Genomic DNA, 72,089 nt, shown 5'->3' with positions numbered 1-72,089 from the left:
TCGAACAGAGGGGGAAGCTGATGAATGTACTACACGTTCCGACTATCACGAGGAACCTGGTGTCAATCAGTCAGATCGTTGACCAGGGGATGCAGGTGCCTATTCTATTTTCTGTCTCCGTTGTTTCTTGTTCATGACCAACACAGATCCATACACGTTTCCGCAAATCGCACCAACAACCAACAACTATTATCAGGGCGAATCTTTCTTGTTCAACGGCAACAGACAACAGAAGAAGCTGAAAGAAAAGACCAGGTCAGAAATCTCAAGTTCACAAACAGAATATGGCTTCAACATCCGGAAGAGGAGTTGAAATCAGAAAATTCGACAGCAAAAACTTTGCCTTGTGGAAGGAGATTATTAGAGATATGATCTAATGTAAGCGTATGATAAGGAGAAAAGAATGATAGAAAGATAGATAGAAAGGAGAGAGAGAAATAAGGGTGCCGATCCACCCGACCACCCCCGAGGAAAGGGATTGAGACGAACTCGAGCCTCGATCGGTGTCCCATACCACCACCGTGGCGTCGAGTCGTACTTGGTGTTGGCGCACTCGCTACAAGAGTTGAACCACTACGAAACAAAGTCTTGACGTAGTCAAAAGATGATGAAATGAGGGTAGCTAGGCCTCTTATTTATAGCGATACCCAAGGCCCCCAAGCAAGTTCACACTTGGCCTAATGGGTTGTCTCAATCCCGAGGATTAAAAGTAATCCTCCCCTTCTTTACACTCTCGTTTAACCCTCACACTCATCCACGTTGTCGTAGTGTATTCCACACACTACGTGAAAACCATAAAATAATATATCCGATTTTAGATACATATAAATAAATAAATAATATATCAAAAGAATATATCACGTGCATAGGGCAAGATTCGAACCATGCACCTCCATATAGATAAACCCCAACTTTACCATTGTAATAACTTATCTTTAATGTTATAAATATAGATTTAATACATATAATACCTTTATTTACACATGATCTATCCAATGCTACAGATTATGGGGGCTGCACGAGGACCCCAAAAAATCTCTTCTTCGTCTTACGAACTTTCAGGTGTAAAGAGTATCGTATATTCCTCTCAAGCGACAGAGAATATCCGCCGAAGAGGTAGATCAGTGCTTTTTAAGAGCAAACCTGTGTCAACACCAATAACCTAATCAAGATACTTCGGGATTGCTTCACCCGTGGGCCTTCTACCTCCACGCGGCATTGCTCCGTCAGGCTTTCGCCCATTGCGGAAGATTCCCCATTGCTGCCTCCCGTAGGAGTCTGGGCCGTGTCTCAGTCCCAGTGTGGCTGATCATCCTCTCAGACCAGCTACTGATCGTCGCCTTGATACCTTTATTAAAAGGTAAAAATCATGTATTCTTTAGAGTGTGAATATTTTATTTACACGTGCCATTAAAAGTGACTCATGCACATCTAGCGTGCATGAGCCCTATATTTAGGAAATGACAAAGCATCACATGCACATTTAGTGTGCATGGACACTTTAGGTGAAAAAGCATGAAGCCATGCTTAGCCTCTTCCATCTTTATATAAGGAGGAGAGAAATATGTATAAGGTTGTTGATTAATATACAAGGTTTGATCAATCTAATATATTTGTGGGATTCACGAATTTTGCCATCTAATTGCTCTTATAATCTAAATATTGTTTTAATTACACTAAACTCGTGGGATTCACGAGATTGCTATCTTACTTCTCTTTCCACTATTCATAACTAGCCTTAAGTTGTATTCCTCTTCCTCCTAGTCAAAAACCTCGGCGGTTCCCACCCGACTCACGCAACGATCCGGAGCTGAAGGGCACGACAACGTGTATAGAATACTACGGTAAATTCTCACCATGGGATATTATATGATCATGCTCGTAACATACTCCCCCTCTTTAAAACATTGCACTCTTGCAATGGAAAGTTAGGGAAGTTAGTTCTGAGAGTATTTTTGCGTTCCCATGTGGCATCTTTTATTGATTTATCCATCCATTTTATTTTAAATTCTCGGATTTCTTTAGTATGTAATTTTTTTGTCTTAACATCGAGAATTCTTTCTGGTACATGTGGTTTAGAAGATAATTCTTCAGAAGTAACCAAAGTTTCAATTGTAACTGTATTGTCACCAGAACCTAGAAGTTCTTTTAGACAACTCACATGAAAAACTGGATGAATTTCAACACCATCGGGAAGAGCAAGATGATAGGCTGATGACCCAATGTGTTTGAGGACTGTAAAAGTTCCACAAAAATGTGGGGCTAACTTCGCGCACTTATCCTTAGACAATGTCTTAGAATTGTGAGCTACACGTAAAAATACCTTCTGTCCAGGGTTGAATACATGAGGTTGCCTATGATGATCGGCATAAAAATGCACTCTATCTTGAGCTGTTTTTATATTATCTCGTGCAATATGCAACATATCTTGCATATCCCTAAGAAAGTTTTGCGTATTTCGCAACTCATCATGATGTATATTAACATCAATCGGGGCTCGTGGCTGAAAACCATACATCAACATCAAAGGACTATATCCCGTCGATGTATGCTTGGAGTTGTTATAAGCAAACTCCAAAATTGGGAGATAACGTTCCCATTTTGTTGGTTTTGTACCAACGTATGCTCGAAGCATGTCCTCAATAATTTAATTTACTCGTTCAGTCTGTCCATCGAATTAAGGATGATCCGTGGAGCTAATGCTCAATGTAGCTTCTAACTTCTTAAAGACTTGCGTCTAAAAGTCACTAGTAAACTTTGGATCTCGATCACTCACGATATCCATCGGTAACCCATAAAAACAAAATAACTCGTCAACAAATTGGTAAGCCAATTTAGGAGTTGTTACTGTGGTTTTAGTAGCAATAAATCTGACCATTTTACTTAGTTTATCAACCACAACCTAGATGGCATCATGGCCTTTTTGGGTGCGAGGAAGGCTAACAATAAAATCCATGGATATACTTTCCCACTTATTATTGGGAATGTCCAAGGGATGTAAAAGTCATGCGGCTTTAAGTCGCTCGGCTTTGTTAACCTGATATTGGTGAAATTTAGTCACATACCTATGTATGTCAAGACGCATCTTAGGCCAATAAAATTGAGTGGAGATGAGAACAAGTGCACGATGTATTCCAAGGTGCCCCACAGAATGACATTCAAAAAGAATTCTCTTTTTGACCTTAGGAAAATTTGGAACACAAATCCTCCCATTACGGTAAAGCAGACTGTTAGCAATGTGGAAGTATTCCTTCAAGGATGTGGTGGTGTCTGTTCCAGACTCAACTCTTGCCCAGTATTTTGCAAAATAACTGTCATCAGGATACTTTCCTCAAAGGTGATCATAAAGATCTGATGTTATTTTAGTAAAGCTAAGCATGTTAACTTCACAGATGCGACTTAGTGCATTAGTGATAGTGTTCATGGAACCTTTACGATATCGTATGGAAAAATCAAAGTCCTGGATGAGATCAGCCCATCGTTCCTTACAACCTTTCAGGTCTTGTTGGTCACAAAAATATTTCAAGGACTCGTGGTCCGTAGTTACCACAAAACGATTTCCATAAAGATAATGGCGCCATGTTTTGAGCGCATGTATAACTGCAAATAACTCCTTTTGTTGAACGGTATACCGACATTGAGCAAAATCATGTTTCTTACTCTCGAATGCTATTGGTTTACCATCTTGATATAAGACAACACCTATAGCATAATTGCTTGCATCGGATTCAACCTCAACAGGTTTTGAAGGATCAGGTAAAAGAAATGAAGGAGCCTTGCACACCAGGTCCTTGACCTCCTTAAAGGCGAGGTCTAGTGTACCATTCTAGACAATAGGTTTTGTAGACTTACGCGTTTGACCTTTTAGAATATCAGTAAACGGCATTGTCAATTAGGAGTAATTACGAAGGGATTTTCGCAAAAACCTGACAAAACCAAGGAATGATCAAACTTCTCGAATATTCCGAAGAGTGGGCCAAAGCTTGATTTTCTCAATGCGAGAAGGATCAAATTCAACTCCTCATTCGGTTTTAAGATGTCGAAGATAAGTAATTGATTTCTTGAAGAACTCACATTTTGAGATCTTCGCATAGAACTATTTATTACGCAATGTTTGTAAAACAAAGTGGACATGTTTAGCATGTTCTTGTAATGTACGACTATAAACTAAAATATCATCCAAGAAAATAATGACAAATTTTCCAAGTTGTTCTCGGAAAATGTCATTCATTTCTTGTTGAAATGTAGCCGGAGCATTGGTCAAACCAAAAGGTATAACCAAAAACTCATAATGGCCATAGCACGTACGAAATGCCGTTTTAGAAACATCGTCCTCACTTATACGAATGTGATGGTAGCCAGTACATAGATCAAGTTTCGTAAAATACCGAGCTCCCTGGAGACGGTCAATTAGATCGTCAACTCGGGGCAATGGATACGAATTCTTGATCGTCACTTTATTTAAGCATCGGTAATTAATACACATATGCCATGTGCCCTCTTTCTTTTTAACCAAGAGAACTGGTGCACCCCATGGAGATTTACTATAACGTATATAACCCATTCATAAATAGTCCTTGAGTTGCTTAGATACCTCATCCTCTTCAAATCTACTTAAGCGATAAGGAGGTATACTTATTGGTGCAACGCCAGGTACAATATCTATACGATGGTCTATATTATGTTTAGGAGGTAACCCATCTGGTAGTTCACTCAGAAAAACATCACAAAAATCATTTAAGATTTCATCAAGTTGTTGTTCAAATTGAACCGAGACATTATCAATATTGTAAGCGTGAATGTCTGGATTAAGTACACAATAAAATAGAGTAGAACAAGACAACTCGGATATTGATGGAGAGGAAACAATCGAGAGGGATTGTTTTTTTACACATTGAATAAAATGAGTACAGTCATTTAGTACAAAAGTTATTGAATGATGAACCCAATCAATAGATAAAGAAGAGCTTTTATTATAGAACCAGGGATAACCCAATATTACATCAGTGGTACAAAGATTCATTACATGGAAGTCTACTTCCTCTATATAAGTATCAATAGAAATTCCTAATGAATGAATCGCCACGTTGATGTATTGTACTCTTCCATCAGCCAAGTGCACCGTATAGGTGTGATCACTTACGATGGGTAGGATTCCCCATATCTTAACCAAACGATAATTCACAAAGTTCTGTGACCTTCCCAAATCAAACAAAAATTGTATAGGAGATCCATTGATATACCCGTTTCCATGTAGTAAATCATTGGGACCCAATACATAGTGAGGGAAAGAACATTGACAATTACTTAAATGATGTGTATAGACCTGAAGGACATTAGGAATCGAACCTTTATGGTTTGCAGCTTTAGCTTTGCTGTCGTGCTCTTTCCATTGGAGCTTTTGACATTGCTCTTTTGTACGACCCTTCTTTTTGCAGAATACGCAAAAAGGATGTTGTCACTTACAATCGTGATCCATTAATTCGTTGGGTGTCTTGCGTTTCCCAGCGAATTTCGACTGCTTAGTCCCGAGCACTTCGTTGGGTTTGTTGTGGTCCTTCTTCGAAGTGTGTTGATAGCGAAGAACTATTTCAACGGCCTCTTCGAAGGATTTTGGATCCTTATCGTGCACTATGCAGTGATAATCCGAATTGGGGATGCCATTAACAAAACAAGCTATTAACCAGTTGTCCCCTTCTAGACCCGATTTTTGGATTTGGGTTCTAGCATGGTGATCATAGTCTTCTAGCAAGGAAAACTTCATGCTAGAGAGGTTCATTAAAGCATGTACTGCCTCTGCTCGAGAGGGAGGTTGCAAAAATTGGCCTTTAAAAACTGTGACAAAATCTGTCCAGGTATCGGGCAATTTCCCCAAAGTTCGGAGCCCACGCCACCAGGCAGCGGCCTTACCCCCTAATTCTCGACCGACATATGCAATCTTCGTACTATTTGGAGTGGGATAGACCTCAAAATGAGACTCCCATTGGCCCAACCACGTGCAGATTGCTTCTTCGGTTGTTTCCTTTTTTTCTCCCGTAAATGGGTTAACGACAAACGATGGTTCACCCTGTCGCCCATCAGGTCTATTAGTCTCACATTGTAAGCTAATGACACGTGCCTCCAGAGCACTTTGAGATTGCCGAAGTTCAGTCATTTGTTGAGCGGTGAAACTAAGGTATTGGCTTATTTGTGAAAAATATATCTCAATGGACATTTGTCCAGGAGGATTTCCTTGAGTTCCTTCTGCTTGAGCGGATGACGTCGGGTCATTATTTTGAGCCATTGAATGATTATTTCTGGCAAAGAAATAGGATAAGGTGAGACAAATAGTCATAACATCACGTCATGATGTAAACATATCACGGGTAAACATTAATCGATATCATGATCTCACGTAAATACCCCTCTAAACGTATGAGATGAGGTTAAAGATCAGGTTACTATGGTAACACAAAGGTGTTTTAAAAACCATGGGGGTGACAAATTAATGTCTTTCCCTTATCTCTATATCGATTTTTTCATGGCGGCTCCCCGAGGCTCAACCATGTATGTTCATGTCATGAATAGTTTATACACAAAAAAAATGTTAACAATAAACTATGTTTCGGTGCCCACATATGTAGTTTCGGCTCTTCAAGTCCTATTACGAGGACCCCGAAGTGCACTTAGACCTCAAGTCTAAACACATGTTATAGTCTTATGTATCAACAATGCTTTATGATCTTGGTCATATTTGAACTCGAGACCTCGAGAACAAATGCATTAAACACTTGAGCCAACCAAGTAGGTTGCTCTTCTTAAATATTTAATATTTAATGTGTATAAGAGATATGCGAGGCATTTGCCCATATATGTTTTTTTAAAAGAAACATATATGTCAAGAGTCCTTATTTCCCCCTCGTTCACCACAAACTTTGTTGCAACGTTACCTAACCTCAAGTCTCGTAATTACGATGGCATACGCCAAAGTGCAACCTAATGCTCAAGCCAAATGAGCCCTCTTTTTGTAGTAGGTCCACATGGCCCATCACATTGTTACGTCATTATGAATGCCTTTTGTAAGAATGATCTCATGGTGGCATCATATCCATGTACTGAGGGATAGATGTTGGATATGTGTGTCATAAGAGCAACCTCAGCCCTATGTTCTCAACACCATTGTGGCTAAGATTGTTTCATTACGTAACGAAATCGAAGTCACCAACGGGGATTTCAACAACAAAAATTTGTTGAAAAAGGGATGGTGACAACGTCATTCTCACAAAAATGTGAGGATGGCCACCAAGATCCTTTCCCCGAAAAGGAAAACATTCAATATTGAAATCATGTAATAACTTATATACACATATGTATATTATCACATATATACGATCAAATACGTATAGACGTGACCGCATATGCATATATAAAAGAAATCGTAATATAAAATAGCCCAAAATAATGTAATCGAGATACGTAATCGAGACATATACCCTCTACGCACACGAAACATCTAAAAATAAGGGTTAATCGTAATACGCAATTGAGGTATTGACCTCATACCCATACGACACCAAACGCATATCATTTACATACAAATCAAGGTAATGACCTCATACGCAAACGTAACATATGTTTGTGAACGTAATACATAATTGAGGTATTAACCTCGTATGCATATGACACTAATCACATATTAAATATATGTCAAATGAGGTATTGACCTCGTGCACATATGTAAACATTTTATATAACCAATTAATTACCACTACAACATCATTGAATCAATGGGAAAAAAATTTACATATGACCATATACATGATTAGAAGGGCGAAGAAAAAATAGAAAAAAAAACAAGAAAGATTACCGAAGTTCCTTTGTTGATCGTTGTCTGGATCAAGGCCAACCACACATCGATCGATCACCATGAATCAAGAAGACAAAAGACAACAAAAGAAACATTAGAAAATGAGCTCTGAAACCAATTATTAGAGATATGATCTAATCTAAGCGTATGATAAGGAGAAAAGAATGATAGATAGATAGATAGAAAGGAGAGAGAGAAATAAGGGTGCCGATCCACCCGACCACCCTCGAGTGATGGGATTGAGACGGACTCAAGCCTCGATCGGCGTCCCATACCACCACCGTGGCGTCGAGTCGTACTTGTTGCTGGCGCGCTCGCTACAAGAGTTGAACCACTACGAAACAGAGTCTTGACGTAGTCAAAAGATGATGAAATGAGGGTAGCTAGGCCTCTTATTTATAGCGATACCCAAGGCCCCCCAAGCAATTTAACACTTGGCCTAATGGGTTGTCTCAATCACGAGGATTAAAAGTAATCCTCCCCTTCTTTACACTCTCGTTTAACCCTCACACTGTCATGGCAAGACTCGAACCCATGACTTTATGCTACATGGGTCGAGCTCTTACCATTAGATTATAAATTGTATTTTGTAGGATATTATTTTCATTTATACTTTATCATAGAAAATTGATGTATATTCCAGATCTCTCTGGAACATTCTAGAAGCTTCAGGATTATTCCTAAAAACACTATAAAAGGAGGCACAAGGCATTGTTTTGAACCAAATTGGTTCAAACTGTCAGGAATAGTACTAAAACAGAGATGGAATTAGTACTAAGAACAGCAGTACTATTAGTACTATTAGTAAAGTTTGTTGCCCTAGAACAAGAAAACCAACGGCTGATAGGGGATCTGCAACAAATCGCTCTAGAAAAACAACAAACGCAACAACAACATGGGGAGTTAGCGTTACGGGTACAACAACTCGAAGCAGCGTTGCAACAACAAGGATCCAGTCCCCAAGGATTTCATAAAGAGCCCAAGATTGGACTTCCTGTGAAATTTGATGGAACGCGTTCGCAATTCCGGGGATTCCTTAATCAGGTACGCTTAGTCATCCAGATGCATCCTTCCCGATATCCCACTGATGCATCTCGAGTCGGCCTAATAGGCACGCTACTTAGCGGCTCAGCCTTGGCATGGTTTGCTCCGCTTCTAGAAAAACAATCACCCTTACTTAATAACTTTGAAGATTTTATTGGTGAGTTTAAAGCCTGCTTTGGAGACACCGACAGCATCAGGACGGCGATCAACAAGATCCGGCGATTGCGTCAAGGCGATCGTGCAGCCTCTGCCTACGCGGCGGATTTCCGCCTACTTGCTTCAGATATACCCTGGGATGATCAAGCACTAATGGACCAGTTTCGCTATGGCTTGCGAAACGATGTCAAAGATCTACTTCTAACTTTCCCCGAAGAACCAAAGTCTCTTACGGAGGCAATCAGTCGAGCAGTTCGATGTGACAACCGCCTTTTTGAACGGCGTTCAGAACATCAATTACAGATACCACGCTCTAGGCCAGAGCCCACTTACGCCGCAATCGCGGCTAAACCGTTTGCACGAGACATACCTCAAGCAAATACTTCGACACCGATGGAGATCGATACCATGCGTCGACGCGGCCCATTATCGGAAGAAGAAAAGCAACGACGACATGCCAATCAATTATGTCTTTATTGTGGTGGACCAGGACATATCGCCATCAATTGTCCCCATAGGCCAAGAAGACAGGTAAATCAAATCGTCGCCTGTACTAAACCCGAGTCAATTCTTCCCTTCGGAGTGTCTGATAGTATTAATAGTACTAATAGAGTGTCAGATAGTATTCATAGTACTAATAGCCCAAGTATCTCAAATAAATTTGAAATCCTTAGTCAATTAGATGAAGAGTTAAACAATTGAGTCCAGCCAAAATAGGAGCCATTTGGTTGGACAGCAGCCCTAGATCTGTACAGCCCATTAGTGGTTCCATTCCTTCCAAGCAAGTTAGCAATGTGTTCCTAGCCCAAGTCATTGTTAGTACTAAAAGTACTCCCCCAGTACCCGTCCTAGCACTTTTAGATTCCGGAGCTAATTCCTGTTTCATGGATCGAAATTTTGCCCAAGCTTCTCAGATATCCTTAAGAAAACTTCCTTGTCCCGCATCTGTAGTGGTCATTGATGGTCGTCCCATTGCTTACGGGAATATTGTAGAAGAATCAGAACCCATTCAAGTTGTCCTAGGTAGTTTTGTGTGTATAATATCATTTAATATAATTAGTAGTCCAGAGCATCCCATTGTCCTAGGATTACCTTGGCTTGAATTACATAATCCAGCCATAGATTGGAGAACAAGAGAAGTCTGATATCGACCACCCCAAGAATCAACTCACCGAGTTTCGACCATTTCACTCCATCAACTACGCGAAGAAGGACCCAAGGAGGCAATGTTCCTATTTGCCATATCAGTACATCCTTCTAGCACTATTAAGAAGGACTCCTCAATACAACTTCCGGCAAAATATCATCCTTATGCCGATGTATTTGACAAGGTAAAAGCCGGTGCACCCATCTTCTTTGTCAAGAAGAAAGATGGCTCACTTTGTCTTGTCGTTGATTACCGCGGATTGAATAAAGTCACCATCCGGAATAGGTATGCACTTCCTCTTATATCAAGTCTTTTAGATCGAGTTAATGGTGCCAAGTTTTTTACTAAAATCGACCTACGAGGAGCGTATAATCTCATGCGGATCCGACCGGGAGATGAGTGGAAGACCGCTTTTCGCACGCGGTATGGGCATTTCGAGTATACTGTTATGCCGTTTGGCCTAACCAATGCACCCGTAGTCTTCCAACACATGGCAAATGATATATTCAGAGACCTCTTGGATATCTGTTTGATCATTTATCTGGATGATCTATTGATTTATTCGAAGACCCAGGAAGAGCACGATTCTCATGTACTATTAGTACTAAAGCGACTCCGCGAGAATGGTCTTTATGCCAAGCTAGAGAAATGTAGCTTTGACTGCAAGCAAGTGGAATTTCTAGGCTACGTCATCTCCTCAAAGGGCATCGCCATGGATCCAGCTAAAATCCAAACTATACTAGAGTGGCAAATTCCACGGTCGGTACGAGATGTACAATGTTTTCTAGGCTTTGCTAACTTCTACCGTAAGTTTATACAGGATTACTCGAAGATTATTTTACCTCTCACACAACTTACGAAGAAGGGCCAAGCATTTCTTTGGTCCATCGAAGCAGATATGGCTTTTCGGCATCTTAAGAAAGCCTTTACATCAGCACCGATTCTAGCTTATGTGGATACAAGCAAACCATTCATCATGGAGGCCGACGCATCAGATTTCGCCCTCGGTAGCATCCTTTCTCAACAAGGCGATAAAGAAGAGTTGCATCCGGTGGCTTTCCATTCGCGCAAATTCAATGTCGCAGAAATCAACTACGAAATACATGACAAGGAGTTATTAGCCATCGTGGATTCATTTGTACAATGGCGGCATTTCTTAGAGGGCTCTCCACATCAGGTCATTGTCTTTAGCGATCATAAAAATCTTGCTTATTTTCAGAACGCTCGCGTACTAAATCGACGGCAAGCTCGGTGGACGCAATTCCTCACGCGTTTCAACTTCGAAATCACATATCGACCGGGGAAGCAGTAAGGAAAAGCAGATGCACTATCACGGCGTTCATATCTTGCACCTCGTCCTGGTGACGCAACATTTGATAATCAAAAGCAAGTAATCTTGGCACCAACACGATTGCACACGACGCGGATTTTTCACACCCCGATGGATTCACGGATTACCGATGACATACGTGCAACCTTGAAGACGGATAGTTTTGCTCAAGACATCCTGGCGCACATTGATACTTCTCGGGCATCCTGTTCTCAGTCTCAACAACCAGGTATTGACTACCGACAATTCGAATATCATGATGGTTTGTTATTCTTTAAAAAGCGCGTATATGTCCCCGATTGCTCCTGTCGCCTTCAAATCGTCCAACATTGTCACGACACCCATACGGCGAGACATTTCGGTAGTACCAAGACGTTGGAGTTAGTGCAGCGATCTTTTTGGTGGCCCCACATGCGCCGTTTTGTCGACGACTACGTTCGGACCTGTGATGCTTGCTGCCGAGCAAAGATGCCACGACACCATCCATATGGCTTGTTGGAACCTTTACCAATTCCAAGTAAGCCATGGTAGTCTATTTGTCTTGATTTTATCACAGATCTGCCGGTCTCGAAGGGGTTCGATGCTATCCTAACCGTCGTCGATCAATATACGAAGATGGCACATTTTGTGCCATGTACTAAAGCCATCACTAGCGAGGAAACCGCCGCTCTTGTTATGCGTGAGGTATTTCGGCATCATGGCCTACCAGACAGTATTATCAGTGACCGAGGCCCGCAATTTGTCTCCAAATTTTGGCAGCATCTCTTCAGGATGCTCAAGGTCTCCTGCAACCTCTCCTCCGGCTACCATCCTCAAACTGACGGACAGGCGGAACGAACAAACCAAACGTTGGAGCAATATCTCCGGTGTTTCCTGAGTTATCAACAGGACGATTGGGCCGAGATTCTCCACTTTGCGGAGTTTGCGTGTAATAATGCTATTCACTCCTCGACTCGGGTCTCCCCATTTCTCACTTATACCGGTTTCCATCCTCGCTGGTCGGTGATCGACACTCCGGAGCTACCTACCAACCCTCGTGCCGAGGACCATTTGGAGAGGCTACGCAAGATCCAGATGGATCTCTCTACTCACCTTCGTCATGCTCAACACACACAGAAGACTTATGCGGATCGTCATCGGATTCCCTCCTCTTTTGCCATCGGAGATCGAGTATGGCTCTTACGTCATCACATCAAGACTACTCGACCGTGCGACAAGTTGGATTATCGACGACTCGGTCCTTTCCGTATTACGGGGAAGATTAATGATGTCACCTTCCGCCTGGATCTCCCTCCGCAGCTTCAGATACATCCGGTTTTCCATTGTTCTCTTCTTGAACCTTATAAAGCAAACACCATTCCCGATCGTGTGACACCACCGCCGCCCCCGCTGGAGTTGGACGCCGGCCCGGAGTATGAAGTTGCTGCCATCCGATTCCAAACTTGTTCGCAACAAACTTTATTACTTGGTCGATTGGCTCGGTTATAGTCCGAGCGAACGTACTTGGGAACCCGTCGAGAATGTTGCCAATGCACAAGATCTTCTTGCTGATTTCCACCGAAAGTATCCGGACAAACCCGGTCCGCAATTAGCGCCGACTCGTTCCACTCGTCGTCTTTAAGGGGGAGATAGTGTCATGGCAAAACTCGAACCCATGACTTTATGCTACATGGGTCGAGCTCTTACCATTAGATTATGAATTGTATTTTGTAGGATATTATTTTCATTTATACTTTATCATAGAAAATTGATGTATATTCCAGATCTCTCTGGAACATTCTAGAAGCTTCAGGATTATTCCTAAAAACACTATAAAAGGAGGCACAAGGCATTGTTTTGAACCAAATTGGTTCAACGCCAGTCTTAAGCCTCTTAGCCGCTTGTACTTATCTTCTCACATAATATATTAGCTGCTGTCATCATCTCTCTCTCTCTCTCATTCTCGCTATCTCTCTCTCTCTCCTCTTCTCACTTCCTCTCTCGGGAATCTTACGCAGTCCCGTCCTCTTAGTACTAATAGTACTGTTGTTCTTAGTACTAATTCCATCTCTGTTTTAGTACTATTCCTGACACACACTCATCCACATGTATAGAATACTACGATAAATTCTCACGACGGTGTCGTGAAGAAAACCGTCCACAAGCGGAATCGGTGCGCCGGAGCGTAGGAACCGGCTCTTCTTGAATGTTGTACATAGAAGATCCTCGATAGGTAGGGAGTTAATGGAAAACGGCTCCTTCCTTGCCTATAAAAGGAGGGAGACGAGGAGGGGCGAAGGGATCGCGGAGAGTCGAGGACGAAGTGCTGTCGGTTTGTGGGCGAAGGCTTCTCTCTCTCTCTGGCTCCCAAGCTCCGTAGCTTCTTGTTGTGCAGGTTTCGGGAGGCTCGTGCTACTCTGAGGAAAGCCCGAGTGCTTCCGGTAGCACCTCCAACCTACTCTTTCCTTTCTGTGCGTTTACGAACAGGCATCGGCATCTGTTCGCCGGCCTGTTCGGTTGTAACCGACTTCGTGTCTTGTTGTTTGTCTTTGTTAATACATACATACATTCGTGTCTCTCTGTGTCGCTGTCCCACTCGCGTCTTTGTGTCGAAGGGCCGTGTCCCTGTGAATCTACGCTCGCACCTAGTGGGTCTCTTCCCTTCTCCTTTTCTCTCTTGCTCTTTGGTACAGGACCCCCGAGGTCCCGCCTCATTCCACGCATCCGCGAGGAATACCTCGACATCTTGGTGAACCCGACGTGAAGAAGGCGGCAGAAGAGCAGAAGATGAAGGGGTCGGATCTTGCAGAGGCCATGGCTTCGGTCGTGGATCGGATATTGAGTGCACGCGAGGGCACCAGCGCCCTCGACAGAGCCATTGAGGCGGTTGTCGGTACGATCGGCCGGTTCAGCGGAAAGGATGCCACGAAGTATTTGGCATCCTACGGGGCAGAAATGCTGATGCAGGACATTCCGGAAGAGAGGCGTCTTGCCTTGTTTCCTCGAGTGGCGATGTCGAGCATCCATACGGAGGTGCTCGAGGTGCGAGCAGAGAGCCGTACCTGGGAGGAGTTCGAAGGCCGACTCCTAGAAAAATACGGGTTGGACGACGCGCTCCGGCTTTCGAAACGGGACTTCATGGAATGGGTGGAGTCCCCCGGCAAGGGAAGAAACGCGTCGGCACTCCTCCGGGAACAAAGTGGAGCTGTCATTGCGGGAGGTGCTAGGGATCGCCAAGAAGGAGTTCCATGACTCCATTGTGGACCTGGTGAAACGGAAGAGGCTGTCGACGGAGACGGAACCGGAAAGACCGGTGGAGGTGCGGACGACGTACATCGACGACATGGCGCTGGAAGATGAGTGGGCGGAGAGCCACTATTCAAGGCCGCACTGGGCCCGAGTGACCACGAAGACCCCGGTGAAGATCGGAGATGTTCAGGAACCGGTGGTGGCATTGGTGGACCACGGTTCGGAAATAAACCTAATGTCCATGGACTTCTATAAGAAGGGAAAGTGGCCGATCAACACCAAGCACGGGTGGAAGATACGGGCGGCGACGCGCGCCACCGAGGAACTGCATGGGGCCTGCCCGAACGTGCGAGTCAAGATCGGCGACGTCGAGATTGACCAGCACTTCTTCGTACAGGAGACGTCCTCGCACCCGGTCATTTTAGGGGAACCATACATCACGGCGGCGCGGATGGAGACCAAGGTGCTAGACAACGGTTCGGCCTACGCGAGGGTCAAAAGCCAGGATGGGCGCCATTCGGTCCAATTTTTGACGGTGCGACCGAACCACGAGCAAAACCGCGAATCCCTCGGTGGCGAGAACCAGGAGGATTTTTAGAGAGGGCTGCCAAGGCGTGGGGCCGAGATAGTCCGGACACTCGGGAAAGACCCCACGATTGTACGATAGAACCGAAACCGAAGGGACCCTGTACGATAGGTAGGAAATTTTTCTTCTCCAACAACGGAGGGTGTATGATAGTCAGCATCGTTGGCCGAGAAAAGACAAGGGCGGAAGTGCGACTTCGAGCGTGCGGAGTTCTCGGCCCGGACGAGGAAATCAGCGGAGCCGTGGAGGCGGTCTCCTTCGACAACACCCTGGGAATGCTGAGGGAGGTAGCCGGAGAAGACCTTAACGAAGACCGGACGATACCGGTATGTTCCGAAGAGATGTACGAAGTCATCGCGAACTTCAGTCGGGGGCTCGGGTCGGATCGGACGGCCCAAGTTAGCACGAAGTACAAGACTATGGACCGGAAGGTAAGGCCGGTCGCGGCACCCTTACCGGAGGGCAGCGAGTCCCGAATCAAAGGGGTTGCGTCGGACCCCAGTTTACGAGATCCGGCCTACATAGGACACACCTTCACCGACGGGACGCTCCGGGAGCTCAAGATCGGTGGGGGCAGGTTCCTACTGCCGGCGGAGGAAGACCGGTTTCGGAGAATGCTCAGAAGGCACGGAAAGGCCTTCGCATTCTCACCGGAAGAGATCGGGTGCGTAGACCCGACGATCGTGGAGCCGATGGTGATATTCACGATACCGCATGTGCCGTGGAATCTCAAGCCGATTCCGGTACCGAGAGCTCACATCCCGAAGTTGATGGAGCTATTGAGGCAGAAAGTGGATATGGGCATTCTCGAACCGTCGAGTGCCCCATACTCGAACAGATGGTTTACCGTACCAAAGAAAAACGGAACGATGCGCTTCATTCAAGACCTGCAGCCGGTCAACAGAGTGACCATTCGGAACGCAGGAATCGGACCGACCATAGACGAGTTCGCGGAGGCCTTCGCCAGAAGGTCTATTTACTCGGTCGGTGATCTATACTCAGGGTACGACCAGTTCCAGCTAGCCGTGGAGAGCAGAGACATTACGACGATGCGAACTCCCCTCGGCCTAGTGCGAATGTGTACCCTGCCACAAGGAGGGACCAACTCGATGGCCCACATGGTGAATGCAATGAACAAGGTACTGAGGGATTGCATCCCGGACATCACCATGCCGTTTCTAGACGACATCTCGATCAAGGGGTGCCCGGTGGAAGAGAAGGACGAGACACTCGGGCCGGACGAATGCCGGCGATTCGTGGCAGCACACATCGACGACTGCGAGAAGGTGCTACAAAGGCTAGAGGATGCGAGGCTCACCTTCTCCAGGGAGAAATCGGCCTTCGGGCAATCAGAAATCCTGGTGGTCGGACACCTATGTGGACCATATGGCCGGAAGCCGTCTCCGGCAAAGGTAGAAGCCATCTCCGCGATGAAGACCGACTGTAGCTCGGTTACGGAAATTCGGAGGTTCCTGGGGCATGCGCGTTCTACCACATATGGATCCCGCATTACGCCCACGTTGCGGAGCCGCTATACGGGTTGCTGAAGAAAGGGCGAAAATTCGAGTGGCGAGACGAGCACACGGAGTCGGTCCGGAAGCTGAAGGAAGCTCTTGCAGCAGCACCGGCGCTCCGGAAGGCTGTCTACGAGAAGGGTACCCCGGTATACATGACGGTGGATACGAGCCCGACCAGGATCGGGTGGGTCGTCAACCAAGAAGACAAGGACGGCATTCGGTTCCCGATCCGATTCGGCGTGAAGCTCCTCAGTGAGCGACAGCGAGGGTACGCCCAGGTTAAACGCGAACTCTGGGGTATCGTTTCGGCAGTAAAGGCCGACAAAGACTACCTGATCGGGACGGAAGTGATTATCGAGACGGATTGCCTGCCAATCCTCGGCATGGTTTCCGGATGCGCGACACCGGACCTGGCGATGCTCAGGTGGATAGCGTACATCAAGTCCCTGGATCCGGAAATACGGCACATTTCCGGAAAGGACAATGCCATGGCCGACATGCTTTCGAGGGCGAGGTTTGATGACGAGGGCGGCATGGTTTCGGAGGACGAAGAAGTCAACGTGGACTTCTTCGAGGCGGCGTACGTGACGACCGATGGGACGAGCACTCCGGCACTTAACGACTTCGACGAGAGCAAGTACGACGGCGAGTGGCTCCAGATCGGTGGATTTTTGAGGACAATGACGCCGGATGCGTCATGGACGAAGGACGAGGCCAACCGGATCCGGAAGAAAGCTTACCGATTCTTTCTCCGGGACGGATACTTATGGAAGCACCCGAAGAAGAGGAACGGCGTCCCGCTCCGGGTGGTGGCGATGAAGGAAGAACAGGAGAAGCTGCTGACGGCCTACCACGACAGCCCTTGGGCTGGACACCGTGGAACGTGGGCCACGTTCGAGAAGATAAAGGGGAAATACTGGTGGCCGGGATTGTACCGGGACGTGCATCGGTTCGTGACAACTTGCGAGAGCTGTCAGATGCACTCCGTAGTCCGACATCGGGACGAGCTTCACCCTACGTACCCCCCGACCATCCACTTCAAATGGATGGTAGATCTGGTGACGATGCCGATGGGAGTAGGACAAATGCGGTATCTGGTCCTGGCTCGGGAAGATCTGACGAACCAGGTGGAAGGCCGAGCCCTTCAGAACAAAATGACTGCAGCCGTATGCCGGTTCCTGATCGAGGACGTGATATGCCGGTACGGGTGCGTCGGGAAGATCGTGGCTGATCGCGGGGAGTTGGACGCCGAAGAGGCCGAGGAGTTGTTCGACCAGCTAGGAGTCAAGCTCTCGCTTACCACTGCGTACAATACGGAGGCGAATGGGAAGGTGGAGCGCGGACACAGACCGATCGTCAAGGCGTTAGTTCGAGCATGCGGGGGGCAAGTTGGGAACTGGCCGCGGTTGCTGCCTTACGCGTTGTGGGCTGACCGAACTACGCACAGTTCGGTAACCGGATTCATGCCGGCAGAGCTCATGTTTGGGCAGAAGCTAGTCATGCCGATGGAACGTACAATCTCCTCGTGGGCAACCGTGGACTGGAGAGACGAGATGAGCCGGGAGGAACTGTTGACGGCGCGCATACGACAACTTGAGCGAAGACTGGAGGACGTGGAGCAGGCTGCGGAAAAGCTTCGGGTGGCAAGGACGAGGAACAAAGCACGGTTCGACCGAACGCACCGGCTCCGACCGAAGAAGATCGAGGAAGGCGACTGGGTGCTAGTCTACGACAGCAGCCTCAACAATCAGCATCGAGCGACACGGAAGTTTACAAGAAGGTGGTTCGGGCCTTACGTGGTACAAAGCGCCAACGACAACGGGATGTACCATCTGGCGGAACTCGACGGTACGAGAATGGCGATACCGGTAGCTGGGAAGCGGATCAAAGCGTTCAGGAAGCGTCACGACGACGAGCCGGATCCAGTTGACCTGGACTACGACGACGAACGATCCGAAACCGAGGAAGAACCGACGGGCGGGGAATGAAGGCTGGACCAGTTTTCTCCGTCCCAACTCAATTTGGCGCATGCCGGTGGATGCGCGGTTAGGTGGGGGCGAATGTCGTGAAGAAAACCGTCCACAAGCGGAATCGGTGCGCCGGAGCGTAGGAACCGGCTCTTCTTGAATGTTGTACATAGAAGATCCTCAGTAGGTAGGGAGTTAATGGAAAACGGCTCCTTCCTTGCCTATAAAAGGAGGGAGACGAGGAGGGGCGAAGGGATCGCGGAGAGTCGAGGACGAAGTGTTGTCAGTTTGTGGGCAAAGGCTTCTCTCTCTCTCTAGCTCGCAAGCTCCGTAGCTTCTTGCTGTGCAGGTTTCGGGAGGCTCGTGCTGCTCTGAGGAAAGCCCGAGTGCTTCCGGCAGCACCTCCAACCTACTCTTTCCTTTCTGTGCATTTACGAACAGGCATCAGCATCTGTTCGCCGGCCTGTTCGGTTGTAACCGACTTCATGTCTTGTTGTTTGTCTTTGTTAATACATACATACATTCGTGTCTCTCTGTGTCGCTGTCCCACTCGCGTCTTCGTGTCGAAGGGCCGTGTCCCTGTGAATCTACGGTCGCACGTAGTGGGCCTCTTCTCTTTTCTCTCTTGCTCTTCGGTACAGGACCCCCGAGGTCCCGCCTCATTCCACGCATCCGTGAGGAATACCTCGACAACGGGATATTATATGGTCATTCTCATAACAGAGATGATGCAAGATGTGTTGATCATTTGAAGACAGGTCGAAGCCATTCGGCACAACAAAAAACCTGCTTCAATGACAACCGAGGAGTGGAGATCAACGGACGAAATCGCACGCTCCACCATCCGAATGCATCTAGCTGAAAACGTCTATTTTAGAATGGCAAAAGAGACGACAGTGTTCTCATTATGGGAGAAGCTACAGGCCGTTTATGAAAAGAAGTCCTCATCTTCGAAACTAATTCTGATCAAACAACTAATCCACATAAAGATGAGAGAGACCAATCTGGCAACCTCCCACATCAACACCTTCAATCGGGTGTTGTCTGAGCTCTCATCACAAGGGATCAACTTCGAACAAGATGTGAAAACCCTTGCCCTCCTATCGTGCTTGCCGGCGAGCTGGGAGGTATTCTGCACGACATAAGTGAATAGGCGTCTGATCCTAAACTTGGACGAAACAATCGGCCAAGTCCTCACAAAGGACATTAGGCAAAAATCTATGGGACTAACCATCGATGAGTTGGCAAAAGCCCATCACTTGACCGAGTCGTTCGACCGACAAAGTCGAACGAAAGAACAAGCCAATAGAACCAGTCGACACTACAACCGATCAAAAACGAGGGAAGACCGACAACGGTCGAAGTCGAAAACGGCCTGATCAAGCGAGTACTGCACACACACACTGCAAGAAAGTTGGCCACAATGTTTCCGATAGCTGGTCAATAAAGAGAAAAGAGATTTGTCGGCGATCCGAGCGGAATCAAGGACGTTCCAACTCGGACCACTCTCCAGTCGGCAACCAGAACTCTAGTCGTGAGTCGTGTAACCGTTGCATCTAAATCTATTAATATATCTATCTCTATGGGTCTAATATGTTCACGCATCTATCTGTGTTATTTAGATTTGCTAACTTAATTTCAAGCACAATTTCCACATGGAAAGAATGGTCGGTCCAAGCGGCGGAATTGCAATATTTTCGAGTTGATGCTGAAAACAGGAAAAAATAGGGTCGTGGATTTTATAAGATGGACGAAACAACAACCAAGTCCTCTAGGAAGACCTCACCGACAAATTCTAAGCCCTAGCAAGCATGCACACCACGGCAATTGGGAACTTCCTTGACGAATTCAACGACGACCAGTTGTTGCGAATGCTCGAAACCGAGTGTGCATTCAAGGAAGCAGCCCAAGGGTAGACGTATGAAGCAAAGACAAGGATGACACCAGAGCAAACGCAGGAGCAGACCACTGAGCAGGAGGCCTCGATTCCACCCACTACGATGGACACTACCGAACAACAGCTCAACGTTTCTACCATGATACCCACTGAGCAAAGGCCACATAACGAACCGACACCTCCACTAGACAACACGACCACTACAACATCCACGACCGAGGAGACGATAGTGCTCCCACCTTCCGAGGACATCCTCCACATTTTGGAGGAAATTGAGTGTACAATAGAATTTGTCACGGCTCCTTATTAATTTTATGTTTCCATTTCAGTTCTAGCGTTCGACCTGTGAATGCAATGTCCAACGTGTGTGCCATGTATTATCCGTGGGACAAAAGGGATACAATTTGAAATGAATCTAAAGATAACAGTAGATAAAGTAGGTGAAAAAGGACAACCGAGAATGGGGAAGGTAACGGAATACGCGCAGCTAAGAATGAAGGCCAAGAAGAAAGGATTAACTGAAACACACCAAACTGAAAGGGAAGCAATAAAACAAGGAGAAGAATCAAAGGGAGAGGGAGATATACACTAGTCTAGAAATGATTACTGTTATCTGTTTGACTGTATGAGAATAGAACTACGATCGTGATCCATGTAACCATTGCATCTGAATCTATCGACTGTTTTTCGAAATCAACTAGTCGTACATTCCCGGCTTTCTTGTATACCACTACATATCACGACCCCTTGACCCCACCAATATGATGGAAGCAACCCAACAACAGCCCGACATTTCGGCCGCAATCCACACCGAGCATATTCCACGTGACGAGCCAACACCTCCACTGGACAACACGGTCATTATAGTGCCCACAACCGAGGAGACGACCGTGCTGCCACCTTTCGATGACATCCTCAACATTTTGAAAGAAATTTAGTGTACAGTGTAATTCCGTCATAGTTCCTTATTAATTTTACGTTTACATTTCAATTTTAGGGTTCCACATGGGAAAGCACTATCCCACAGGCGTGCCAAGTGTTATCCATGGGACAAAAGGGATACAATGTAAAACGAATCTAAATATGTGAATAGGTAAAGTAGGTGAAAAATGACAACCGAGAATAAGGAAGGGAATGCAATACGTGCAGCTGAGAATGAAGGCCGAGATGAAAGGATTGACTAAAGCATGCCAAGCAAAAAGGGAAGCTATAAAACGAGGAGCAGAATCAGAGGGAGAGGGAAATATGCACTTTTCTAGAGAGGATTACTTTTATTTGTCTCACTGTATGAGAATAGAACTCCGGCCATGAGCCGTGTAACCTTTGCATATGAATGAATTAATATATCTATCTCTGTGGGTCTAATTGGTTCAAGCATCTATCTGAGTTATTTGGATTTGCTATATTAATTTCAAGTACAATTTACAAGGCCGGTTGTGGCCGACTGTTTTTTAAAATCAGCTAGCCGAAAAGCATTCCCGGCTTTCGTGTCCACCACTACATACCACAACCCCTTGACCCGATTACCATAGAAGTAAACGAAGGTTTTATCTCCGATACGAGACAGAGAAACACAATTAGGCACGTCCTGTGGGACTTGAACCCACAATCCCTATATTAGAAGTCAAGTGTCGTATCCATTAGGCCACATGTGCGGATTAGATTTAAAACTTAGCACAGTCACCAAATCGTATGAAATCACCAAAATGCAATCACGGATAGAGGCCAATCAAGCCAAAGAAGAACTGGAAACCCTACGGGCTAAAGATTAAATGATCGAAACATGCATCTGAGCCCTCGTCCTCAAATATCAGTCGAAGCTTAATCAAAAGGTCGAGGAGAATCTAGCCCACGAGTGGAAAGAATGGTCGGTCCAAGCAGCCGAATTGCAATATTTTTGAGATGACGCCGAAAACCAGAGAAAAGAGGGTCACGGATTTTATAAAATGGATGAAAGCAGCATCCAAGTCCTCCGGGAAGACCTCGCCGACGAATGCCAAGCCCTAGAAAGCATGCACTCCACGGCAATCGGGAACCTCCTTGCGGAATTCGACGACGACCAGTTGTTGCTAATGCTCGAAACCGAACGTGCATTCAAGAAAGCAACCCAGGGGCAGACAGACGAAGCAGAGACAAGCATGGCACCAAAGGAAGCATAGGAACATACCACAGAGCATAAGGCCTTGACCCCACCAACTACAATGGAAGCTACCAAACAACAGTTCGAGGTTTCAACACCGATATACACCGAGCAAACCCAACGTGACAAGCCGACACCTCCATTGGACAACACAACCACTACAACGCCTGCAACTGAGGAGAGGATCGTGTTCCCACCTTCCGAGGATATCCTCAACATTTTGGACGAAATTGAGTGCACAGTACAATTCTGTCAAGTCTCCTGATCAATTTTAGCTTTTGCATTTCGATTTTGGGGTTGGACGTGAGAAGGCAATGTTCCACACGCATGCCAAGTGTTATCTGTGTGACGAAAGGGATACAATTTGAAACGGATCTAAAGATAAGAGTAGGTAAAGTGGGTGAAAAAGAACCACTGAGAATTAGGAAGGTAACGGAATATGTGCAACCGAGAATGAAGGCTGAGAAGAAAGGATTGACTTAAGCGCACCAAAAAGTAAGGGAAGCAACAAAATGAGGAGCAGAGAGAGAGGGAGATATACACTACTCTAGAGGAGACTACTTTTATCTGTCTCAATGAGAATAGAACTCCAGCCGAGAGGGAGATATACACTACTCTAGAGAAGTCTACTTTTATCTATCTCAATGAGAATAGAACTCCAGCCATTAGCCATCTAAATGTTGCATCTGAATCTATTAATATATCTATCTTTGTGGTTCTAATATGTTCAACCATCTATCTACGGTATTTGGATTTGCTATCTTAATTTCAAGTACAATTTTGCACGCCCAATGGGACTCAGACTCACAATCCCTTGATTAGAAGTCAAGTGCCTTATCCATTAGGCCATGGGCATAGATTAAATTTAAGACTAGCACGATCAACAAGTCGTATGAAATCGCCAAAATCCAATCATAGATAAAGACCAAGCAAGCACAAGAAGAACTGGAAACCTTACAAGCTAAAGATGAAATGATTGAAACACACATCTGAGCCCTCGTCCTCAAACATCGGTCGAAGCTTAATCAAAAGGTCAAGGAAACTCTAGCCCATGGTTGGAAAGAATGGTTTGTCTAAGCAGCCGAATTGCAATATTTTCAAGCCGACGCCAAAAACCGGAGAAAAGAGGGTGAAGGATTTTATAAGATGGACGAAACCAGCATTCACGTTCTCCAAGAAGACCTCACCGACGAATTCCAAGCCCTACCAAGCACGCACACCACGACAATCAGGAACCTCCTTGATTAATTCAACGACAACCAGTTGTTGCTAATGCTCAAAACCGAGCATGCATTCAAGGAAGCAGCCCAAGGGTAGACGGTCGAAGCAAAGACAGGAATGGCACCAGAGTAAGCGCAGGACCAGACCACAGAGCAAGAGGCCTCGACCCCACCAACTACAATGGACACTACCGAACAACATCTCCACGTTTTTGCAGGGATACACACCAAACAAATCCCACATGAAGAGCCACAATAGCGCACACGACTGAGGAGATGATGGTGTTGCCACCTTTCAAGGACATCCTCGACATTTATTGAGTGTACAATAGAATTATGTCACGGCTCCTTATCAATTTTATGTTTCCATTTCGGTTTTGGGGTTCGACATGCGAAGGCACAATCCCACGGCTATGCCAGGTATTATTTGGGGGACAAAAGGGATACAATTTGAAATGAATATGAAGATAAGAGTAGGTAAAGTAGGTGAAAAAGGGCAACCGAGAATGAGGAAGGTAACGGAATATGTGCAACCAAGAATGAAGTCCGAGAAGAAAGTATTGACTGAAGTGCACCAAGCAAAAAGGGAACCAATAAAACAATGAGCAGACTCAAAGGGAGAGGGAGATATACACTAGTCTAGATAGGATTATTGTTATTCTTTTGACTGTATGAGAATAGAACTCCAACCATGGGACGTGTAACCATAGAACCTAAATCTATTAATATATCTATCTCTATGGACCTGATCTGTTCAAGCATCTATCTGTACTATTTGGATTTGCTATCTTAATTTCAAGTATAATTTACAAGGCCAGTTTGGGCCGACTGTGTTTTGAAATCAACTAGTTGTGCATTCCTGGCTTTCTTGTACACCACTACGTATCACGACCCCTTGACCATATTATCTCCCAATTAGCAAAGACAACACAATTTGGCACGCCCGATGGGACTCGAACCCACAAGCCCTTGATTAGAAGTCAAGTGCTTTATCCATTACGCCACAGGCGTGAATTAGATTTAAAATAGAGCACGGTCACCAAGTCGTATAAAATCGCCAAACTCCAATCACACATAGAGGCCAAGCTAGCAAAAGAAATACTAGAAACCCTACGGGCTAATGATAAAATGATCAAATCACGCATCTAAACCCTCATCTTCCAACGTCGGTCAAAGCTTAATCAAAACGTCGAGGAGACTCTAACCCACGGGTGGAAAGAATGGTTCGTCCAAGCAACTGAATTGCGATATTTTCGAGCTAAACCGAAAAAAAAAGAGTCGCGTATTTTATGAGATGGACGAAAGCATGATCCAAGTCCTACAGGAAGACCTCAGCGATGAATTCCAAGCCCTTGCAAGCACGCACACCACAGCAATCAAGGAACCTCCTTGAGAAATTCAATGACGACGCAAACACAGGGATGGCACCAAAGCAAGCGTAGGAGTAGACCATAGAGCAGGAGGACTCGACCCCACCAACTACAATGGAAGCAACCAAACAACAGCCCGACGTTTCGGCCACCATACACAGAGCATATTCCACGTGACGAGCTGACACCTCCACTCGACAACACGGCCACTATAGTGCCCACGACCGTGGAGAGGATCGTGTTACGTTTCCATTTCGATTTTGGGGTTCAATGTGCGAAGGCACTGTCCCATGGGAGTGCCAAGTGTTATCCATGGGAGAAAAGGGACACGATATGAAACGAATCTAAAAATATAAGTAGGTAAAGTAGTTTAAAAATGACAACCGAGAATGAAGGTCGAATAGAAAGGATTGACTGAAGCGTGCCAAGCAGAAAGGGGAGCTATAAAACGAGGAGCAAAATCAGAGGGAGAGGGAAATATGCACTAGTCTAGAGATGATTACTTTTATCTATCTCACTGTATGAGAATAGAACTCCGTTCGTGAGCCCTGTAACCTTTGCATCTGAATCTATTAATATATCTATCTTTGTGGGTCTAACCGGTTCAAGCATCTATGTTTGTTATTTCGATTTGCTATCTTAATTTCTAGTACAATTTGCAAGGCCGGTTGTGGCCGACTGTTTTTGAAAATCAACTAACCGAAAAGCATTCCTGGGTTTCCGGTTAGCAGTACATACCACAACCTGATTACCTTAGATGTAATCAAAGGTGTTATCTCCGAGATAGGGACAACACAATTAGGCACGTCCGATTGGACTTGAACCCGCAATCCCTTGATTAGTAGTTGAGTGCCTTTTCCATTAGGCCATGAGCGCATATTTGATTTAAAACTGAGCACAGTCCCCAAGTCGTATGAAATCGCCAAAATCCAATCACAGATAGAGGCCAAGCTAGAAAAAGAAGTACTGGAACCCGTACGGGCTAATGATGAAATGATCGAAACATGCATCTGAGTCCTCGTCCTAAAACATCGATCAGATCTTAATCAAAACGTCAAGGACACTAGACTAGCCCATGGGTGGAAAGAATGGTCGGTCCAAGCAACCGAATTGCAATATTTTCGAGCCGACGCCGAAAACTGCAAAAAAAAGGGTCACAGATTTTATAAGATTGATGAAAGCGGCATCCAGGTCCTACAGGAAGACCTCACCGTTAATTTCCAAGCCTTGGAAAGCACGCACACCACGGCAATCGGAAACCTCCTTGAGGAATTCAATGACGACCCGTTGTTGCTAATGATAGAAACCGAACGTGCATTCAAGGAAGCTGCCCAAGGATAGACGAACGAAGCAGAGACAGGGATGCCACCAAACCAAGCGCATGGGCAGAGCACAGAACATGAGGCCTCCACCCCACCAACTACGATGAAAGCAACCCAACGACAGCTCGATGTTTCGGCTTCGAAAGACACCAAGCAAATTCCACATGACGAGCCGACACCTCCACTGGACAACATGGCCAATATAACGCCCACGACCGAGGAGACGATCGTGTTGCCACCTTTTGAGGACATCCTCGACATTTTTGAAGAAATTGAGTGTACAGTGGAGTTCCATCACGATTCCTTTTCAACTTTACATTTCCATTTCGATTTTGGGGTTCGACATGCGAAAGCACTGTCCCACGGGTGTGCCAAGTGTTATCCGTGGGACAAAAGGGATACAATGTGAAACAAATCTAAAGATACGAGTAGGTAAACTAGGTGAAAAATGACAACCAAGAGTGAGGAAGGTAACAAGATACGTACAACCGAGAATGAAGGTGGAGAAGAAAGGACTGACTGAACTGCACCAAGGAGAAATGAAAGCAATAAAACGAGGAGCAGAACAGAGGGAGAGGGAGATATACACTAGTCTAGACATGATTACTGTTATATGTCTAATTGTTTGAGAATAGAACTCCGGTCGTGAGCCGTGTAACCGTTGCATCTGAATCTATTAATATATCTATCTCTATGGGTCTACTATGTTCAAGCATCTATTTGTGTTATTTGGATTTGCTATCTTAATTTCAAGCACAATTTACAAGGCCGGTTTGGGCTTGTTGAGAAGCAAGCTCAACAAAGGTATGTGATGCTTATTGAGAAATAAGCTATAGTAGCTATTAGCTAATTAGCTACTAGTGGACATAAAGGTGAAACAGCTATTTAGTCACTGACAACTATTTAGCTACAGACAGGTAATTAGCTACTAGCAGCTAATTAGCTGCATATATAAGTCACTTATGTACTTAGGTAAAAAGTAAGTGTAGTAAGTAGAAAACTGAGTAAGTTGCAAGAGTGGGAGAAGAAAAATAGAAAACAGAAAAACTAATGAGATCAAGTTGAGCTCTGCGTGTAATGGAATAGAAGCTTTTTGGTTTGTTACACAGAGGTAAGTCTCCTTCCCCCTTCCTTTCTGTCTTGAGCACTAAACGATCCAGCACATCACGATCCATTGTGCACACAAAAGAGCCGTAGTGCCGTCGTAACATGGTATCAGAGCTGAGTTGCTCATAAAGAAGATTAGAACAGTACAGATCTGAGAAAGGTTGTCTCATTGTTTGCTAATCTGATTCAGAGATTTGTTTGTTGAAGTAATTGTAGCAAAAGCCCTAATTTGAAAGAGAAAATGGCCATAGAAAGTGGAAGCCAAATAGTCACAGAAAAGTTGGATAAAAACAATTTCCCAGCATGGAAATTTGGAATGACAAATTTCCTGATGGGAAAAGGATACTGGGATTACATTGAAGGAGACCTAGAAGAGGCTCCAAAGATCCCTGAAGAAAATGCAATTGCTGCATAGATTAAAGCATTTAAGGAATGGAATCAAGGAGCAAGAAAGGTATTGCATTGGCTCTCACTTAGCATCTCAGATTCGATGCTTGGACACATATAGGATGCTATGCTTCCAAAAGAAGCTTGGGACAGTTTAGTAAAACTGTTTGCAGTGAACACAAAGGCTAGAAAGCTTGAGTTGAAGACTGAGCTAAATACCTTGGAAAAAGGTAAGATGTCAGTGAATGAGTATGCTCTGAAAATAAAGAGCATATGTGAATCACTTGCTTCTATCAATGTGAAGGTAGAAGATGATGATAAGGTGGAAATATGCTTAAGAGGCTTAGGACCTCAATATAAAAGCTTCAAAACATCTATTCTCACAAGGGATAGCATCCCAAGTTTTCCAGATCTGGTTTCAATGCTTGTAGTGGAAGAAAGAAATTAGATGGATGATGTAAACAAAGGAAACTCTGAGACTGAGGGGCAAGCCCTCTACAATAGTGTTGGAAGAGGCCGAGGAAGTGGCCATGGAAGATTTGGTTTAGCTAGAACCAACAATAATTATCAAGGAAGAGGACAACAGGCTGTAAGTGGAAGAAACAACATCAGAGCCACGGGGAGCAATCGATGTAGAGGTAAGCAAACCTATTTGAATGATGATGCATGTTGGTATTGTGGAAAACCAGACCATACACAGGTTGAATGCTACAAAAAGCAAAATGATGAAAAAGAGGGAAGAGACAGCAAAATAAATATGCTTCAACTAGTGAAGATTGTGATAAAGATTGTGCATTTGTGATGCAACATGAAACAACCGCAGTGGTTGAATGTTCACAGAGATGCAATGAAGAGGTTATGTGGTATGTATATTCTGGGGCATCTAAGCATATGACAGGACATGTAGACTAGTTTGAAAGTCTATGTTAGGATCTCGGTCCCTCCGGATGGGATGATGAAGGCCCGGTGAGAACCAGATGATGCAGACTCGGTGAGAACCGGATGATGAGTACCCGATAAGGAAGACCCAGTGAGAACCGGATGACGCAGGCCCAGTGAGAACCTCTCACTAGATGAAGGGACATATATGGAAATATGTTTCTAAGAGCCCATTGGGGTTATATCTGTAAATAGTCCTAATGTTATATTATTATAAATATGACCTAGGGCAAACAAAGTGTCAATGAGTATCATTGTGTTGTCATTATTTTGTAGAGTGTTATTGGTGTAACTGTTGTACAGTGCGTAGTAGAGAGAGAAAGACAGATAGATAGACAGAGTGAGTCTCTGTTGTAACCGCCGCCAGGTGAAGATTGTGAGCACGAGGTCGTTGCCTCTGTGTTCCCCTGTTGTATTCTCCTTACATAGTGATAGTTCGGAGTCTGTGGGCTCCCGTGGTTTTTCCCATTTAGGGTTTTCCACAGTAACATCTTGTGCATTCTCTTCTGTTTGTGTACTTACTTCCATTTCTCCTTTCTTCTGTGTTTGATTATCATTAAGTGATCTAAGTCTCGGTTGTGGCCGAAGATTATTCCGCATATTCTCTACAATATGGTATTAGAGCGAAACGACACAAAAAAAATGGAAGATTTGTTGGGAGGCATGTTCAAGCTCACCGACTCTAACTACTCAGTGTGGAAGTCGAAGATGAGGGACATGCTCGTGGTCAAAGATCTTTGGTTGCCGGTTCAGTTTGGGGACAAGAGACCGGACAAGATCGATGCCACGATATGGGAGGTGATGCACATGAAGACAACAGCGTACATACGGTGCTTCATCGACATGAGCCTGTACAACAACTTCAATGAAGAGAGCAAGGCTCATGAGCTCTGGAAGAAGATCGACATTATGTTTCAGAACAAAAATGTTGTTAATCGGGTTTTGGTATTCCGGAAGCTAGTAAGACTCTGATACCAAGATGGCTCCAGTATGGCGGAGCACATGAATGCCTTCTAGGGGCTGATACACCAGGCAACATCGTTGGAAGTACCTCTCGCCGATGAGGTACTAGCATTACTCCTGCTCGGTTCCCTCCCGGATAGCTAGGAGACGTTAGTTGTCACTTTGGGCAACGCCGGGCCGGAAGGAAAACAGTTATCCCTAGCAAGAGTCAAGTCGAGCTTGCTAGATGGGGAGGCGTGTCGGAAAGACAAGGAGGTGATCTCCGACCCCAAAGCGCTCCTTACTGAATCGGAACATGGAAGACAAAGAAACCGGAGTCCCCAAAACCGGGAAAAGTCGGAGACACGGTCAAAGTCAAGGGGGAGGCCTACTGGCTTCTATTGCGGCAACCCGGGACACTTCCAGAAGAACTGTCGGCATTTCCGGAAAGACAAGGAAACCGACAGTACCGATTCGAAGCGGTCACCGGACCGGAACGGTAAAGACCGGAGGGGACCGGACCGGAAGGGAACGATGGCAATCGCGGGAAGTGAAGAAGAGTTTATGCTCATCACCGAGGAGAGTGAGTTGAACCTTGCCGGCGACGAGACAACGTGGGTTGTCGATTCCAGAGCATCGTTCCACCTGACCCCAGACTGGAAATGCTTCTCATCCTACACAGCCGATGAGCACGGTTGTGTCCGGATGGGGAATGAAGGTACATGCCGAATTGTCGGCATAAGAGACGTGTGGTTGACAACACCAACCGGATGCAAGTTGCTGCTGAAGGATGTTCAACACGTTCCGGAGGTTTGACTGAACCTAATATCAGCCGATCGGCTAGACGATGAAGGCTACACGGGTAGCATCTAGAACGGAGTCATGAAGTTCAGCAAAGGGAGCCTAATAGTGGCTTGGGCTTGGAAAGTCAACACTCTGTACCTAACGAATGCCCGATTATGACGGGAAGAAGTGAACGTTGCATCTGACACTGCCGATGAGTTGTGGCACAAGAGACTGTGACACATGAGCGAGAAGGGGATGAAGAGTCTTGCCGACGACAACCTCATTCTGGTAAAAAGACGTGCATCTTGAGAAGTGCACTGACTACCTGGCCGGTAAGCAAAACCGGACCTCCTTCCGCTCAAGGCCACCGATGAGACATAATGCACCACTAGAGCTTGTGCATACCGATGTGTGTCAAGTGCACACGAAGTCATATGCCGGATCGCAGTACTACGTGACGTTCATAGATGAGCACAACTAGAAGTTGTGGGTCTCGCCGTTGAAGACGAAGGATCAAGTGTTATCCGTCTTCAAGGAGCTCCACGCCAGAGTGGAAAGAGAAACCGGCTGGAAGCTGAAGGCGGTTCGAGCAAGATAACGGAGGAGAATACCGAGGGCAGTTTGAGGAGTATTGCCGCTCTAAGGGAATCCGGCTCGAATTTACCATGCCGAAGACACCAAAACTAAACGGATTGGCCGAGAGGATGAACCAGACCATAATGGAGAGGGTCCAAAGTATACTAGCACATGCTAAGCTACCCAAGACATTTTGGGCTGAGGCGCTGTCGACAGCGACGTATGTGATAAACAGATCACCCTCAGTGCCCTTGGACGGAGACACGCCACAGAGAGTATGAACCGGTAAGGAAGTGTCTTACCAGCACCTGAAGGTGTTCAGGTGTCTCACTTACTTGCATGCGGCAAAGGACCGGAGAGCAAAGTTGGATCCAAAGTCTCGGCCTTGCATATTCCTCGGATACGGCGATGATGAGTTCGGCTACCGAGTGTGGAACCCCGTCAACAAGAAGGTGTTCCGGAGTCGAGATATTATCTTCATGGAGGACAAGACGCTTGCTGATTGGGAGTCGAAGAAGAAGATAATGAACTCCAAGTCGACTAGTAAGGATCGGTTCGATGAGATTCGGACCTACCCGGCTAAGAGCCAATTGACACTCGAAGAACCGGCCGATTACGGTGAGGATACTGAACCGGCAGAAGAAGAAGAGGAATCAGGAACCGGAACCGGCCAAGATCCCGAATCGGATTCGGATGAAGAACAAACAGAGGAGCCGGTTGTCGGAAACCAAAGACGCAGATATCCTCTCAAAGAGAGAAGGGCCCCCCAGAGATTTCCGGATGCAGAGCGGGTGTTGCTAACAGATGAGGGGGAGCCGGAAAGCTTCGAAGAAGCAAAGGAGGACACCCACAGCCGCAAATGGTTGAGTGCCATGCAGGATGAGATGGATTCCCTGCATGAGAACCACACGTATGAATTGGTGGAGTTGTCGAAAGGAAAGCGGGCACTCCGGAATAAGTGGGTGTACAAGTTGAAACCGGGAGATGCCGGCAACCCCCCAAGCTACAAAGCCAGGATCGTGGTGAAGGGGTTCCAGCAGAAGAAGGGAGTGGACTTCGACAAGATATTTGCCCCGGTAGTAAAGATGACTTCCATCCGGATGGTGCTGAGCATAGCGGCGAGCATGGACCTCAAGGTAGAGCAGTTAGACATGAAGACGGCATTCCTCCACGGTGACCTCGAAGAGGAGATCTACATGCAGCAACCAGAGGGATTTGTGAAGAAAGGGAAGGAGCACCTGGTTTGCGGGTTGAAGAAGAGCCTCTACGGTTTGAAGCAGGCCCCCCGACAATGGTACCGGAAGTTCGACTCCTTCATGATGGATCAAGGATACCACAAGACGCAGGCCGATCACTGCATGTTGGTGAAGAAGTTTGAAGATGGAGACTTCCTAATACTCCTCCTATACGTGGACGACATGTTGATCTTCGGACGAGACCAAGTCAAGATACGAATGCTGAAGAAGGCCCTGAACCGGACCTTCTCAATGAAAGACTTGGGTTCGGCAAGACAGTTATTGGGGATGCATATCATCCGGGACCGGTCAAAGAAGCAATTGTGGCTCACAGGAGAAGTACGTGACAAAGGTGCTTCAGCGGTTCAACATGTCAGATGCGAAACCGGTCGGATCGACACTCCCAACAAACTACAGGTTATTCGGTAAGCAAAGCCCGAAGACGAAGGCAGAGAAGGCGGATATGATGAAGATACCATATGCCTCTGTCGTCGGGAGCTTAATGTACACAATGGTCTGTACCTGACCGGATATCGAATATGCAATCAAAGTGGTGAGCCGGTTTATGAGCAATCCCCACAAGGAGCACTGGAATGCGGTAAAATGGATACTCTGATACTTGAAAGGCACCTCAAGTATGTGTCTCCAATTCGGCTCTAGTAAACCCCAACTTGACGGTTTCACCGACTCGAATATGTCGGTTGATGCGGATACCAACCGGTCAACATCGGGATATGTTATGACATATGCAGGGGGAGTTGTTTTGTGGTAGTCGAGGCTGCAGAAGACGGTTGCGTAGTCAACCACGGAGGCGGAGTACATGGCAGCCATGGAAGTCGGCAAGCAAATATTATGGATGAAGGACTTCATCGGAGAGTTAGGGATCTGGCAAGAGGAATACCAGCTCTACTGCAACAGTCAGAGTGTCATCCACCTTGCAAAGAACGCGGCCTACCATTCCCAGACGAAGCACATCCAACGCAGGTACCACTGGATCCGGGAGCGAGTAGAAGATTGAGAGTTCGTGCTGACAAAGATCAACACGAAGGAGAACGGGTCGAATATGTTGACCAAAGTGCTGACATCCGACAAGCTAGATGCATGCAGGAAGAGGATCGGATTGATGAGGCATCCCATGCCGGAGTGAAGGGGGAGTTTGTTAGGATCTCGGTCCCTCCGGATGGGATGATGAAGGCCCGGTGAGAATCGGATGATGAAGGCCCGGTGAGAATCGGATGATGCAGACCCGGTGAGGATCGGATTTACGAGGCATCCCATGCCGGAGTGAAGGGGGAGTTTGTTAGGATCTCGGTCCCTCCGAATGGGATGATGAAGGCCCGGTGAGAACCGGATGATGCAGACCCAGTGAGAATCGGATGATGAGTACCCGATAAGGAAGAGCCGGTGAGAACCGGATGACGCAAGCCCGGTGAGAACCTCTCACTGGATAAAGTGACATATATGGAACATAGATTGAAATATTCGCATTCGTGGGGCCTACCCCACGAATCCATACGAATAGGAATACGAATACATATAAATATATTCGTTTTCTTTTTTTTTTGAATTTTTTAAATAAAAAATAAAAAACATTCTTTCTTCATCTGAGCGAGTGAACGAACGGCGAGCAGCGAGTGAGGAAGCCTCACCCTACTCCCTGTCCGCCCTCACTTCCCTCTACATCTTGTTCTCGGCCAGAAAATTAGGGTTTCGGCTGAAAACCCTAATTTCTGTCATAAACCTAATTTAGACAGTAGTACTTTCTTTTGAGCCCGCATCCTCAACTCCCTCTCATGTTCTATTCTAATCCTACATCCTGTTCTCACTGAAACCCTACGTCCTCAACTCACGCTCTCACTAAAACCCTAAGTTTAGTAGAAGCCCTAATTAATTGATTATTAATTAATTAACTTAATAACTAATATTTTTGAATGAATTAAGATATGTATTAGTAAATTAATTAATGTATTAGTGAATCAATTAATGTATTATTGAATCAATTAATGCATTAGTGAATCAATTAATGTATTAGTGAACTAATTAATTATTATAGTAGTGAGTTAATTAATTATTGATGTATTTGTGTATATACATATATGAGTGATATGTGTGTATACACATATATGTATGTATGTATGTATGTATACATCTAAACGAATGGTTTTATAATATTCTTGGGGCCGTTTTATATTCTCGAATATAGCGAATATTGCGGGTGTAGAATACCACGAATATTACGCATGGATCAATCTATGATATGGAAATATGTTTCTGAGAGCCCATTGGGGCTATATCTGTAAATAGTCCTAATGTCATATTAGTATAAATATGACCTAGGGCAAACAAAGTGTCAATGAGTTTCATTGTGTTGTCATTATTTTGTAGAGTGTTATTGGTGTAATTGTTGTACAGAGCGTAGTAGAGAGAGAGAGAGAGAGAGTCTCTGTTGTAACCGCCGCCATGTAAAGATTGTGAGCACGAGGTCGTTGCCTTCGTGTTCCCCTATTGTATTCTCCTTACATAGTGATAGTTCGGAGTCTGTAGGCTCCCGTGGTTTTTCCCGTTTAGGGTTTTCCACATTACCATCCTATGCATTCTCTTTTGTTTGTGTACTTACTTCCATTTCTCATTTCTTTTGTGTTTGATTATCATTAAGTGATCTAAGTCTCGGTTGTGGCCGAAGATTATTCTGCATATTCTCTACAGTCTAAGAGAACCAGAGATTCCTGGTTATGTACAGACATGTGATAATACTACTCACCAAATAGAGCATGTTGGAGATATCCCATTGTGGGAAGAAAAAGGAAAAACAAAATATATGTTGAATGTTATGCATGTGCCAAACCTTGCAAAAAATCTGATTTCTGTTGGACAGATAATGGAGCAAGGAATGCAAGTTAAGTTTATGCAAAGTGGATGCTTTATAGAGAAACAGGGAAAGCTTATTGCAAAAGGAAAACGTCAAGGAAGACTGTTTATGTTACATGTGGATATGCCTAAAAAGATTACAACCATGTTTGCAGAAGGAATCAGTGTAATCTCAGATGTGGAAATGTGGCATAAAAGAATCGGCCACATAAGTATGCAAACCTTGAAAAATATGTTGAGGGAAAATGCACTGGTTGGATTGCCTAAGCTCAAAGACTGTGAGATGAGCAAAATATGTGAAGCATGTCAATATGGAAAGCAAAACAGGTTGCCTTTCCCTCATAAAAGACATGTAAGCAAAAATTTGTTGGATTTGGTACATACATATGTATGGGGACCAACAAAAAATGCATCAATTAGTGGACGTAAGTTTTATGTAACATTTATTGATGATTGCTCAAGGAAAACATGGGTTTACTTCATGAAAGAAAAAAGTGAAGTATTTAATTGTTTTCGTAAGTTTAAATGCATGGTAGAAAAGTAGGCCGGAACTAGAATAAAATGCTTAAGATCTTATGGAGGAGGAGAGTACTCCTCAAATGAATTTTCTGATTTTCTATGCAATCAAGGAATAAGAAGACAGTTCACATGTAGATATACTCCATAGCAAAATGGAGTTGTTGAGAGAAAAACCAAAACTCTGGTGAACATAGCAAGAGCCATGATGACTGAAAAGAATGTGCCATTGAATTATTGGGCAGAAGGTGTAAACACAACAAACTTTATTCTAAATAGATGTATAACATCTGGAGTACATGAAGGTACTCCTGAAGAATGTTTCTATGGAAGGAAACCTAGTTTAGGACACTTAAAAGTGTTTGGATGCCTTGCCTATGTTCATGTACCTGCTGAAGTAAGAAGTAAGCTTGATACAAAAGCTGAAAAATGTGTTCTTGTTGGATATTCAGAGGAGCAAAAAGGGTATAGATGTTATAACCCTTTGACAAAAAAGATTGTGGTAAGTCGGGATGTAATATTTGATGAGTTGGGCAGTTGGTACAACCCAAAACAAAATGTAGAAACTTATGAAGACAATGAAAAATAAGACAGGGATAAATCTGAAAATGTAAGAGATAACCAAAGAGATGGAAACAATGTTGGACAGCAAAGTTCCACATCAATATAATGTACTGGACCATCTGGAAGGTCAAGTAGTAAATCTGAATGTAATGCTTGGAGTGGAAAGAATGAAAGACGGAAAAAATATGCTGACAGAAAGGGAAAATAGAAGATGCCAGAATATGATGATGGATCTAGAAACATGGAAGATGTAGATTCAGATACATCATTGGATGATGAGCTTGGTATAGGATCCCTGAAAATCCTTGGTATGGAAAGGGCAATGAAAGATGCAAATCAGAAACTGAGAAGATCAGATAGAGAGAAAAAGATTGTTAAAAGATTTGGTTATGATACGTATATGGCTATGCATTATCCATACATGTCTAAAGTGGTACAAATCCCTCATCCAAACAACTTTGATGAAGCAAAAGCTGAGAAAATATGGGTGAATGCAATGCAAGAAGAAATAGATGCATTGGCTGAAAACAGAACATGGGATTTGGTGAAGTTACCGAAAGAAAAAAATGTTGTAGGTTGCAAATGGGTCTACAAAACAAAGCATGATTCCAATGGGAATGTAAGTAGACATAAAGCAAGACTTGTGGAAAAGGGATATGCCTAGATGCAAGGAATTGACTATGATAAAACATTTGCACCGGTTGCAAAGATGGCAACATTGAGAACACTACTTGTTGTGAGTGCAACCAAAAGATTGGTGTTGCACCATATGGATGTAAAAAATGCTTTTTTGCATGGTAACTTAGAAGAAGAAGTGTATATGTGTCAACCACCAGATTTTGAAGATAAGAAGCATCCAGAATATGTATGTAGGCTGAAAAAGGCTCTCTATGGATTGAAACAAGCACCAAGGGCATGGCATAAAGAACTTTCAAAATCTCTGAAAAAATTTGCTTTAAAAATGTCAAAGGTTGATCCATCATTATATGTAAAGAAGATAAATGATTGCATTGTTGTTATCTTGATATATGTTGATGACTTAATCATTGGAGGTGATTCCATGGATTAAATAAGAAAGCTGAAAAAAATCTGGAAATGCAATTTCATATGAAGGATTTGGGAGAGTTGAGATACTTTCTTGGCATTGATCATCATATGAAGGATTTGGGAGAGCGGAGATATTTTCTTGGCATTGAGATGATCAGATCAGAAAGTGGTATATATATGTTGCAAAAACAGTATGCAACAACTATGTTGAAGAAGTATGGTATGCTTGGATGGAAACCTATTGGTGTACCACTAGATAAGAACTACAAATTGAGTGTTGATTTGGGAACCAAAATAGAAGATGTAAACATGTACAGGTCTATGGTGGGCAACCTCACATATTTGACTATAACAAGACCTGATTTGAGTTATGTTGTTGGATTAGTCATCCAGTTTATGCAACAGCCAACAAAGCCACATTTGGATTGCATAAGAAAAATTTTGAGGTATGTAAAAGCTACTCAAAATTATGGACTATTTTACAGGGCTGATTTGGACATAAAGCTAGAAGGATATACAGATGTTGATTGGGCTGGAAGCCAAACTGACAGAAGATCCACAAGTGGATATATTTTTTCATTGGGAAGTACAACTATTTCATGGAGTAGCAAGAAACAAGCTATCGTTGCACTATCAAGTACTAGAGTTGGATATAGGGGAGCTGCAATAGCTACCTGTGAAGAGGTATGGATTAGAAGATTGCTTTCTGATTTGGGAGAGTATATAGATGGCGCTGTCGTGAAGATTTTCGGCAATGGTGTGAAAAACAAATAAAACTACAAAAAGATGGAGGTCTTCAAGAGCTTTCAAATGTGCTTTACCACATAAAAAACGGACATCTAAGTGACAAGTTATGTGGGAGTGAAGTATGAGAAGGAAGAAGAGAAAGATAAAACTATGAGATATCCCACATAGATAGGAAATAAAGATCTCACCATATATAAGGTAGAGCAAAAGCTATTATCTTTGTGTCTATGTGTGGAGCATAGAGAGTTCAAGGTGACTTGAACTAAGCTATTGGATGAATGGGTGTGGCTTGGCTACTTGCAAAGGTTTTACCCAACCAAAACCGGGCCAGCAACGTAACCGGCATCCCGCAACGGAACCGAGACTCGGTGACCGAATAAATATAAATAAATAAATATATGTATAAACATATATATATGCACAAGGAGTACAAGTGTGGATTTGAACCTTGCACCTCCAAGTTGAGAGTCTATAAGTTTACCACTAAGCCAAGACATTTTCTTGAAATAATATTTTTATCATTATAACTTTACATGTAAATTCTCATACATGAGAGCTAAAATGAGTGACGTGGTTATCATGCACCACATGTAATACATGAGCGCCAAATGGCAAACATGCATTTTATGCATGTCTTGAACCCTCAAATGCATGAGGGCATCTATAAAAGAGGGGTTTTTTGTAATGTAAAGTTCTTATCAAGAGCTTTGTACTTTATATCAAAATTAATATTAAGAAGAAAATTCGTTATCCTTTTGATGATATACTTTGTTCTTCAAATCTAAAGTCAAGAGTTCAATCTTAATCTCTCTCTCAATCTAAAATCAAGCATTGTATCTTATCTTAATCTCTCTCTCTCTTTCAATCTATCTTAATTCCTTTCTCGCTAAAGCTTGTGAGTACTTCGAATTCTTCCGGTCCAGAACCCCGGTGGTTCCGCCTCACGATCCGCGCATAGTGACGGATCTTCACGACAACGCAGTCACAATTTGGTGTGACAATATGAGCAACATTCAGCTGGCAAAAACCTAGTGTTCCATGCAAGAACAAAGCACATTGAAGTGCATTATCACTTTGTTAGAGAAAAAGTGATTGATGGAGAAGTGGATCTGTTGTATGTAAGTACAAATAAGCAAGTTGCTGATATTCTTACGAAGGGATTGAGCATGGAAAAACATACACATTTTAGAGACATGATGGGAGTTATAACCATCGGCATCTGGAAAAAAGAGGCTCACGGATTTTATAAGATAAACGAAAGCAGCATCCAGGTCCTACGAGAAGACCTCACCGACGAATTCCAAGCCCTGGCAAGCATGCACACCACAGAAATCGGGAACCTCCTTGAAGAATTCAATGACGACCCGTTGGCGCTAATGCTCGAAACGTGCATTTAAGGAAGTTGCCTAGGGGTAGACGGGACGAAGCAGAGATAGGGATGCCACCAAAGCAAGTGCATGGGCAGACTGCAGAACATGAGGCCTCGACCCAGCCAACTACGATGGAAGCAACCCAACAACAGTTCAACGTTTCGGCCGCAATACACACTGAGCGTATTCCACGTGACGAGCCGACACCTCCATTGGACAACACGACCACTATAGTGCCCACGACCGAGGAGACGACCATGTTGCCACCTTTCGATGACATCCTCGACATTTTGGAAGAAATTCCGTGTACAGTGGAATTCCGTCACGGCTCCTTATCAATTTTACATTTCCATTTCGATTTTGGGGTTCGACGTGCGAAGGCATAGTCCCACGAGCGTGCCAAGTGTTAACCATGGGACAAAAGGGATACAATGTGAAACAAATCTATAGATATGAGTTGGTAAATTAGGTGAAAAATGACAACCGAGAATGAGGAAGGGAACGGAATACGTGCAGCCGAGATGAAAGGATTGACTAAAGCATGCCAAGCAGAAAGGGAAGCTATAAAACGAGGAGCAAAATCAGAGGGAGAGGGAAATATGCACTAGTCTAGAGAGGATTACTTTTATCTATCTCATTGTATGTGAATAGAACTCCGGCCGTGAGCCGTGTAACCTTTGTATCTGAATCTATTAATATATCTATCTTAAGGCCGATTGTGGTCGATTGTTTTTTGAAATCAACTAGCCGAAAAGACTCGATTACCTTATCTAAGTAATCGAAGGTGTTGCCTCCGAGATAGAGACAACACAATTAGGCACGTCTGGTAGGACTCGAACCCACAATTCCTAGATTAGAAGTCAAGTGCCTTATCCATTAGGCCACGGGTGCAATTTAGATTTAAAACTAAGCACATCACCAAATCGTATGAAATCGCCCAAATCCAATCACGGATAGAGGCCAAGCAAGCAAAAGAAGAACTGGAAACCCTACGGGCTAAAGATTAAATGATCGAGACACGCATATGAGCCCTCGTCCTTAAATATCGGTCGAAGCTTAATTAAAAGGCCGAGGAGATTCTAGCCCACGGGTGGAAAGAATGGTTGGTCCAAGCAGCCGAATTGCAATATTTTTGAATCGATGCCGAAAACCAGAAAAAAGAGGGTCATAGATTTTATAAGATGGACGAAAGCAGCATCCAAGTCCTCCAAGAAGACCTCACCGCATTCCAAGCCCTGGCAAGCACGCACACCACGACAATCAGGAACCTCCTTGAGGAATTCAACAACGACCAGTTGTTGTTAATGCTCGAAATTGAACGTGCACTCAAGGAAGCAACCTAGGGGCAGACAAACGAAGCAGAGACAGGGATGGCACCACAACAAGCGTAGGAGCATACCACAAAGCAAGAGGCCTCAACCCCACCAACTACTATGGAAGCTACCAAAAAATAGCTCGAGGTTTCAGCCGCAATCCACACCGAGCAAATCCCGCATATCGAGCTAACACCCCCATTGGACAACATGGCCACTACAATGCCCACGACCGAGGAGAGGATCGTGCTCCCACCTTCCGAGGACATCCTCAACATTTTGGAAGAAATTGAGTGTATAGTAGAATTCTGTCACGACTCCTTATCAATTTTAGGTTGCCAGGTGTTATCTGTGTGACAAAAAGGATACAGTGTGAAACACATCTAAGGATACGAGGCCAGTTGTGGCCGAATGTTTTTCGAAATCAACTAGTCATGCAATCCCAAGTTTCTTGTCCATCACTACGTACCACGACCCCAGACCTGATTACCTTAGAAATAATCGAAGGTGTTATCTCCGAGCATAAACAACAAAGATACCTTTCCATTGCCCCTATGGATTATTCTATCCTTTACTAATTCCCAAAAATGACCTTGGCAATCGATTTCCTTTGATTTTATTACAAATTTGCCACTTTCTAAAGGTTTTGATGCTACTCTAATTATAGTTGATCGATTTACGAAGGTGGCATATTTTATACCATGTATTAATTAAGAGCATGAGTAGCTAAGAAACAATCGATCTTGTTATGAGAGAAGCTTTTTGTCATCGTGGCCTCCTAGACAACATTATCAATGATCATGGGTCTCACTTTACTCAACATCTCGTGTAAACTCTATTCTAGTTATCATCCACAAATTGATGGTCATATTGAATGCACTAATGAAACATTGGAACAATATCTTTGTTGTTTCATTACCTATCAACAGGATGATTGGACAACAATATTGCATTTTGCTAAGTTTGAATACAATAACTCAATGCATTCTACTTCTAAGGTCATGCCATTCTTCGCATATAGTGGTTATCATCCTCGATGGTCTTTCTTGGAGCTTCCTAGAGTTTGTACAAATCCAAGTGTGGAAGATCAGTTATGAGAATGACACGACCTTGTGATAAACTTGATTATGAACGATTGAACCATTATCAACGATTGGGACCAATGTATGAGGTGACTTTCCGTCGTGATATCCCTTCTCATATGCGACATCAGCCAATGTTTCATTGTTCCCTTCGCGAACCTTGTGCCACGAGTACTAATCCGAATCATGTGATACCACCACCATCTCCTATACAAGTTGCTAATGGTCTTGAATATGAATTTGTATTAGTTCTTGATTCCAAGTTCTTACACAATAAATCATATTATTTGGTGGATTGGTTGGGTTATGATCCAAATGATCGAATGTGGGAACCTTATGAGAATTTAGCTAATGCTTCAAATTTGTTCAAAGAATTTCATCATCAATACCCCAACATTTTCCACGCTGGGAATTTAGCAAATGCGTCAAATCTGGTCAAAGAATTTCATTGTCAATACCCCAACAAACCTGGTCCTACTGTCACCATGACGACTACTACAACTCGTCATTTTAGGAATGGGATAATGTGATGGTAAGGCTTGCCAACATGTAATACCATCAATACAAAAGTGAACACAACATAATTGCAAGATGGAGAGATTAAAAATATGCTCATAACAATGTCAATGCGTGTCCTAGATGATGGGGCAATAATATGTAATTCACTTGATATTAACATGATTGCAACATGATTACAAGATGAAGAGATTGGCGAATGTGCTCATGACAACATGCCCTAAAATCCCGGGCCAATAACATGCAATAACATAGATACTGAAATGAAAGGAGTATCATGAGCACATGAGGGTAGATCTCTTTATATTATGCAAACCCTAGGTCTATTGTCCATGAAGGAACTATTTAAAATATGCATGGACAAAAGCCATCCACGTGCAAATTCAAATGGACCTACACTATCCAAAACATTAACATTAATGACATCACATGTTGTCGCATTATCCAAGTCATGTTCCACATTGCATGAATATTGCCTACAATATATATCTCCAAATTACATTTCTAGATCCACTAAGCTTGACAAAGGGAGCACCTTGGATAATGGAATTCATGAGTTGATGGAGGGACTTGAGATGATCCCATATGTACTAAGGCTTCAAAGTAAATGGAAAAGCGCACAAGATGGGGTTGATAGAGAATTCTATGTCCATAAACCCTATGCATAGTGGAATCATTGCTATTTGGACTCTCAAATGCAAAGTCGTTTCTATCAATATAGAAAGATATGGGTACCCTTTGAATAATGAAAAAAGAGGGTTATATATACATATATATATAGAAAGAGAGATAGATGGGCACCATAAACCCTAGCTAGCGATAGGTCTATTGATAATTGTCCAATACACACCATGCATGGACAAAAAGCAAAAGGCAAAAGGCAAATGGTATTATTATAATTTATTATTACTATGGCCTTCTTTGTAATTGGGAGGGGGGGGCTATCTATCTCATCCATCCCCAAGTGGATGGATGGATGGATGCATCATACCTTCCATACATAATACATACATACATTATTACATACATACATACATACCGCATGAAGGGAAGAGGAAGAAGCAGCAGGAGAGGAAGCCACGGGGCGGGGGGGGGGGGGGGTCATCATCATCATCTTTCTACCTCTCTCTCTCTCTCTCTCTCTCTCTCTCTCTGGATGATGATGATGAATAGATAGATAGATAGCTATGTATATATATGTACATAGCCACGGGGGGGGGGGGTGGGGTTGGAGTCTGGTTGCGTTGTTCTACTATATACATACATACATACATACATACATACATACATACTGATACATACAGACTGATACATTCATGGCTTTCGAATTCTCTGCTCTGCAGCAGCAGCTTTCTCCATATCACACAACCTTCCTTCCTTCCTTAATTAATTAATTAATTGAGTGAGTGAGTGAGTGAGTGAGGCAGAATCCAAGCCAAGCCAAGCCAACCTTACCTTAATTTAAGCAAAAAAATATGACTTCTTCTTCTACAGGTTCATCACCTCTACAGCAAGGGCAAGGGCAAGGGCAAGGGCAAGAGCAAGAGCAAGAGCAAGAGCAAGAGCAAGAGCAAGAGCAAGAGCAAGTGCCCCCGTTCCCCCAATCCACTACCACTACCACTACCACCACCACCGTAACCTCCCCTTCATCTTCTTCTTCGCAACTGCTCGTCGCCCCTGCTCCCTTCTGCAACCCTAAAACCCAAAACCCTCAAAGCCCAAACCCCCCAAACCCTAATACTACAAATCCTAACCCTAAGGAGAAGGAGGCAGCTATGCAGGGTTCTTCTGATCAAAGTGTGGGACCTCCATCCAGCGCTTCGGTTCCAAAAGCAGAAGGAGGAGAACTGGAAGGAAAACCTTCTTCTTCTTCTTCTTCTTTGTCCACTAGTGTGGTGGAATCTCCTTCCAAGCCAAATGGCACCAGGATGGCTGCATGGAAGAGGCCGACTGATGTAATAAGTGATGCAAACACGCACACTAAACAAGCAAATGTGGCAGATTCATTTGGTCCTGTCATGGGGGGTGCGGTTGTATGGCCCTCCCTGGGTGACGCTTGTGCTGCTGCTAAATCCCCTGACGCTAAAGGAGCACCTTCCCCTTCCCCTTCCCCTTCTACTTCTCTAGATGAACATTCTAACTACCAGGTATTTATTAGTATCAAGGTTTCATATCTATTTCTTTTACTTTTCTTTATTTTATGGTTTTAAATCCAAAGATTTCTCGTTTTGCTTTCTAGGCAATGTTTACATAAAAGATCAATCGAAATAATCCCCATAATTTTGAAGTTTCACAAGCTACATTATCCTTTTTATGGTCTATTCTGAAATTGTTTTTTTTTTTTTTTTTTTGGCGAAATCTCATTAAAAGCTCATTCAAATAATTCATTTATTTTTTGATTTTCCTTTAGTTTTTGTTGCAACTCACTTGGGAACTCATTCAAATGTCAAAAATGTTTTTTTACCACTCATGTTACTTCTCCTAAGGTTTTCATAACAATGTTTTTTCTGCTTATTTACTGTTCTCTCTGCTGAATTTCTCATCTCAAAGCCCATTCAAATAGTGCATATCTTTCTCATGGTTTCTAAACCAAAGTTTTTATCGCCATCAAAATTTTATTTAAATATTTCATATATATTGTTAAATTTCTCCTCAAACTACTCAATACTGAACCAAATGATCGTTTTAGTATAATATCAAATTCTTTTGGTTGACATGAAAGCTCATTCCATAATCAAGGCCTTCTCTAGAATTCACTGCAAATCACTAGCTGAGATTGCATTTTTATCCATTTAGGGTTTGTAAGAAAGTATCGTTGTTTTCCTACACATAATTCTTACTTAAAATAGTTCATATATCTTCAGCTTCACTTTCTAATCGCCCTTACCAAAAAATTATTCTTTTAGGGGGGTTATGGGAAAATTCTTCTGCTTTTTCTGTTTTCTTTGCCAAAATTTACTTGAATGATCATTTATACTAACTAATCCTTAAATTCTTAAAATTCTTCAACTTATGTTATTGTTTTAGGAGTGATGAACTTTATTCTGCTTTTTTTTTTCATTTGCTGAATTCACTTGAAAGCTCATTCATGGGAATACCTTACAAATACCTGTTGTTTTCTTTATTTCCTCAAATGCCCCTCTGGTCAACAACCAAAAGAGGAACCATATTTTCTAATGAGTAATTATATGGTCAATTCATCCCATATTTCTCAATTATATGTGTATTTGAGAATTATAGGAGAAAGTTGTCCACTTTTCTCTCTTCTAAGGGATTTCCAAGGGCATTTAAGGAAATAAAGAAGAATTCAAGGCATTTGTAGAAATAAAGAAAAACTTTGGCTTTTGTGCAAATAAGAAAAAACTAAGACATTTGGGGAAACTCTATGTATATATTCCCAGTTTGGTGGCTCATATATATAGTCCAATAATGATTTATGTTTCTTTGCTGAATTTCAGTCGATAACTCATTCAAATTACCCGTGCTTACTCAAATTTTACGTCAAATATTTCTTGTGCTAGGTTTGCATTATCCTTTTTATAGGACGTACAATGTTTTTCAGCCAGTTTTTATCCCCAATTTCCACTCTATTCAAATACTCGTTATAGGTTTTAAATTTCACTTTGAATCTCTCTTAATGAGCTTACATTATGATTTTTATGTTTTATACGTTTTTTCCTGCTTTTCGTTGCTGAGTTTCACTTGAAACCTCATTCATAATCCACATGGTTTTAGTTTTATTCAATCATATTGTGGATTGATGTCAAGTGCTATTTTCTTTTGCTGAAGCCTGAATTTCAATAGACAGCTAATTCAGATAATATAGATTTCTTTAAATTGATTCCAATCAGATTTTGATGTGATGATGATGTCGTGATAGGCTTTCAAAGAGAATAATTGATGTCATTGAATGAAGAAAGAGATTGCTGGCAGAAATTTAACTTTAAGGGTCCTTCAAATTAGCCATATCTCTTGAAATTGATCAATAATTTTTGACGAATATATTTTTCTTGCTTTGCAGGGAACTCCAGTAGCCCCTGTATTGCATAGGGGTGGACTAAGCAGCGGTAGTAATGGTAGTAGCTCTCCGACTGGAAATAAACAAAAATCAGCAGCCAAGAGAGCTGTTTTTACTAATGGAATACTACCCACATCCCAAAACCCATCACCTGTTTTACCAGCTACTGTTGATAACAGCTTTCCTCTGGTTAATGTGGCACATAACACAAATCCAGATCAAAGAAAGGGATCAAGTGACATGGCAAACAAAGCTCCAGAAGTTGGAGGCAGTTATGAACATGCCCCTCCCTCTCTTAATCAAAGGGCAGATGGACCACCTTTCCCACACAACAATCTGAATCGTAGGAATATGGGACGAGAACAAGGGCGGGGTGGCCATGGCTGGCATCACGGAAATAAGAATTATGGAAATGCTAGGGATGTTGGATTACCATTCCAACAACAAAGAGTTGGTCCTCGCAACCTTCCTCGACCACCGTCACTTTTCTACAATACAAATGCAGGTTTCTTCCCCACGGCAGGGTTTCAAAGCAAGTCTCTTCTCAGTCCGCACAAGCTTAGTCTGTTGACTTTATCATTATTGTTGTATTAGGCTGATTTTGGACTCTTATGATTATTCAGATAATGTGATTTTGTGCCTGTGCAGATGCAACTCCAGGCATGTATTATTTACCACCTGGGGGTCCTGAGCATTTACATGGTGGACCTCCATTTTATGGTCCTCCTGGACCTCCTCCTCCAGGTGTCATGCTCAATGGTCCAGATTTTGCTTCTTTAAGGTCAATGCTGGCGAAGCAGATCGAATACTATTTCAGGTTAAATTTTATTTTGCCTTTAAGTAGCTTGTATCTATCTACGTTTTCTCCAACTTCAAAGGTAGCAAAACTCTTTATTATTGGCTTGGCAGTATAGAGAATTTATGCAGGGATATATATTTACGCTCAAATATGGATGAGCATGGTTTTATTCCAGTCACAGTGATTGCCAATTTTAATCGGGTATTTGTTTTTTGCTAAATGCACATTTACTTTATGGATATTTATTGGGAGGAGCAGTAGCCTTAATAAAAAAAATGTTAACCTCTATTCTAGGTCAAAAGGTTGACTCCCAATCCTGGGCTTATTTTGGACGTGCTGCAAAATTCTAGAGTTGTTGAAGTTCAGGTGAGCTATTTTAGAACCGAGTATTATAGAAGAGTTGAAACAGCTTGCTTACAGAGTATAATGTCTTGATAATGGACAGGGTGATAAAATACGCAAGAGGGAAGATTGGGTGAAATGGCTTCTTCCCCCAAGCCATTATGAGTCTACTGCCTCAGTTCCAAAAGAGAGAGATTCAAATTTGGGTCAAAATTCCTTGACTAATAATATCCATGACTGTTCTACTTCATCGGAAGAATCAAAAGAAGGATGGCCAATGAATGTGACGAGACTAGATGCAATCAATGATGGACAACCAGCATTGGGAAGGCATGAAACATCCACACCAATTGTAGCAAATACTATTATTAATAAAGTTGAGGTCAAAACTGATCCCGCTAAAGTTTCAGGAAGCCGGGATGTTAAGGTAACACATGCGAATGATGCAGAACTTGATAAGACATATGTGATGTTGATCCAATGCTCTATGATTAAAGGTGCAGGGGAGGGCTGGAACCACTGATACTGATAGCAGAACCAGATCAAAACAATGGAATAATGTATCCATGAATTCAAATGTGGCAATCAAAAGTCCCAGATCAAGAAGGGGGGGCTTATCTAATGCGTTTGCAAACAAAAGTTTGAATGATCAGGAAGAAGACACTTTTCAAATGGATGAGGAACTAGAATCAAATCGCTTGATGACCAAAGATCATTCTAACCAGTCAAAAAGGTATTTCTATTCTAACAAGCTATTTTTTCTTCATTTTTATCCTTGTTCAATTGAGTATGAACAATGTTGGTTGCCTTTACAGCCATAATGAGGATGATGATGACGACTCCGAAATGAATGATAGTTATGTGCAAAATCTTATCATCGTGACACAGGTGTAGCCCCGGTGATCAATGTAGATGCAAGGCCTGGTTTTTTTTATGTGTCTTCTTTAAATATTATGATTTTTATTTCTGAATGGACGGTGGAACTTCATTTTTGTTGTGACTGGAAAATTCAACATACCTAATTGTCCTTATGCTTATTAGAACAAACTAGAGCTCTTATGTTTTCTGCCAAGAAAGTTAAAGTTTCAGTTGCTCCTCTTCTTCTAAATCAAGGTTATACTTACGTTATGCAGTCTAACATTCAGCAAAGAATCTAAAATTATCCATCAGTTCTTAGCATTTTGCATTATTCTATACAGTCATATAAAGATACTCTGAAGCTGGAGATATTTAGCTACTATAGTTGCACAATTATGGGCTAAATAATACCCTAAAAGTCAAACATATCTAGGTTAGGTAATACAACTCAGAAACTTGAGCACATCTTTATTGAAAAGAAATATGTACATGTATTTGAGTCTGCTTGCACATCATACATTTGCAAATACTTGAAGTTACAATGCTTCAACTTACCTATATATTTTCTTAACTCTTTTTGGGGATGGCAGTCAATGAAGTATGGTGCTAGCCATGAAATTGGTCCTCACAATCAATCATATGCTTACTTATTTCTGTTTGTTGTTATTAAGAGGAACATGAAGATACTCCAGGTCTAATAAGAATTGTCATGCCATTATTTTTCATTAGTTTTGGGATCACGCTCATCCTCCTATGGGACAGCATGTGGCCACACAAGTGCACTATGCACCTGTTTGTGTGAGAACGCTTATCTTATGTTCATATTGCAGACCTATATTTTTCAAGTTGAAATGAAGAATTTTCCTTTCTAACTCTGGGATATTCAAGTTATGTTAGTCTTTTGGTTCTAGTCATGGGTTCGCAAAACAAGTTATAAAGTGTTCAGATAAGAGAACCATTCTACTCGGCAAGAGGATTCAGAATCCCTTAGGCCAAAGAAATGATTCATAGGTATAACATATGGAAAAGTTTCTCTTTTTGGTCTCGGACATATAATGTGAAATCTTTAGAGAATCTATTCTTTAGCCCTGATGGCATGGATGTCCTAGGTTTTGGCCATGTCATGCATGGTGAATGAAGTTCATTTTTTCTGCCTTTTTAGCGGATTACCATAATGGAAAAATCAGTGAACACATTATAGTTTGTTTGCATGGGCATGGGACATGCATATTTTCTTTCTTTTCTTTGTGAATTTACTATATATTTGTTCTTTCTTTTCGTAATTGAATTTATTTTGCTTTTGGGGTTCTCATTTCTTCTCTTCTCTTTTGAAGAATCATTCTATTGTAATAAGATATTATTAGCCAATCCATCTTTTCAAAGTTCTTCAGTGAATTTGACTTCATGAAATACTTTGTTTTATTCTATACTTCTGCTAGTTTTCTACATTATAAATGTTCTGTAAAGGATCTCCTTTCACTTAACTTTGGGGGTTTTCATGATTTTCATGCATTTAGTTACTACCTGTAAATGGGATACTATCAGCCAATCTATCTGTTCAAAGCTCCCTGCTGAATCTAGCTTCGTGAACATTTTGTTTCATTCCATACTTTTTGTAGCTGCTAAATTATTAATGTTCTATGAAGACCTCGTTTTGCATGACTTCGTGGGTAAGGCTCATTTCTTTAAATGAGGGATATGATTGTCTAGTCCATTAACATGTCATATAAGACCTCCTTTCCTAGAGCTTATCTTCTTGTGAATCCTGAGATGTAACTTTGTAATTATTTATCAGGTTTCTAGTCTGAATGAAAGGCCTGTTCTCTTGACAAATCAGTTGATTGTCTTGAGAAGCTGAAGCTCGTTTACAAACTCTATTTTTGTTTTTATGGATGTGTGATTTCAGACTCAACAAGGAAGGCGGGGATTTAAGAAAGGCCAAGATGGCAGTGATAATCAGCAGAAGGCAATTTCAGATGAACTTGCTACAGCTCTGAATGACGGACTTGTCTTCTATGAACAGGTATCTCTCCAAACATTTGATCATATAACTAATATGAAACCAAGAGATTTACTGCTATATTAGAAAACCGTTTATGCCAAATATGTAGGAACTGCACAAAAGTACCAAAACATCAAGTGTAGGAATCACCTCTATCCTAGAGGGCAAAGCTTCTGTAAACGTTCTTAAGACTGGGAGCAGCTTTTCCGAATCTGGGAGCTTTAAATCTACTATTGGCAGTGTGCCCAATGTCTCAAGTGGCCTTTCTGATGTGAATGGTCCAAGGCCTCGAAGGAGGCCTAACAAACTGAGTGGAAGCTTACGACTTTTTCCAGGTGGTCCCCATGAATCAACTCTTAAAGGTCGGCATAATAACCACAATGTTATCACCGAAAGCCCCCCCAACAGTGTGTCTGTTGGCTTCTTGTTTGGTGCAACTCCCCCAGACAATTCAAGGTTGGTAGACACCTTTTTCGCCACATCTAATCTTTATGCTTGGTATATTTGTGTTCATAACTTTCTATAATCTATCCAGCAACCTTTCTTCATCATATGGTTCAAGTTCTTTGCGTCTTGGATCATCACCACATGGGCTTCTGGTTGCTAGTGGCAGTGGTCAAGGCTGCAGTCCTCCAGTTGGTTCTTTGCCAAAATCTTTCCCTCAATTCCAGCATCCAAGTCATGCTCTACTTGAGGACAATGGTTTCAAGCAGCAACAGTAAATGATTTATTGAAACATTTTTTTCTATAATATTTTAATACTGTTTGCATGTTCTTTTGTAAAATTGTGAGGTTTTGGATAGCATATTAACTGGATCTCTGGGAGGATAGTCAGTGTCAAGTCTTCTCTCTATGATTTGCAACTGGTTGATGAGCTTCACATATTTGAATTGTTTGCATACGTTTTTGTCATATTCCATGACACATTTGGATGGTGATATCTGACCTACATTTTTTAAGCTGATTTTCAAGCATTTGATTTAGTCTTAATGGTTACATTCGATTTTTTGGAAAAAAGAAGGTTACATTTGATATTTATAATGATACACTTTTCTTAAAAGACCAAATTCTCCTGCCTGATTACAGTGTTATTAATATTTCAAATTATTTATATCTGTAAAGGATTCGTGTGCTTAAGTGTGGTATTATATTTCAGTGTTTTTTGTTCTGTAAAGGATTATTAATGTGTGTCGGAATTCACCTATGACCTTAACAGTTGTTTTGGCTAGTTGGTGTTTTTCTTAGAAGTTCTTTTGATTTGAAGCAACTTTATATGCTAGGTATGTGAAGTTTCATAAGCGCTGTTTGGCAGATCGGAAACGAGTTGGTGTTGGTCGCAGTGAGGTGAGGTTTTGGAAAATTAGTTTTTCCATTTCTATTTAGCTAGGAAGTCTTCATTTGTTTACTAGTTGCTTTTGGCCTATGGAAGGAGCTTTTGAAGTATGTCATTGTTTTCTAGCCACTTTCTTTTTCTGGGATCAGCATCTTTCCAATTAAATTGCCTTTGAGTGTGTAACTCAGTGGAAACATTGATCAGAAGAATACGGAAAGCCTGTTTTTGGGTTAGGATTATAAACTGGGCGTAAATTTGACCTTCTCACTTGGTCACATTGTTAGGTATTCATTTATTGTTTGGCCATGCAATAGTTGCTTCATATTGGGACCCAGGTGGGTGATTGAATTATGGACAGGTTAAATCTCTTGTTGCTTGTACTATGTATGGAGCTCTGGACCCAGTAAACAAAAATTTGAGATCAGAAGGTGAAGCAAATACATGTATTCGTTCTGTACAAATTACCTACATCCATAGACCAGAACATTCATAGGATCTTATGTTATCAGCTGACGTCACTTATGCTTCTGTGAAAATATATTAGCAGATAGAGTGAGCATGAAACATATAATTAAATTTACTAGATATAATTTCAGCATTTTGATACAATTTATTTTCAATGTTATTCATATTCAGACTAACCATCCATCCGTAATCAATCTGATTGTCCAAAATCCAGGAAGAAGAATTGATGATAGTAGTTAGAATGCTGAGTTGTCACTTCAGATTTATTTCACAAATCCAATCTAGTGAGAATTCAATATAAGAGTATAGTCCGTCCGTGGTTACCCAAGAATGAGAAGGCTTCTTAGCAGTCAACTACTATATATCATAAAAATTCTTTATAGATGACCTATTATGCATGGGTATGATCTCTCAGCTTACACTTCCAACCAAGAGGAAAAGAATCTGTCAATGATTTATCAACCAGGAAGAAATGCGCATAAAAAAAGTATAATTTCATTTATGACAGAAAAGCAAGTTGTGCTTAACAAGCCCCGTCCATTTTTCATCAAAATATAAGCTGTTATATATTATGAACTGGCTTGCGTTTCCTTATTCAATTATTCCATGGAATAGAAAATTTAATCATTCAAATCATGTAATTTATATTCAAACTGGATGGGCGGAATGCTTTTTCATCAATGCTTCAACTGAAGTTTGATTATGCTTGAATGTGAATGAGTCGCTAATGTCAGCTTTAGGGTAAAATCTTGTATTACTTGCTGATTCGTTTCTGTTAACATTTCTTTTTCCATGTACATTTTGCACTGCAGAACTGGAAGTGGGATGGAAATCAATGTTTGATTTGTCCAATTGATTATGTGCTGTTATTTTTATATAGGAGATGAACTCTCTATTTCGCTTTTGGTCTTACTTCCTGCGAACACATTATAATGCTTCAATGTACAAGGAGTTTAGGCGTTTGGCTGAGGAAGATGCAGCATCAAAATATAATTATGGGATGGAATGTTTATTTAGGTTCTACAGGTGATTTCCTAAGTAGAACTCTACTTTCAATTATGTGTAAGCTGTTTTTTCTGATCTTATTTGTTATCTTTGCCACTTATAAGGCAATACAATTGTTTTCAACCCACAGGCTATGGATTGTAAAGCCATTGTGCTAATTAACTATTAGCGTCGAGTGCTATTGACAATGAACATAGAATTTGACCATTGCATTAAACTTCCTTTGACCTTAGCTTTATAAAGCATAAGATTTAGCATTACACTATGTGTATAGGTCTATTTTTTAATAGAATTTATGGTGGATGTATAAAAACAATGTTTTCGTAACATGTTTTATCATGTGATGTCGTGTATTTTGAGCAGTTATGGCCTGGAAAAGAAATTCAAACAGAAGCTATACGATGATTTTGAGCGATTAACACTGGAAACATTTAAGAAAGGGAATCTCTATGGTCTTGAAAAGTACTGGTGAGTTGTGCTTCCCCGATGGCCATTTGTGAAATACACTAGCTATCTTTCAGTTGTTTCACTGAGCTTCAACATTGTGCCATTATAGGGCTTTCCATTTTTACCGGAAAGAGAAAGATGTTAGGCCCCTAAAGAAACACTCTGAATTAGAGAAGCTCCTCGATGAACAATTCTGCAGTCTAGAAGATTTCCAGAGAGCAAGAGAGAAAGAGGCATGTGGCAAGAAAGACTCAAGCACCGCAGTGTGTGGAGATCATCATATGGAACAAAGGAAAAATGAAGAAAGTTTGTCATCTTTCACTGATGTGGGGAGTTGCTCTGTACCTGTACAGTGAGCAAACAAGTTGGGAATGGGGTTAAAAAGAAAGGAAAGGAGAAAAGCAAAGGTATTTTGATTCCATATATGGTGCTTTTTAAAATTAATCCTTTTTAAGTAGGAGATATTGCGGCTTCTTTAATTCCGAGCTACTTTTTATTGGCTGAGATACTTTAGCCCAAACATGTAGGATAAGATGTCAGAATGTTGGTCAAATCAAATTGTTTTTAGTTGTCATGTCGACAATTTCTTATGTTGGCTGCATATGCCGAATATATACATATATGGGCATATCATTGTTTATAATGCTGTAAGGAAAGCCAACAACCAATCTTTTGAGAGATGTTATAAGATCAGAGAAAGAAAACCTCCACTGTTTTGGATTTTTTTTTGATAAGAAGTCTTGTAAATTATTTGACATTGTTACTTTCTTGAACACAATAATCCGTTGGTCTTTAATCCGTTTTGTGGCATGCAAAAAACTAGCTGTGGTTTTTTAATTTTACCTTTATTAGCTGTCAAATTTCAGATTTTAAACATTAGGAAAAAATAATTTCCTGAAATGTTTTTCCTATCTAGATCAAAGTTTTATGGTTTCGTAAGTATATTATGCATGCTAGTTTGTCTCCAAACTTTTCTTACCCTTAATGCTTTGTAATGATACTTTATCAGTCAATTGAATTGATGGCGATGAATTGCTAGCTGGTCTATTGTTCGTTTGATGATTCGCCTAGTAAGAATCTAGTAGCAACCTGAATGTTGAAGATTGTTCTTATGCGGTATGCAGCCTTGGGACCACAGTTTGGTGGATCATGAGCAAGATGGCTGAATCTGGGAAGTTCTGTACCATTTATCGTAAGTGTGATTAAATGTCAACTAGGAAGTCTTACCACCGAGCTTGCTTTGCGGTGAGTTTCGGCTGTGAAGCAAAGTACGTTGATGTGATGTTATCCGTGTGGACGGTGAAGTGCCTCCCCATCAAGTAATGTCTCCATGTATGAAGACAATGGATGATGGCCGCCATCTCCTTTTCATGGGTGGGGTATCGCATCTCTCGATCCATGAGCTTCAAATGTTTTTAACTACTACTTTCTAGCACATGCTAGTATATCCTACATTGCGTTGAAGAAACTTTTTTGAGAATTTTTTCAAGCGTGAGGGGCTGAGTTTTTTCATGTGTCGAGTCAATTTTCTTCGGTTTTGATTGAACTTTTCATAGCAAAGAAAAGTGGCTCAAATTTTCTTGATTAGTATTTCTTTATGAGAGTTCTAGTAATCGACTGTGAGTGAACACATCATGATTATTGATGTCTCTGATTATTGGTGCCCATGATGTCCATAAATGGAGACCCTTAAAAGATTTCTCACAATTATTTGTTCGTTGAATGGGTGCTTGAACCATGGGCCACTTCATTAGGTTTAGGTTAAGCCTTCCTGACCTTGTTGGCTTCACATATTAGATTTAGGCTAAGCCACTCATCCTTGTCTGTAGCAAAACATGCTGCTAGATGCGTCTGATGTGATGTGAGAATAAGCCAAAGTAATCTCTAAAGATTCTGATGAAACTGGAATGGGAAGTATGCAAAGAAACTACATCCTAGTCTTTGAGTCTCAGCATCATGGATAATGCTATGGAGACACTCATTTCTGGTATAATCGTCCAAAGTCTAACACGTTCATTTCTGGTATGATTGTCCAAAGTTGCATATTAGACATGGAATGATAGGGTACCATTCATGCATGAATGATAGGGTGGATAGATATTGGATTCTTCTTGCATTAAGTATTGGATAAAGCTCCATACCTCTTTAGTGACTAGTTCAAGGTCAGTCTAGGTTGTGACTTCTTTTGAGTTTAAAGCAACATCATTCGATAAGTGTTTAAAACATGCATGTGAAATTATAGTTGTACACAATTTATAAATGTGCTTAAAACATGCATGTGAAATTAGAGTTGCAATGTACAATGTATAAATGTGCTAAGTCTAGAGAATGAGTCCAATGGTTACCGTTTTTGTTTATAGAGCATTTTTGCTTAATGCCACCCACTTCTCATTGCAAAACTTTCTAGGCTTGTTTAGTTAGCGGCCATTTATGTTTTTATTTTGCAACTTTTTGATAATATTGGAAGGCGAATATAGAATTTTAGAAACTGGAAGGCGAAAATAGAATTGGTGTGAAGGGCTTTTTGAAGTTGTGGATTACACATGGGAAGAACCAATAGACAAATTGTTAGAAGAATGGAAAACATGGAAGGCTTGAGATAAAAGGTCATGCTTGGAAATCTTACTATACATAGAGCACAAGCAAGGAGATATTATCGGAAGAGTCCCCATAGTTGTTGCAAATTGGGCCAAGCTCAAAGAGTTGTACAAGCCACATGATGGTACAACTAAGTTACATTATACATATATTAGGTGCATTATTCATTATGTGTGTGACGCAGGAAGAGGAAGATGTTTCTACCTTCCTAGCTACTTGGGAGGAAGCCATGGATGATGCTATTACAACCGACCACCTCATCCCAAAAGATATAAAGCTAGGCTCGATACTAAACAAACTTCCTGAATTGTGGGGAACATTAACTACCATGAATAACAACATTAAATCACTTTTAGAGTTACTTACAAAGAATCTTCATGAGGACATTCGGTGACAAAAGAAAGTGACAAATCAGCCAATGGCAATGGGTCCTTCAATCAACAAAATTAGCCAACAAATTGACAACGACATAAATCTCGGAAAGCCAAAGCCCCTGAGTCAAACAAATCAAGTAACAAGAATGATGGGTAGAGAACTCATACACATGCCACTCAACAAAGTGGAAGCTTCAAGGTGACATGTATTAAAGATGATATGTGGAAGAATATGTGCGAACCTGCAAGGTGATGTCAAGCAAACAACGTGTACAAGACAACGAAGTAGAATGTGCACAATATAAAGGAAAGTAAGAAGCAAGAGAACTCAGATGAATCTAATGGAAACTTGTTATCCTCTTCTGTAACTTTCTATCACAATGTTACATTTGGGCTTATGTATATTCAAGCCCTAACTTGAGAACGTGTTCACACTTGAGGATACAATTAGGAACGAGTTGGCCTTTTATTGCAACAAAATCCCCCGTAAAAGGGCCACTCTTCCTATGTATACAAGTAATAGGGGTTCTCTCCCCCATGAACCTAGATTACAATTTTAATATGTAGTTACAATTGTATACATACAAGGCAATCAACATTCAACCGAATCTGCAGAGGTAAAGACGGGATGTAGCCTAACTCGACTAGTCATTTGGATTGTATGTCGTCCAGGTTGGCTTGTCTGAGTCGATTGGATCGATTGGTTTGTGGGTTGTTTTGTGCCTAAATCAGCTCGTTCGTTTGTTCGAATCGGCTCATGTCCGATTTTCACTCTAGGCCTTTAGTCGATTGTCTACTCCCTGTACATGCTCGTTCCTGTGCTCCTCGTTGGATTCTCGATTTGTCTTCAGCTTCTTAGCATTCTGATTCTTTGGATTTTGCCTTTTCGACTTGTCCAATTGAGCCGGTCTTCAACTTTCCTTTTGCTATTGTTCGTTTGGTTCCTTATGCTTGGTTTCTTGTCGTAGTCCCATCATGTTCCTTAGTGCTCCGAAGCATTGTTCTAGGAGTGGATTCATCAAGCAATCAGTGATGTTCACCTCGGTGTCGATCTTTTGGACTTTGAGCTTCTTTCTTTGTTACGAGCTCCTAGATATGATGAAACTGCACCTTAATATGTTTTGTTTTCGCATGATAGACTGGATTACGAATGAGGTGTATTGTTCTTTGTGAGTCACAATAGATGGCCGGTGCTGGATGGTCGATTTGGCTTATCTCTAAAAAATCGGTCGACAGTCGGTGTGACAAAATTGCTTCCTTGGTTGCTTCGACACGGCTATGTACTTGGCCTCTATGGTCGACAGGACCGTGCACTCTTGCAATTTCAACCTTCATGATATGGCACCGCCACTATAGCTAAATATATAGCTTGATGTCGACTTCCGATTGTCCGGATTGCCGGTGTAGTCGGAGTCTGAATAGCCTTCGACTTTGGTCAGATTGGCCGATCCGAAAGTCAAATGTACCTTTTCGGTTTCTTGCAGATACTGGAAGATGTGTTTGATTGCCTCTCAATGCTTTTGTCCTAGGTTCGACATGTACCGGCGGATGACCCCTATGACATATGTAAGGTCAGGTCAGGTTGCCAACATTGCGTACATGATACTTCCTACGAACGATGAGTAGGGTATCTTTCCATTGAGCGCTTTCTCCTTGTCTGTCGAAGGAGAGTCCTTGTCCATTAGTCGTGTCAACGTTGGGAGCGGAGTCGGTGCCGACGTAGCGTTCTCCATGTTAAACCTTCTAAGCACCTTTTGGATGTAATTGGACTGGGAGAGCCGGAGATTCTTCGTCATCCGATTTCACTTGATCCTCATGCCCAAGATATGTCGGGCTTATCCAAGTTCCTTCATTGAAAATTTATCGTGAAGGATCTGCTTTAGTCTTTCGATTTTTCCTTGATTGCTCTTGGGAAACAACATATCGTTGACATATAGGATCAGGTAGATCCATGACTCATCGGCCAGTTGCTAGATGTACATGCATGGGTCAGAGTCCGATCGACTGTAGTCTAGCAGCCGATGTAGGTATCAAACTTCTGATACCACATTCACGGCGCTTGTATTACCCCATATACACTCTTCTTCAACTTGTAGACGTGGTGACCTTGCTCCCTTGTCACCGTGAAGCTTGCCGATTGGGACATGTAAATGTCTTCGTCGAGATCTCCGTGTAGAAGGGCTGTTTTGACGTCTAGCTATTGTAGCTCTAGGTCTTCCATTGCCACGACCCCGAGAAGGAGTCAAAGGGTGGTCATCTTGACTATTGGTGAGAAGATCTCATCGTAATCGACCCCATGTTCCTATTTGAAACCTTTAGCAACGAGTTGAGCTTTGTACTTGGGTCGTTCCAAACCTGATACAAATTTGTATCGGTAGACCCATTTACATGGTAGCGGCTTCCTTCCAACTGGTAGTTTGACCAGCTCCCATGTCCTATTCTCATGTATCGAGTCCATCTCGGATCTCATGACTTCGGGCCATGTGTCGGCGTCCAGTTTGGTTATAGCTTCCTCGTACGAGCTGGGTTCACCGACATCCATGTAGTTGACGTAGTCGAGGTCCGATTGGTAAAACTCTGTCGGCCTTTGAACTCGTTCGGATCTCCTGGGTGCCGATTTTGTCGGTTCAAATTCTTCGATTGGTTCTCATGTCCAATCAATATTAGTTGAACCACCTTCAGGAGTCCTTTAGGATGACTCGCCCCTAAGATAGGATTTTGGTGATGTCCAATCATCCTCTGCTTCTTCGGGATCGATTGACAAAGGAGTTAGTGCTTTGGCCAGTTTGGCTCGGCCTTTCGTCACCTTGGCCTGTTTGGGCAATTTGGTCGATTTGGCTCTATTTGTTTTGACTCTATCTCTTTGGGCTCTGCCTTCTTTGCCTTTGTTGAACGATTCGGTTGTTGCTAATCATTGCCCTTTGGCTTTATCGGTTTTGACCGATTTTCCCTGTTCGACCCTTTCAACTATCTTTGCCGATTCGGATTCGATAGTGGGGTCACTAGCTTGGTTGATTTCAATTGGTTGTCGAATCTTAGATTCGGCTTGGTTGGTTTGTCCTTCTATGACCGATCAGTTAAGGTCAAATGATACCTTTTGATGAGAATCGTACTCGGCCACAACCGAGTTTCAAATAATAATGGAAGACTAACAGAAAGAAGAACCAAATGCACTTACGCAAGACAACGAGATAACGCCGAATTTTTACGTGGAAAACCTCGAGAGGCAAAACCACGAGAGTTCACATACTCTGAACAGAACCACTATAGGGAAAAGTTACTACAATGCGATACTCAGATGCAATGACCTCGAGCTCTGTGTCTTCGCCAACCGATGGTTACAACACATACAACTTCTTGGATCTCTCTCTCTCTCTCTCTCTCTATATATATATATATATATATAACACAAGAATGATTACAACAACAACTCATGAGTCATAATTGTTATTTCCCTAGTCATATTTATATTTATATAACTTTAGGGCTATTTACAAATATGACCTCAAACACGTTCGTGTTCACAAGTGGAAGGATTGCGCATTCCACTTGTAGAATCTTTTTGAAACTATCCAAATATACCCTCTCTACAAAAATTGGATGCACTAGTATCACATGTTCTACAACTTGATTAGAATTTGCAAATATAAAAATACATGATAGGTCTACGAGTGGAGATGGTTAGAAATCATGCAAGTTTGGACGTGTTGATAAGTTAATGTAGGCATAATAAAGTTCAACAATGGCTCAATATATCACTAATGTGCGACATGGGAAACACTAAGTTAAAGACTTATATTAATTTGGTAAGTTTTACAAAAATATGAGGTGTACTTGTATCCATACTAATAAAATGAGTTATAATTTATACTTTGACCCATACTTGCATGTATATAATTGTGGACAATGTAGGATAGTGCACTTTAGGATAATGTGATTGGAATAACTAACTTATTAAAGTATTTAATACTTGTATTTAAAGTTGATCTAATCTATTCCTCAGTTTGTTCGTATGTGATCAAACCATATGTATATAATTGTGGACAATGTAAGACAGTGAACTTTAGGATAATGTGGTGGAAATAACAAACCTATTAAGGCTTTCATACTTGTATTTAAAATTGATCTAATCTATTGCTTAGGTGATTCACACGGGATCAAACTCCGAACGATAACGCTAGTGGAACTACAAGCGTATAAAAACATGCGGATAACGCTAGTGGAACCATTATCAACACACTACACAATCTAAGCAGCAATGGAAGAGAAACATAATAGTTTTAACAATAGAAGACAAAGATCCATAATAACTACATGGACAATCATGGCAACAATTCTACGACCATGTTATGTTAAGTTAAACTTTGACCAAAATCAGCCTCAATTTAAACTAATTCATGTTTCTCCATAAATTTGGTAGTCAGCAATGCACGCGGTGAAACCGATGTCATAAATCTACTAATCAAGTATATAAAAATAAAATTGAAACATATAGAAGATTATAAAGAATAGAATCCACCAAGTAAAACCCAAAATTTGTATTAATAATGTGAAATCCAAACAATACATTTCGCGGTTTTAAAAGAGTCTATTACATAGCAATCAAATCGTCAATGTCATTTTCTTCATCATCCTGTATAGAAGTCTCTTCGGCTATACGTGCATTGGCTTCCCCTGTTAGCCGAGCCAACGAAATATCTTCTATAAGCTCATCATCAAGCTCTATTAGCTCCCCCGGTTCCCCGACTAACGGAGGAATAGGCTCTCGCGAAGCAGGTTGAAACCTTTTAGTATCAGTTAGGTTCTTTGCACCAACCTCCTCTTCCTAGTCTGGGCACTCCCACAAAGCCTTAATCCTCATATTTATAAATATAACCTGCTCCTCGACAGAAAACATCTCGATCAAGTGCATCATAAGTCGTTGAGGTTTTTGGTATGGGTTGACAAGTCCCCGTTTTGTCGTGGTGACATGTTGCAATTTCCGTGTCACTCCTGGATATACCAGCAGATTTGAACCTCCCACTTCATTAGAATGCTCCTTGATTTCTTTGTTTCTTAATTTCATCGAAGTAGCCAACGGTGATGTATTCAATGGCATTAACGAACCGAAAAGTTGGCCCTCTATTTACATTTGTTTTTATCCTATAAAAAATAATACATCGAGATAAGAATAGATTGAATAACCTTAAGAAATGCAATATAGTGAATGACACCTATAAATAATCCTTACCATGCAAGGTTCTCGATGCCATGGCAACGAGATCTCAAAGCTTGACCTACCGAGTACGCTTGGTCCATACTATGAAAGACAACTATTCGCCACAAGGATACAGTCGTTAGCTCAACGAAATCCTTGACCATCTTCTACAATTGTTTAAACCTAAACGGTCCATCGTCGTACGATGACCCAGCCATTCGAAATTCGTAAGGAATATCCGCAATCATTAGCGTATATTTCTTCTTTGGCACTTTTTGGATCAAGTCGACAACATCGCCACAAACCACATTGTAGTAAAGATCTCTCGTAATATCTTTTTTGTGGCTAAAATTTTTAAAGGAGCCATCTTCCTCCATTTCGTACGCCTTGACTAAGCGACGATCCTTTTCTTTTCTGGCTCGCTCGAGATGTGCAAGGAAGGATGTAGGGAAATCGTGTATATCCTTAACCTCTCCTTGTTTCTTGCCACGACACGGTTTCTAATAGAAGCAATAGGACATCAAGTATTATTATACAAGCTCTACATATGATGAAAGCGTAATGAAAAACCACCAATACTAACCCAATCCTTGAATGCAATAAAATACTCCGATAACGCCTTATATGAAGACGTTAGAGGATAATCCTCGGTGACTTGTTCCCAAGTTATACATCCAAGTTGTTTCATCATAACTTCTTGGATCTTCATGTACACCTTATGACTGTAAAATTAGAAATCAAGATTAGAACTTTGAATTACACCATATAGACTTCAATTTCAGTATTTGAAAGACTTACTTATTGAACTTAGTGACCATTTTATCAAGGCTTAAATCTTTCGCCACAACCCTTGACAAAACAGACACAAGAAGCTGCTCATCCTTAATACCTTGCATCGCTCTCCACAGAGACAACTTCACGTCGTCAGCCGCTTCTTCAATTGTCAAGTCAATTTTCTTGGCTGCTTGTGACTAACTGTAGTTGAGGGTCAACCTTACATTTCTTTTGTCGTTGACCCTTTACCTCCTTATTCTCCCACATTGAGAAGATTTGATCCTGTAGGTCCCATACTTCTCCATCTCTAAAGGCCAGTTGAAACCAAGACTCATATTTTCAAAGACCATCGGACTTAACATTATCATCTACCACAATACCGACTTCATGCAGACATTGACGTCGTAGACCTGTATGTAGCTTCACACCAAACTTTTGTTTCACGTCCAAATACTCGTGGTGGAAGAACCTTATACGCTCAATCGACGACATTTTCTGCCTATAGTCATTATCATTATTATGGTCCCATGCCAATAGCTTTGCCTCTTCAGTTGTGATCCCCACGTAAATTTTGCACTCGGCATACTTGAGGAAGAAAGTCGTTAGATGTTCTCTCACAAGTTGCCGACGTGCCTCCGTAGAATGCGATCCACCAATGACAAAGTAATTATATTGATCGTGCTTTCTAATATCAAAATCTTCAATGGTTTCACATTCTTCAGGATCTACCGTAACAATAAAAGGCACCACAGTGGCATGAGGATTAATTTTAATTTTTTTCTTGAGATTTTGAACATGCATGCGGTGTGGCTCTCTAATCTCAAGTGGTCTTCGACTTGTTATTTCATCAATAGGGGGCCGACGGATGTGTGTTATAGGCAAATTAAACACTTGCCCTTTCCTGACCAGTTAATGTTGCATTAACTCTCTCATTATCTTATTCTGCTCGGATGACAACACACCCGATGCCATCTCAGCTCCTGGCGTCCCCTTAGTGTCCTCCTCTTCGTTTTCACTTGTTGAATCGGAGTCCGACATTTTGGTTGTCTTCTTCTTTGGTGGTCTTGATTGTACTTTAGATACCCTTTTTGTGGCCTTCACTGGGGAGGGCACTTCCTCCCTTAGAGTTACATGGCCTTGTATATAAGGCATCAAGGCAACAATAAGGTTTTGTGAGCTTTCAAGATCTTTTTTGAACACTTCTGGCCCACAAGATTCCTTTACTAGAAGATCTTCTGAAAGGAACACTTTACGTACCCCCTTGGAGCACTCTATCAGTACAAGTATGTTGGCCGAATCTGAATCTTCGTAGTCAAATTGTAGAATACGGCCATACATAAATGCGGTTTCATTTTCAAGCTGCCCCTCGCCCTTCTTCTTTGCTGTATACAAGAAGACTTTTTTCTTGGAGTCAATGTATTGCATACACCATTCCTTGTCCGTTAGATCATGGTCAGGAAGGTCTTCACCACCAATAGCTGCTAATAGTTTCTTTTGACTGACCTCATTGGGTGGTTGAGATTTGGTCTCCTCGTTGAAGACTAGCTTTTTTACTCTCTTCATGTTCTCAGGAGCTATTAGGGTCTGGCTTTCAATTGGAGAGCCCTGTATCCAAAGCTTTATTTTCTTCACGGGTCGGTTTGACAAGTTCTCAGACGACCTATTTAAGAAAGTACATGCGAAAACATAAGTTAAGGTTGTATATTACAATACAAATAAGTAGATGAAGAAATAAACTAGCAGCCGATTTGTGGTAAACTATAAATATCAATCATGCATTGAGTGAACATGGTAGTCCTTTATTTAGAAATCCATTCTAGTAAGGGCTATTCAACTTAGAAAATATATATCTTAATAAGTATGCAAGGATATATATTATCTTGAAGGGTAGGTATGGCTTATATTGATTCCATATCCATATTCTAGAGAATTTGCATATGATAGACTTGAATTTGGTATTGTGAAGGTAATTTGTGGGTTATTTTCTACTATTTTAAGCTATAGTCGGTCATAAAACCCCTATAATAAAGGCCCCTTTTTTTTAAAAAGTAAGGCAAGTCGACATAAAAAAGACTGATTTTGACACACAGTTTGATATATTTTCTCACAATTCTAGATTGTTGCCCCAAAAACACAATATTCCTCTTTCAGGGTCTTCTTTTATACAGGAACTCGATACGCCGTATCGAGTTCCTGTTTAAAAAGCAAACAGAATAGAGGAACTCGATACGCCGTATCAAGTTCCTATTTAAAAAGCAAAGAACACAGAGGAACTTGATACGCCGTATCGAGTTCCTCAACTTTAAACAGGAACTCGATACGCCATATCGAGTTCCTGTTTAAAAAGCAAAGAAAATAGAGGAACTCGATACGGCGTATCAAGTTCCTGTTTAAAAAGCAAAGAAAAAACAGGAACTCGATACGCCGTATCGAGTTCTTGAGTGACAAAACATATTTACAAAAATGTCCACAGTGTCAGAGGCCTACCTGGAGTCCTGGCGCTCGATTCTCTTTGAAGACATTGTTGATCTTGTGGAAGTGGAGGCGGAGATCACACTTTCGTGCTTCGTGCTTCGTGTACTTTGTGTGGTTTGTTCGCTCTGTGTGCTCTTGTATGCTCTTGTGTACTCTTGTGAGTGAAATATGGCGAGGTCTTCCTATTTATAGGGATTGACCACAGTGGTTAAAGTAACCACAGTCACCTTAACTAGGGTTGGTAAGTTTGAGGTTAGTTAGTTGGTAACCACAGTCACATTAACTAGAGTAACTTATGATTGCATCAATGATTATAAAGTCAAACTAACATATTGATGAATCTTTTATAGTCATAATAACTTACAATGACTGTAAAGGTCATGAAGGACACAATGATAGAGGTTCATGAATGAACCAATGATTGATGACTAAAAGCAACATTTTTATGACTCTCAATTGCTGTGTATTAAAGATGTGGGCATGAATGAACCAATGATTGATAAGTCTAATATTTAAAATGGTGAGCATTAATGAACCAATGGCTAAGAAGTTCTATATCAAATATGGGTGCCATTAATTAGCCAATGATTTTAACTTTAATCCAACATATTTATGGCTTGATAATGATTGGATTTATATTATACTTGATTTAACTTCAAATAGACCTAGTTTAAATCATTATTGATATTTTAAATCCAATTACTATATTAAAAATAATATGTTTATGTATTGTATTAATATAATATTAAATAATATAGAAATTATATTGAGGGAGCTTTTGTTTAGAGAGGAATTTATGTTTAGAGAGGAGCTTATTAGTTTTTTACCTTAGCATAAGCACATAACTTAAAGAGCCTTATCTAGACCTTAAGCAATGAGTGAAGATTCACCATTCTCGATTGAAGAATATTGTTTGTCATCAGACTAATGTTTTCTACTGAAGAGTATTGTTTGTCGACAGACTCACCATATTCTATCGAAGAATATTGTCTGAGCTCATCTTCACCTACAAGGAATGTAAATAATGATACATGTGAAGAGTTCTCTATTGAAGAATACGATATTAATAAACATACGGAGAATGAAGGTAGTGCCAATGAATTATCAAATAACATTGGCGATGGTCACAACAAAGAATTAGATTGTAACAAGGTTACACCAACCTCTATGCAGGAAGAGAAATCAAGAAGCCCTATGCATATTAGAAGAATCCCACGAAGAATTCGTCTAGATAGATTTAACTTGGTGACATCAGATAAACAGATTGGATTTGATGTCAAAAAAATATGTTGTGCCCGTGGTTGTATGTCTATGATTGGAAAATCAAAGTTGTGAGAATTAAGGCAATACTATTTTTCGATTACTGGTAATGATCAAGACACTTACCTCGGGTCACATATGCAACTAGTATCTGACAAACATACGGGGATCAAAGTATCATTCGAGTATTATATCTTTCATGTGCAACAGATATGTAGAGTTGCATTCAAAATTGCGTTATGTGTTAGTAACATGCGGCTACATAGAGTACAACAACGTCTACTTAGCGGGGATTAGATGCTCAATTGTAAAAGAGGTTCCAAGTATGAAAGATGCAATTGGAAGACATGCTATTGGTTGGATGAAAAGTTACTTTCAGTTAAATTGTGAAGTAATGCCCACTACAGGTAGGATGCACCTTTTTGATAATTATACACGTCGGGAAGTTTATGATGTCCATCGATCTGATATGGTGGGCTCATGTAATAAGTCTATCACATATAGCCAATTCACAAGATTATGGAGAGCTCGGTTTTCAAATGTTATCATTCCACGTAAAGTACGCATGGGGTATTGCTCCATTTGTGCAAATCTTAAAAGTTTGGCTAAAGGTGCAAAGACATCAATGGAAAAGGATATGAGTAAGAAGTTACTACAAGAGCATCGTGAGGCACAATCTTTAGAACGAAAGAAGGCGATGCATCATAGAGAGAAGTGTTTGAAGAGCCCCGAACAATACATGTGCTTAATGATAGATGGCATGGACCAGAAGAAGACGTGCTTGCCGCATATGCAGAGGCTCCCCAAAGATGTCAATGATGAGTGCCTTGGTCAAATGCACCTGGTGGAATGCTTGGCTTATAATAGGTCTGTTGGACCTCACGTCTTCATTACATACCCCAATGTTCACAATGACCCTAACCTAACAGTTACAGTGATTCACCGAGTTTTGATGTCTTGGGGCCAACCTTTCCCCCCTGTTCTATACATTCAATTGGACAATACTGCTAGAGAGAACAAAAATTCAATTGTGTTTGGCTATCTAAGTATGTTGGTCAACCAAGGATTGTTTAGGAAAGTGAAAGTCAATTTTATTTTGGTTGGCCACACACATGACCATATAGATCAGATGTTTAGCACATTCTCCAGACAGTTGTCTTGGCATGATGCTTTCACCTTACCTAAACTATTTGATGTCATTTGTGATGCATATACACGACGCCCAAAAGTGTTACACTTGAAGGAGGTATATGACTTTAAGAGATATATATCAGATGGGGGTGGTGGGAATGTTAAAGTGCTTGTCCAGTTAAATAATATAAGTTTCAATCACATTTTTATGATAAAGAAAAATGGAATAAGTGGTTCTACACTTTTGTATGCTAAACAATATTCATCTTCTACAACATGGGAACATGAAGGTGGTTGCTAGTTATTAGTTTGTATGTCGAGTACAATTGTCCATGGAGCTAAGCAAATGCCAATTGAGAAGAAAGGACAGTTGCAGAGTGACTTGGTATCGGAACAAAAACGGTCATGGCTCCAAGCCTTAGAAGAAAAAAGAAAGCATATTGAGGCCGCCAAGAAATATGTCGCACAACAAGACACGTCATGGTGGGATGTATTTTATAGTGATCAGAAAGGAATTATAGACAATTGTGTATTTGGTGATAATTGGAATTTGGAAACACCATTCACATGGTCCCTGCAACATGATCGTGTAAATAGAACTCCGGAGCAACCAGCAAACGCGATTAATGACAACTTGGTCCATCCACAACAAAGAGACATTTATGTGGGACCAAGGATGACCAAAGCAGCCGAAGCTAGATGGCAAGGCAATTTGCAAGAGCTCACCGCGGGGATGTTGATTGCAACGCCGACTGATGAGAACTCACATGGCCACCAATTTTGGGTTGGTAAAATTCTAGAAGTGCTAATGCATGATATAGAAAACACGATCAAGTCTATAAATGTTCATTGGTACAACACTAGAAGTGCAAATGCTTTTACAGGTAAGTATACATTGGAGATGATTGAATGCCCAACAAGAAGGGGAGGTAGGAAGAGGAAGCGAAACATTCGTAACACCTCGACCCTTAATATCTCTGATGTGGATATCATCGTGTACGACTTCACTCTTACAAAAGCCGGACGATTAAGGAAGTCAACAATAGATATAATAAAAGAAAAATTACCAGGTTTACAAGGTGGCTCGAGTCAAAGGCAAACGAGATCTGCTACATATAATCTAGAGCCAAACCATTTGGTTTATGACGAAGATAATGCACTGATTGGTACATCCGAGGATGACGAGGAGGAATCGTCATTGTATATTAGTTATAGTAGTGATTCTTCGTAAAGGAGTGATCACGAATGTATATTTGGCAATTAAGTGTAACTACATTCCGCTTGTAACAAATCGAGTAATATAAAAGCATGTGTTTTGAATTCTTATGATTTCTAAAAAATCATTTCTTATAAAATAACATTGGTTGTAAAGTTTGTGATATAAATTGAGAATGTAACTTTTTGAAATTCCTCTCTTTTTAGTTACTTCTAAATCACGAAAATAATGGATTTTTAACCTTTTTCATAGTATGTTTGAACATGTATGATACTGGTATCAATGTGTTTTGTGAAATCATTGAAAAAGCCCTAAAATCAACCAAAATTTCCCTTATCCTTCCATTTATGCGCGATCCTTCCACTTGTGAACACGAACGTGTTTAGAGTGCTCTAAGGGGGTACGTAAAGTGTTCATTTCTAAAGATCTTCTAGTAAAGGAATCTTTGGGGCCCGAAGCTCTTAAAAAAGATCTACAAAGCTCACAAAACCTTATTGTTACCTTGAGTCCGTATATACAAGGCCATGTAACTCTAAGGGAGCCATTGCCCTACCCAGTAAAGGCCCCAAAAAGGGCATCTAAAGTACAATCAAGACCACCAAAAAAGAAGACCACTAAAATGTTGGACTCCGACTCATCAAGCTCAAACGAAGATGAGGACACTAAGGGGACACCAGGAGTTGAGCTGGCATCGGGTGTGTTGTCATCCGAGCATAATAAGATACAGAGAGAGTTAATGCTGCGTAAACTGGTCAGGAAAGGGCAAGTGTTTAATTTGCCTATAACACACATCCATCGGCCCCCTATTGATGAAAAAACAAGATGAAGACCACTTGAGATTAGAGAGACATGCTACCGTTGTGCCTTTTATTGTTATGGTGGATCCTGATGAATGTGAAACCATTGAAGATTTCGATATAAGAAAGCATGATCAATATAATTACTTTGTCATTGGTGGTTCGCATTCGGCGGAGGCACGTCGGCAACTTGTGAGAGAACATCCAACGACTTTCTTCTTGAGGTATGCCGAGTGCAAAATTTACGTGGGTCTCACAACTGAAGAGGCAAAGCTGTTGGCATGGGACCACAATAACGATAATGACTATAGGCAGAAAATGTCATCCATTGAGCGTATAAGGTTCTTCCACCACAAGTATTTGAAGCTACATCCAGGTCTACGACGTCAATGTCTGCATGAAGTCGGTATTGTGGTAGATGATAATGTTAAGTCCGATGGTCTTCGAAAATATGAGTCTTGGTTTCAACTGGCCTTTAGAGATGGAGAAGTATGGGACCTACAGGATCAAATCTTCTCAATGTGGGAGAATAAGGAGGTAAAGGGTCAACGACAAAAGAAATGTAAGGTTGACCCTCAACTAGAGTTAAAGTCACAAGCAGCCAAGAAAATTGACTTGACAATTGAAGAAGCGGCTGACGACATGAAGCTGTCTCTGTGGAGAGCGATGCAAGGTATTAAGGATGAGCAGCTTCTTCTGTCTGTTTTGTCAAGGGTTGTGGGGAAAGATTTAAGCCTTGATAAAATGGTCACTAAGTTCAATAAGTAAGTTTTTCAAATACTGAAATTGAAGTCTATATGGTGTAATTCAAAGTTCTAATCTTGATTTCTAATTTTACAGTCATAAGGTGTACATGAAGATCCAAGAAGTTATGATGAAACAACTTGGATGTATAACTTGGGAACAAGTCACCGAGGATTATCCTCTAACGTCTTCATATAAGGCGTTATCGGAGTATTTTATTGCATTCAAGGATTGGGTTAGTATTGGTGGTTTTTCATTACGCTTTCATCATATGTAGAGCTTGTATAATAATACTTGATGTCCTATTGCTTCTATTAGAAACCGTGTCGTGGCAAGAAACAAGGAGAAGTTAAGGATATACACGATTTCCCTACATCCTTCCTTGCACATCTCGAGCGAGCCAGAAAAGAAAAGGATCATCGCTTAGTCAAGGCGTACGAAATGGAGGAAGATGGCTCCTTTAAAAATTTTAGCCACAAAAAAGATATTACGAGAGATCTTTACTACAATGTGGTTTGTGGCGATGTTGTCGACTTGATCCAAAAAGTGCCAAAGAAGAAATATACGCTAATGATTGCGGATATTCCTTACGAATTTCGAATGGCTGGGTCATCGTACGACGATGGACCGTTTAGGTTTAAACAATTGTAGAAGATGGTCAAGGATTTCGTTGAGCTAACGACTGTATCCTTGTGGCGAATAGTTGTCTTTCATAGTATGGACCAAGCGTACTCGGTAGGTCAAGCTTTGAGATCTCGTTGCCATGGCATCGAGAACCTTGCATGGTAAGGATTATTTATAGGTGTCATTCACTATATTGCATTTCTTAAGGTTATTCAATCTATTCTTATCTCGATGTATTATTTTTTATAGGATAAAAACCAATGTAAATAGAGGGCCAACTTTTCGGTTCGTTAATGCCATTGAATACATCACCGTTGGCTACTTCGATGAAATTAAGAAACAAAGAAATCAAGGAGCATTCTAATGAAGTGGGAGGTTCAAATCTGCTGGTATATCCAGGAGTGACACGGAAATTGCAACATGTCACCACGACAGAACGGGGACTTGTCAACCCATATAAAAAAAGTCAACGAAATTTATGGAGAAACATGAATTAGTTTAAATTGAGGCTGATTTTGGTCCAAGCTAACCTTAACATAACATGGTCCTACAATTGTTGCCATGACTGTCCATGTTGTTGTTATGGATCTTTGTCTTCTATTGTTAAAACTATTATGTTTCTATTCTATTGTTGCTTAGATTGTGTAGTGTGTTGATAATGGTTCCACTAGCGTTATCTGCATGTTTTTATACGCTTGTAGTTCCACTTGGGTTATCGTTCGGAGTTTGATCCTGTGTGAATCACCTAAGCAATAGAGTAGATCAATTTTAAATACAGGTATGAAAGCCTTAATAGGTTTGTTATTTCCACGACATTATCCTAAAGTTCACTGCCTTACATTGTCCACAATTATATCCATATGGT

At 41.8% G+C, this 72,089-nt stretch overlaps 1 protein-coding gene across 2 annotated transcripts; it reads left to right on the top strand.

Moving 5' to 3' along the window:
* The first annotated feature begins 44,225 nt into the window (after positions 1–44,225).
* Positions 44,226–54,830, top strand: LARP1A (LA RNA-binding protein). Of its 2 annotated transcripts, none has more exons than XM_087333800.1 (15): positions 44,226–44,912; positions 46,787–47,315; positions 47,432–47,600; positions 47,693–47,783; positions 47,877–47,948; positions 48,028–48,351; positions 48,428–48,657; positions 48,740–48,812; positions 50,689–50,805; positions 50,894–51,240; positions 51,320–51,502; positions 52,065–52,128; positions 53,463–53,608; positions 53,951–54,055; positions 54,144–54,830. In XM_087333800.1, exons 1-15 carry the CDS (start codon positions 44,241–44,243, stop codon positions 54,388–54,390), a joined length of 3,369 nt encoding a protein of 1,122 aa, XP_087189926.1. In that variant the 5' UTR covers positions 44,226–44,240; the 3' UTR covers positions 54,391–54,830. The 2 variants fall into 2 exon arrangements, with proteins under 2 accessions (XP_087189926.1, XP_087189925.1); XM_087333799.1 differs by having other exon boundaries at positions 48,422–48,657.
* Positions 54,831–72,089: the final 17,259 nt, after the last annotated feature.

The sequence above is a fragment of the Azolla caroliniana genome, unplaced genomic scaffold (genome assembly GCF_043228905.1).
Source record: "Azolla caroliniana isolate FFs.n. ecotype wild unplaced genomic scaffold, voAzoCaro1.0.p SCAF_18, whole genome shotgun sequence".
Classification (NCBI taxonomy): Eukaryota; Viridiplantae; Streptophyta; class Polypodiopsida; order Salviniales; family Salviniaceae; genus Azolla; species Azolla caroliniana.
This window is presented reverse-complemented; position numbering and strand designations above follow the sequence as displayed.

Coding starts and splice junctions, on each gene's coding strand:
- LARP1A (XM_087333799.1), top strand. CDS start 44,241: ATGACTTCTTCTTCTACAGGTTCATCACCTCTACAGCAAGGGCAAGGG. Junction 44,913..46,786: donor ATGAACATTCTAACTACCAG/GTATTTATTAGT, acceptor CTTGCTTTGCAG/GGAACTCCAGTAGCCCCTGT. Junction 51,241..51,319: donor ACTCCCCCAGACAATTCAAG/GTTGGTAGACAC, acceptor TAATCTATCCAG/CAACCTTTCTTCATCATATG.